The sequence below is a fragment of the Sapajus apella genome, unplaced genomic scaffold, assembly GCF_009761245.1.
Source record: "Sapajus apella isolate SASKATOON/1434 unplaced genomic scaffold, GSC_monkey_1.0 scaffold1, whole genome shotgun sequence".
Lineage (NCBI taxonomy): Eukaryota > Metazoa > Chordata > Mammalia > Primates > Cebidae > Sapajus > Sapajus apella.
In genome coordinates, this window is record NW_022436941.1 from 74,560,343 (window position 1) to 74,632,431 (window position 72,089).

Below are 72,089 nucleotides of genomic sequence, written 5' to 3' on the forward strand. Positions count from 1 at the left end.
AAGTTCTAGCCAGAGTAATCAGGCAAGAAAAAGAAATAAAGGATATTCAATTAGGAGAGAAGGAAGCCAAATTGTCTCTATTTGCAGATGACATGATTGTATATTTAGAAAACCACATCGTCTCAGCCCAAAATCTCCTGAAACTGATAAGCAAATTCAGCAGTCTCAGGACACAAAATCAATGTGTAGAAATCACAAGCATTTCTATACACCAATAACAGACAAACAGAGAGCCAAATCAAAAGTGAATTCCCATTCACAATTGCTACAAAGAGAATAAAATACCTAAGAACACAACTAACAAAGGATGTAAAGGACCTCTTCAAGGAGAACTACAAACCACTACTCAAGGAATAAGAGTACACAAACAGATGGAGAAACATTCCATGCTCATGGTTGGGAATAATCAGCATCGTGAAAATGACCATATTGCCCAAAGTAATTTATGGATTCAACACTATCCCTATCAAGCTTCCAATGACCTTCTTCACAGAACTGGAAAAAACCACTTCAAACTTCATATGGAACCAAAAGAGAGCCTGCATAGCCAAAACAGTCCTAAGCAAAAAGAACAAAGCTGGAGGCATCATGCTGCCTGACTTCAAACTATCCTACAAGGCCACTGTAATCAAAACAGCATGGTACTGGTACCAAAACAGAGACATAGGCCAACGGAACAGAACAGACACCTCAGAAACAACACCAAACATCTACAATCATTTGATCTTTGACAAACCTGACAAAAACAAGCAATGGGGAAAGGATTCCCTGTTTAATAAATGGTGTTGTGAAAACTGACTAGCAATGTGCAGAAAGCAGAAACTGGACCCTTTCCTGAGGCCTTACATTAACTCCAGGTGGATTAAAGATCTAAACATAAGACCTAACACCATAAAAATCCTAGAAGAAAAACTAGACAAAACTATTGAGGGCATAGGTATAGGCAAGGACTTCATGGCTAAAACACTAAAAGCAATGGCAACAAAAGCCAAAATAGACAAATGTGATCTAATTAAACTTCAGAGCTTCTGTACAGCAAAGGAACAATCATTATAGCAAACCAGCAAGCAACAGAATGGGAAAAAATTTTTGCAATCTACCCATATGACAAAGGACTAATATCCAGAATCTACAAAGAACTAAAACAGATTTACAAGAAAAAACAAGCCAATTCAAAAGTGAATGAAGGATATGATCAGACACCTTACAAAAGAAGACTTATATGAGGCCAACAAACATATGAACAAATGCTCATCCTCACTGGTCATTAGAGAAATGCAAATCAAAACTACATTGACATACCATCTCACGTCAGTTATAATGGTGATCATTAAAAAATCTGGAGACAACAGATGCTGGAGAGGATGTGGACAAATAGGAACACTTTTACACTGTTGGTGGGAGTGCAAATTAATGTAACCATTGTGGAAAACAGTGTGGTAATCCCTCAAGGACCTAGAAATAGACATACCATTTGACCCAGCAATCCCATTACTGGGTATATACCCAAAGAATTATAAATTGTTCTATTATCTAGACACATGAACACGTATGTTCATTGCGGCACTGTTTACAATAGCTAAGACCTGGAATCAACTCAAATGTCCATCAACAATAGTCTGGATAAGGAAAATGTGGCACATATACACCATGGAATACTATGCAGCCATAAAAAAAGATGAGTTTCTGTCCTTAATGGGGACATGGATGAATCTGGAAACTATCATTCTCAGCAAACTGACACAAGAACAGAAAGTGAAACACCACATGTTCTCACTCATAGGCGGGTATTGAACAATTAGAACGTGGACACAGGGAGGGGAGCATCACATTGCAGTCAGTTGGGTGGGACTAGGGGAGGGACAGCAGAGGGTGGGGAGTGATAACTTGGTGAGAAATACCAGATACAGGTGATGGGGGGAGGAAGGCAGCAAACCACCTTGCCATGTATGTACTTATGCAACAATCCAGTATGACCTGTACATGTACCCCAGAACCTAAAGTATAATTAAATAAAAAAGAAATATTTCCCTACTGAGGCCATAAATATATTCTCCTATATTTTTATATGGGTTTAAGCTTTTGTTTTTCACTTTAGCACTTTAATGTCTTCGTATTTGATTTTTATATATGGCTTGAGTGAAGGTTCAATTATATTTTCTCTTCCCATGATGAATATTCATTTCTATCTCCAAGGACTTATAATGCCAAGTGAGTCATATTTAATGTCTCCACATGTGCAACGATCTTATTTTTGTATGTCTAGATGGTTTCATTGTTCTGTTTGTTCATCTCTGTAATAATAACATACCATCTTTATTACTCTAAGTTTATAACAGAATCTGATACCTGCAGAGTTCACATTGATCTTAATTTTAAAATTGTTTGGTTATTCTTGGTTCTTGTTTTTCTACGTATATTTTTAAATCAACTTGTTATTTTCCTTGAATAGCTCTATTAGAATTTGGATGAAAATTACACTCAATTTATAGATTTAGTTGAGGACAACTGACATCTTGAAATACTAACTTTTTTCTGTTTATAATCATGGTTTAACTTTCCATTTTTAAAAATCTTCTGGATGTCAGTCACTACCATTTTAAAATATTTCCCATAAATTCTTATGCATTTTATTTATTGGCTCATTATAGTGTTTCATGCTAATCTAAATGGTATCTTATATAAAATTTAATTTTCTCTCAATATGTTATAAGAAATCATTCTTTAAAATTATGTATTATTTAGCAATGTACAAAACATATTTAAAATTATCTTCTGTAAATTACTTGGATTTCTTAGGTACAAAAGTCATGTCAATGGCCAAATGATGATGGTTTTGTTTCTTGCTTAATGATTCTTATAAATTTTAATTTTTTCTTAACATTTTGGCCATAATTTCTAGAATCCCATTGAAGTACTACATTGAAGCACATTGAAGATAGGATACAGCATATATTTTTTTTCTTACTTTCTCCATTAGGCACATTTTCTGTGGGTTATTTTTATTTTTTGTTTTTAGAGATGCTACTTATTAAGTTAAAAAATTCTTTCTAAATATAGTTTCTTAAGGGCTTCTTATCAGTTTAAAAATTATGAGTGAGTGTTGAACTCAACAGCAGTCCTTTCTACCTTCATTCCAGTAATTAGATAAATTGCATTATTGCATTTTCTTTTTTAAATTTTATGTGCAATATAAAATAAGTTTATCACAGTCCTTTTTACTCTATAACACAATATCAAAAACTGGGTAAATTTTAATGAGCAGAGATTTATTGGCTCACAGCTTTAGAGACTGTGAACTGAAATATCAAGGTGGCTTCATCTGGCAAGAACCTTCTTTCAGCATCATCCCAAGCAGAAGGCAAAACAAAGAAAGCAAGGAAGAGAGAGGGAAAGGGAAGAGATGAGCTCCTCCTTTCATGAGGAACCCACTTCCAAGATAATGAACCTACTCCCTGGATCCAGCATTCATTTATTCATAAAAGCAGAGGCCTAATGGCCTAATCACCTTTTAAAGGTCTACCTCTTAATTCTGTCACTGTAGGGATTGAGTTTTCAATATATGAAGTTTGGGGTCGCATTCATACTATAGCAAAGTTATACATACAAAATGTTAGGTTTTGAAGGGAAGGCGAGGTTTAAAAGAAAGACACACGCGCGCACACACATACACACACACTCTCTCTCTCTCTCTCATTCTCTCTCAGAGGGTGTCTAAAAAGCAAATGCAGGCTTTATGTCCAGCATAAAATCTACAGAAGTGGGGGACCAGCCTAATGCCAGAGCTCACCGCTGCTTACAGGCTGGGGCAATTTAGAAATGTGGACGGGAAGGTCTGGGAAATATGGCTCGCTGCCTGGCAGGGTATCAATAAAATATTCCCAAGGTGAGGCAGTTCTGGGCCTTGTTCAGGCGGGATGTTGTTGTGGCGTCCCTTGAATCTTTGTCCGGCAAGATGTGACAGGGAGGTTTCCTTAGTTGGGCCTTTGTCTGCCTTGTGGTCAGGTGGTTAGGGAAGATGTTTCTCATGGCCCAAACCCCCATGAAATGTTTCACTTTAACTTAGGTCTGCAAAATGGCAGGTAGCTTACCAAATGGTGCAGTTTGGACTAACACAGAACAGCACATATAACATACATAGGTACATAGTGAGGGGTAAAAACATAAATATCAGGGTACTTTTCCTGCAAGTAAGAAACAATATATAACCAGTGATTTTGAAATACCCACTTGTGTCCCTGTCTTTCTAAGAAAAACACAAACTTAAATGCTAATGATTACTTTGTCTTTACAGGTTTATTATATACATACATGTATATGCAGCCATGTACTGCATAATAGTGTTTTCGTGATGATGGACCACATGTGTAACAGTGGGCCTGTGAGATTATAATGGAGCTGAAAAGTTCCTATCACCTTGGCAGGCTTAATAATGTCGCAGTGAAACACACATTACTTATGTGTTTGTGATGATGCTGATTTAAACAAACCTTTTGTGCTGCCAGTTGTGTAAAAGAATAACACATACAGTTATAGATACTTGATAATGATTACACACAGCTAGGTTACTGATTTGTGTGTTTACTACACTATACTCATAGTGATTTTAAAGTTTAATTCTTCTACTTATTAAAAGAAAAGTTAACTGTAAAACAGCATCAGGCAGGTCCTTCAGGAGGTATTCCAGAAAAAGGCATTGTTAATCACAGGAGATGACAGCTTCATAGTTGTTTTATTACTCGTGAAGAACTTCCAGTGAGATAAGATATGGAGGTGGGGGATAGTGATACTAACGATGGTGACCCTGTATAAGCTTAGGCTCATGTGCATGAGTCTTAGTTTTTAACAATGAGTTTTAAATATTAAAAATAGCTGTTCAATAGAAAAAAGCTTATAGAGTAAGGATATAAAGGGAAAAATATTTTGTACAGCTGTACAAGGCGTTTGTGTTTTAAGCTAAGTGTTATTGCAACAGAGTCAAAAAAAATTTTGTTTTTTGAGTTGGAGTTTCACTCTTGTTACCCAGGCTGGAGTGCAATGGCGCTATCTTGGCTCACCGCAACCGCCGCCTCCTGGGTTCAAGTGATTCTCCTGCCTCAGCCTCCCAAGTAGCTGGGACTACAGGCTGCGCCACCATGCCCAGCTAATTTTTTATTTTTAGTAGAGATAAGGTTTCACCATGTTGACCAGGATGGTTTTGATCTCGACCTCGTGATCCACCCATCTCGGCCTCCCAAAGTGCTGGGATTATAGGCGTGAGCCACCGCGCCCTGCCAAAATTTTTAAAAAGTTAAAACATTTATAAAGTAAAAAAGTTATAGTACATGAAGGTAATTTATTAGTGAATAAAGAAATTTTAAAAATGAATTAAGTGTAGCCTAATTGTTCAGTGTTTATAAAGTCTACGGTAGTGTTCAGTAATGTCCTAGACCTTCACAGTCCCTGATTTTGTAGTTCTAACCCTCTTTGCATATACTGTACTGTTTTGAGAATTATTTCCTTCTTTTCTATTCAATCTTGTGGAAGATTTGTTGCTTTTATTAATTACGTTAAAACTTTTTTTACTTGATTTATTTTTATTTACACCCACATTATGCCTTCTATTTTATTTGAATTTATTCCTTTTGTCTCTTTTTAAATTTCCTGAGCTAGAAAGTTAGCTTATCAATTTTTTAAAGAAAGTTCCATTAATGTTGCCCAGGCCGGAGTGCAATGACTCTATCATAGTTCACTACAGCCTCGAATCCCTGGACTCAAGCCATCCTCTTGTCTCAGCCTCCCGAGTAGTGGGGACTACAGGCACACACCACTACACTCAGCTAGCTAGCTTGCTTGCTTATTTATGTATGTATGTTTGTATGTAGAGACAAGGCCTTGCTATGTTGCCCAGGCTGGTCTAAAATTCCTGGGCTCAAACAATCCTGCTTGGTCTCCCAAAGTGCTGGAATTGCAGACATGAGCCACTATGCCCCAGTCATCATTAATTTTTAATTACAAGAAAAGCCTAGAGAATTTTCCAGGTGATAGGCCAGGCAGGACATTATGCCAGGCCATGCTAAGTGCTTTGGAGTAATTATAATTATAATAGCAATGGGAATTCAATCCAGGGTTTTAAGCACACCAATGATACATTTTTATCTAATAAATGATTTTGGATGCAATTGAGAGAACAGTTTGGAGGAACCAGAGTAGATTTAAGAAAATTTGTTAGCAGATTATTTCAGATGCTTTAGACAGGATATCATGGGAACTTGCTATAAAAGGTATTACTAGTGAAAATGGGGAGAATGAGTGGATTCAAGAAATTTTTGAGGTGAAATGGCTGAAATTCTTGATGGATTGGATTACTCACTGTCCTGCCACTTCTCAAATGTGGCATTCCCAGTAAGGCAAGGGTATAGTGCTTCCATAATTATTGGACCTGTTGAATAGTGACTGGAAAGCTACCAAAGCAGTGATGCCCAATGAGGAAAATTCATCTCCTTCCCTGCTATTTACTCTGCTGCATTAAGAAGGGTGAAATACTGCATAAGAGAGCAATACCGGTCAACTCTCTTTTAGTGACTACTTATAGCAGTACCCTCAGTTTTCTGAATATCTTGCTCAGCTTGATATTGGTATATTTTGGAACAAGATTTAGATTTGCTATTTATTGGAAATGGAAACCTGAACTTCAGGGTCAGGATCTATTTCATGAGCATTTATCCATTAAGCCCTAAGATTTTATTCTACAACAATATAGATTATTATCTGTTATCAAACCATTTACATGACCAACACAATTCTCCATGACCCATCACAATTCAAAATATCTACTCGTGGAACTATCTAAGGGAAATAGAAAGTAAAAAATATTTGGAATTGTTGTTTTAGCTTTCTTGAATGTACGTTTTCAAATTTCTAATTACTCTATATACAAAATGGGCCAGGTTTCTTAAAAATGACATTATCAAACAAGAGTTAGAGAAACAATAAAGAGGAGGTATTAGTCTGGAGGATGATTCTGGGAATATTTTGCATAAAGAGAAGAAGATTTATTGCAATAAACTAATACTTTTCACATTGCAAATGTAGATTTTAATTCACCCTCAGATATTTAAAGGCATAAAATATTTATTGGAGAATTCAAGTTTTTATTTTAGGGAATGTTTAGTTAGCACATCCATATGGTTACATTAAATTTGGAGGTTTTCTTTATCCTTGCTGGATGTTGAAAACAGTCACATTTGAAACCAGTAAATTTTTAAACCTATTTTGTAAACTCTCTAGAGTTGCCATTATGAGATCTGAGTTAGAAAGTAATTCATTTTCGAGTTTTATCTATCTCTTTTTGGGAGAAAGATCTAGATAAAAAATGAATATAATTTTATCTAATATTTATTAGAAAAGAATAAATTATTTTTTACTTAATTTTTAGGAACTTAGAAAAAATGATCTCTTGAAAGATGCTAGACTGTGTGGATATTGTTTTTTTCTATATTCAGAAATGTGGGAACAGTAATGGTGTAAAGATTTACTATATACAGCATCCTCCTCTCACGTTCCTCACCTCCCAAAAGAGTGATGATCTCCATGGAAAAAACAAGTGAAATGAAATGAAGAGGTTGATTTTTGTTCCTTTTTAGTTCTTGATATTATATTATGGAAATTTTATTGCCTTGATAGGACAAAATACATATATGCAAAATTCTCATAATCTTTATATAAATATCATCTAGTTCTTATGATAATTGCTCACTAATAGAGATATGTAGATAACCAAAATACACCTTGCCCAAGGTCACATATTTGGGAATATCCAAGATTTCATAAATCATTTCTTTATCTCGCAATTCTTGAATGGCTGCTTCAACAATAGTGTAGCTTACTTAACAATTCTTGAGCAATTTTCTTATCTCCCTATATGTAAACATAACCTCTTCAGATATAATACCGTCGACTAAAGGATTTCCCTCTAGTTCTTGTTTCTCTTGAATATTGATCTGCATTATAGTTATTTTTTTAGAAATCTAAAGGAGAAAATGATGGAATGTGTTACAAAGTCGTAACAATATTAGTCAAAAGCCTTTGACTTCAAAGTTCAAAGCATCAAGTTCGTTGTGTATCCAGTAGTTTGTATTTTTTCAGTGGGAAATGTGTTGTTCTATTATTTTTAATTACTTTACAAGCTATTAATTTGATAATGTCCTGCTTATATCTGTTAATTAAATTTTCTTCAGGCATTGTGCAGAATTATGGGTGGTGAAGGTGGCCAAAAAGATTTTACCAGCCATGATCATCAAAAAACTTTTTCAAAAAATCAACAGATAAATCAATAAAATATACTTTCCTAAGACATGCCTTTAAAAAATAGTCAAAAATTATTTAATGAATATTAGTTTCAATGAATGCTAAGTAGGTATAAAGTTTAGCTAATATTATTTAACTTTTAATACCTTCTTTACTCTTTTAAACATGTATTTCTCATATTTCTGGTGATTCAAATATGAAAAATCTAGTATGCAATTCACACATAACATTTTTCTTCAGGTTGCTGTTTGTAGTTCTCTTCTGTTGCTGCCAACCTTAATTAATGTATCACTATTGGAGGAGTTTTATCTGTGCCAAAATTTAGCTAATTTCAATTATTCTCTATAAATCTATTTTTTAAAATAATAGGATTTTTCTCTCTTCTCTAGTATCTCAATTTAAAAATAAATTCCAAAATTAAGGTATGTACGCAAAAATGCACATGGTAATAATAGATAGCTTAATGAATCCTCTCAATGTGAAAACACCCATATGTTCACTACTTAACCTGAAACTTATGTCTTTGTTTGGAAAATAAACTTGTAATGTAGATTTAAGTAATCCTTAAATTTTCTTCCATCTATGGATTTTATAGTTCTGTAAAGTATGACAAATTAAATTATTTTTTTCCTTTTTTAACAACAATTTTTTAAATACATGTTTTTATTGAAGCATAAAATACAGAAAAATTTTAAATCATCTGGGTACAGCTTACCCAAAAAGTTAATATGCTATGTAAGCACCATTTAGGTAAAAATCAGCTTCATCATAAAAGAAAACAAAACAAATTATTAAATATTACACAATTTTTCTATTTCTCTTCCAAGTTACTTTTTAGCCTCCTTCTCAAGTGTGTATACTATCAAAACTTCTCACATCAAAAATTAATTTTATCTGTTTTTGAATCTTTTATAAATGAAATTATAGAATATTTGAATTTATCATCCTGGCTTCTCATACCACAATATATTGTCTGTGAGATGCACATGTATTGTCACAGTCACTGTAATTCATTCATTCCATGCTGTATGATATCCTGTTGTTGAAGATACTACCATTAAATTGCCCATTCTTCTGTTGATAAGCATTTGAGTTATTCCGAGTTGTTAGCTGTTATAGACAGTTGAAACACTGTTGCACAAGACTTGTGCAAATATGCTCTTACATTGTAAACTATACACCCAGGAGTGGAATTGCTATTGTCATAAAGGTTTCATAATTGATACTAACAGTTTTCAAGCACGGTTGTGCCGGTTTACTCTCCTTTCAGTGTGTGAGATCTCTAGTTGTTTTACAGCCTTGCTAACATACAATATTTTGTGTTTTTAAACTCCATTCAGAATGTATTTTAACTTTTTTATCACCTGCTTTGGTTGGCTAATATTGTGTGTAGAATTAGTTTTCACTAATGTTCTGTAAAAGATTGGCCTATAATTTTTCTTTCTTGTTCTGGCCTTTTAAAGTTATTGTATTAAGGTTTCACTGGTATTGTGAACACTTACAAGGTGTTGGTTTTTCTTCTATGAAAGACAGAGAATTAACTAGTTTTGAAGTACTGACTGCTAAAGCAATCTGGGCTAAAAGTTTTCTTTGTGAAAAGTTTGAATTAGGGATTTAATTTATTTAATAATATTGGACTATTAAGCTTTTATATAAATATATTTTTGTTTCTACTAATACCATGCAACCCTTTTAGAATACCTACTAAAAGACTTCTGTTTATCAGAGCCTTCCCAGATCTCCAATTTTTGTTCACCCTGCCCTCTGTGATTATTAAGTGCTCTGCTCAACTTCTATACTCTTCAGGAGCCATTTTAGAATCTGTAAAGGCCTTAGGTTAAAATTGCCGCAAATGTTAGTTTCACCTCTCTGCATTTGTCATCTCCCTGTCTTATCAATTCCTTCAAACATTTATTTTGTATCTTTTATTTATATTCTCTAGTTGTTTTGGGTATTCTCTAGTTGTTCTGGGTCTGATATAAGCTAATCCATTATAGGCAAAAATAGGCAATTCATGCTCAGATTTCAGTCAGCAGAAACACGATTGCAACATATCTTACTTTCTATCAACATAGCACTACACAGACTTTGTTATCCTTGCATAAAATCCCAGTAAGCTATCTTTCTTCAGAGATAGATTTCTGCTTTGATGTTCTATCTTTCTTGAGCAATTGCACATTTAAAAAAATAATGACACTGCAGAATCCTGGTGCCATTTAAACCTGATGTGTCCTACAAGTATACTTTATATATCCTGAGTGAAATGTGTGGGCTATTTATTTTTTTCTCAGGCAGACTATAAGACACACTTAAAAGAGTATTTTTATACCCAAATAGACTGTGGATTCCTCTTGCATCTTTATCAAGGTTTTTTCAAATAATTTTATATTTGCTTTTGAAAAGATCTAAGTAGCTTTCATAATTAGAAAGATTGGTCACATATCAGATTTCTCCTATAGAACTAACTCACTTTTCTCTTCTTGCTGCCTTTCTACATAAACCATTTAGTTCCAAAAAACTGATGACAGAATCAGCACTTTTGAAATGGGCTTTTATTCCCATGCCCACTTCTTTGTTTATACAGTTGACCTTTGAACAACCTGGGGATTAGAGACGTAGTTCCATGTAGTCTAAAATCAGTGTATAACTTCTGAGTCCCCTACAGCTTAACTACTGTGTGGCAGTCCAGGTTTCCATTAGCAACCAGAACAGTCAGTTTCTACTAACCCTTTACTATAACTCTGATGAATGTGTAAGTTAAACATTAAAGAACTGGAGAAACTGGTACCCAAGTACAGGGGCTGGAATGAAAAAATGAACCCATTGAGATCCAAACTCTAGTTTAAGATTAGAAGTAGTTTGATTAAAACACTCCTGCTTGTAGGTGCACTCTCACTCATAGGCAGGGAGCTTAAAATGTATAAAAGCACTAGAAAATATTTTGTAACTTTGAATTGGTCTGGTGAATTACTCCGACCTACTCATTGTAACTGCAGAAATAAACTCCCTTCTTTCCCAGTCTGTCTGCATCTCATTATTGGACCGCCAGGACAAGTAGCTGAGCTTCATTCTGTCCAGGAGCAAATCTGGTGACTCCCTCAAGACGGAGCTGTGGTCAGTGGCCAATGGCTTGCCAGGAGATGGTCATCAGAAGACCCCCAGCAATTGCCTGGTATGGTTTTTCCTGGGGACTCTCTGAGGACTTTTCCGGCTGCAAAGACTACCCATCCCTCTATTACTGAGAAAGAACAGAGATTGGAGCAGTTGCACTCAAAGGGTAAGCAAAACTGGATTCTAAGCCAGGAGTCTGTTATTTCCTCTATTTGGGCTCATGTAGCCATTTGTTTGGGTACTGTGGAGGAAATAATAGGACTTCTTGGGATATGTGCTTTGCATTTGTTTGAGGAATTCATTTACATTTGTTTTTGAAAATTTGTTTGTTCTGTTTGATATTTGTTAAGTTTAGAGTACTCAGTATGATCAACACTGCATCTATCCCTACAAATAGTTCTCTAGGGAGACTTTTATCAGATTGGAAGCACTTTGGTTATCCACCCATAGCTAAAAGAAATTAATCTTCTATTTTGACATAGCCTGGCCAATGTGTGTTTTGGGATCTAAGGAACTGTGGCCAGTTTTTGGATCTTTACATTTTCATACTATTTATCAATTAAAATTGCTGTGCCGAGGTCAGGCAAGTGGGGTGAAATATCTTACTTTCAGACATTTGTGTTGCTGCATAATAAGGATGCTAAAGAAAAAGGAAATAAGTTAATGATGCAAGGCACTGCTAAGTAAGGTCTGTCCTGACACCCCAGGGGAGGAACAGAAAACTTCTGAAACCCAACAGTTTATGAATACCCTGAACCCTATAGTAGCTACTGCCACAGCTCAGGAAAAAGAGGGGATGTCACCTCCAGAGTGCGGGGAGATAGCAGGGCTACTGTCTCCCTCTTGGACTAGGCAAGATACTAATTTTGGTCAGGGAATCAAGTCTGGAGCTGGGTATTTCCAACTAGAACAATATCTAGTAGGAGTCAATCAGCAAGGAACTCAGTGGGATATATTGGGCTTATAATATCACAATATTGGCTATACACTGTGCTACCTGGGCAGATGTGCATGCAGGCTCTTCTAAACATGCTCATGGCAGATGAATGGTGACTGGTTTTAAATGAAGCAAAGGAAGAGCCACAACACCTTCACAATGAACATCCATAACCTGATGGAGCAATTCCCTGCAGAGATGTAAACTGGAATATTGTAGCAGACATACATCCCACTGTAGCTAACCCATATACTATGTCCATTTCTCTTCCTGGAGATCATAAATTGTTTATAGTATTGGATTTGAAATATGCTTTCTTGGCCAGGTGTGGTAGTTCATGCCTGTAATCCCAGCACTTTGGTGAGCTGAGGTAGGTGGATCACTTGAGGTCAGGAGTTCAAGACTAGCCTTGCCAACATGGTAAAATGCTGTCTCAACTAAAATTACAGAAATTAGCCAGGTGTGGTGGCAGGTGCCTGTAATTCCAGCTACTTAGGAGGCGAGGCAGGAGAATCGGTTGAATCAGGGAGGTGGAGGTTGCAGTGAGCCAAGATTGTGCCATTGCACTCCAGCCTGGCAACAAGAGTGAAACTCCATCTCCATAAAAAAAGAAAAGAAATATGCTTTCCTTTTGCATACCCACAGACACAAAGTCAGTTGTTGTTTGCCTCTAAATGTACAGATCCTAAAGCCTCAGCATGGTTTCAGCATAATTGGACTGTGTTCCCACAAGAATTTAAAAACTTACCAACTGCATTTGGAGAAGCATTCATTTGAAATTTAAAGAGTTTACAATTGAAAAACGGGATATTGTTACAATATGTGGATAATTTACTAATATCTAACCCTTCCAGATGGGAATGTCAGAATAATACCATTAAAACTGTCAACCATCTAACAACCTGTGAGTATTGGGTTTCAGGTGAAAAGGTTCAAATATGCCAACAAACTGTGGAATACTTTGGTATTCTCTTACAGAAGGGAACCAGAGCTTTAAAGGTGGAAAGGTGAAACACAATCACTTCCATCGCAGCATCAATTGCCAAAAAGTAGCTGAGTGGATTTCTAGGCATAGCAGGGTTTTGCCTGATCTGGATTCCTGACTATGGACTACTGGTAAAGGCACCATATGAACGTTGAAGGGAGCCAATGACAACTCCTTTGGGAAACAAAACACCAGCAGGCATTTGAATAACTAAAATATAAGTTGACTTCTGCCCTAGCCCTGGGGCTCCCAAATCCTCACAAGCCCTTTCATCTGTATAAGCATGAGAGACTGTGTCTAGCACTCGGGGTCCTTACACAAACATTAGAAGAAATATTGCAGCCAGTGGCTTACTTTTCTCAACAACTGCATACTGTGGTCAAAGGCTGGCCCCTCGTTTAAGGGCAGTTGCTGCCACCTGTTTGCCACTAAAGGAAGCTGAAAGTTGACTGTGGGACAGCTTATCATGATCTGTGTGCCTTACCTGATGCTAGTGTTACCAGAACAAAAGTGAGGCTATTGCCGGACACTAGGCAGGCTGGGCAATTACCAGGCCACACTCTTCGATAACCCCACAATAAAATTGCAGAACCCTAGAGTCTTAAACCTAGTGACATTACCTCCCTCATACCAAAGAGCCAAAAGAACCTATGGATAATTAGTTTAGAAATTATTGACCATATATTTTCCAGTCGCCCTAACTTAAAGGACACAGCCCTTCCACATGCAGACTGGACATTGTAGATGGGAGCAGCCTGGTAACCAGCAAAAGAAGAAATGCACATATACTGTGATAACCTTTTCAGAGGTAGTAGAAGTAAGGACATCACTGATAGGAACCTCTGCACAGAAAGCAGAAATGATCATCTTTACTAGAGCCCTGCAGTTGTCCCAAGTAAATAAGGCACTTGGAATAAATTGGAAACTCACTCAGCATGGAGACTACAATCTTCTGGACAGACAAATGATGAATCAAACATGAAAACAGTTAGTGCCAAACTGTGCCAGGAAGCTCAACTAAAATGGATTCACGTACTCAGCATTGTACTGCTTTGGGTAAGAGTGACCCCAAGAAGTGCGATGAGGCTAAATCTCTATAAAATTATAAATGGGAGACCCTTTGCTGCTAATCTGTCTTGGGTTGCTGGGGTGCCTCTTCATAGAAAAACAACTATTAAACACTACGTTACTCACTTTGGACAAATACTTAACATTTTGCATTAAACTTGCTTCCAACTGGACATTATAAACTCAGCAAAACCATGTCACTCGTTCCAGTCTGGTTATCAAGTGCTGCTGAAAGAAAGAAAAGAAATGAGCCCAAGTCAGCAGCTACAGAAGAAATAGAAAGGGCCCCATTACATGCTGCTGACTACCAAGTTGGCAGTGAAACTGGTTGGCATCAAGCCATGGATCCGCTACATACAAGTGAAGAAGTTCCTGCCAGAGGAAACGTTGATGACACAGGACACCAAGGCTTCCAGATGAGAGACAGAATCCCCCAAAGGCCTAAGATTTCTGTTCAAAAGATGGTAAGCTATTCTTTTATATTTTCCCTCCCTATTCCTCTTATTTCTGCTTACCTCTAACCTTTTCCTACAATGGGCACAGGATTATGCAGATGGATTACAGCAAGACTCTCGCTGGGTCTGTGCTCTGTTATCCCTCTCTAGCACCGTGGGGCTGCCTTGGTGGGTCTCCCCTATGCAAGGAAAAATTAAGTTTATAACATCTTGATTTGGTAGAAGACCTTCCTGGTGGCAGAAAATTCTTCTTGTCCTAGTTGCCCTCCTGGGCATAAGCATAACACTATGTTATGAACTATATTGTTGTTACATGCTGTTCCAAAACATTCCCCAAACTCATAAGATCATGTTTTATCAGGCACTGCCTTTGAGTCTCTGTAGTCAGGAACATTACCAACACTAGATAGACATACACTGTAGCACACACTGATGATGACCCTCTTCAGCAGGAAGTAGACTGAGAAAATACATCAGCCACTTTCCCTTAGTCTGCTATATCATGATTTATACTTTTGTACTAATCTTTTAACAAACCAGTACTTGAAAAAAATAGCTAACATGATAGAAATCATGTACAAATTGACACTGGGGATTGTGGCAGGCCAGGTTTCCATTAGAAACCAGAACAGTTTCCACTAACCCTTTACTATAATTCTGCTGACTGTATAAGTTAAATGTTAAAGAACTGGAGAAACTGGTAACTAAGTACAAGGGCTGGAATACAAAAAACAAAGCCATTAAGACCCCAGTTGCTAAAGATTAGATATAGATCGAAAGAAACACTCCTGCTTGTAGGTGCACTCCCACACATAGGCAGGGAGCTGACAGTATATATAAGCACTAGAAAAATTATTGTAACTTTAAGTTGGTCTGATGAATTACTCTGACCTTCTTTTCGTAACTTGTTGCAGAAATAAACTCCTTTTTTTCCCAGTCTGTCTGCATCTCATTATTGGACTGTGAAAACAAACTGCCAGACCTCGTTCTATCTGGGAATACAGTGAATCCAAAATATCTGAGACAGGTATTGTTACATTTTGAAAGTTAATTTTTCTAAGGTTAAGGACATGTCCGTGACAAAGCCTCAGGAGGTCCTCATGACATGTGCCCAAGTGTATACAGCTTGCTTTTATACATTTTAGGGAGACATGAGACATTAATCAATATGTGTAAGATATACATTGGTTTGGTCAGGTAAGGCAGAACAACTTGAAGTTGGGGCTTCTGGGTCAGAAGTACGTAAGACACAAAAAGGTTTCATTCTTTTGAGTCCTTGACCCGCCTTCCACTGAATATGCAATTTAGCCTGGCTCAGTGAATATACATTTTTATATAAAAGATAGGGCAGAGGAAGCAATCAGATGTGCATTTGTCTAGGATTAGCCTCAGAAGGATGACTTTGAGTTCTATTCTTTGTCCACAAGAAGTTTCCTTGTGGATAAATTGTGAGGGAGGTATGTAGATTCTTACTTTTGTAGCTATCTTGTTTTGGAATAAAATGTGAGGCAGATTCGCCTGACATAGTGCCCACCTTGACTTTTTCCTTGGCTTAGTGATTTTGAGGTCCTGGGATTTATGTTCTTTTCACAATAATAACCTACTGTTGAGAGGAAGACTTACTGATAACATAAACAGTCAATTAACACATATGTTATATATGTATTATATACTATATTCTTCCAATAAAATAGTTCAGAGAAAAAATGTTATTAAGAAAATCATAAGGATGAGAAAGCATATTTACAATTCATTAAGTAGAAATTGATCATCGTAAAAGTTTTCATTCTACTCTTCACATTGGCTAGGCTAACGAGGAAGAAGAAGAGGGGGGTTCTTGCTGTCTCAGGGGTGGCAGAGGCAGAAGAAAATCTGTGGGTAAGTGGACCCTCACAGTTCAAGCCCATGTTTTTCAAGGGTCTACTATACTATTAATTCATCCTAGAACATATTCCATTTCTAAAATTATTCATTAAAATGCTACACATTGGATAAGAATAAGTTTGAATGGCACAATCCCTATGATGGCTGTTATAATCATTTATGTCTACTTTGAAAGAAGATGACCTATGATTCTATACAACACACATAAACTTCCTTAGCATAATATTGTACCTCACAGTTATTGTGCATCTATGTTATTTCACATATTATTGTAATCTCCTCAAAGACAAGAACCTGATTCTAGTTTCTTATCACTAAAATGTTTTTCTTATAGTAGCTATTTACTTATAATGAAGCAAAGTTATGAAAGTTTGACAGACATTTGAAGTTAGATGCTGCAATTAGTGTGATTATATTGATTACTTTTATTTTGTATCTAGAATAGAATTCTACAGGTTTGGGGGAATTCTTTGTAAAGATTAAATATAATATTATACAACATAGCAGAAATAAAACCAAGAATAGAAATACAAACAACATGAATATTGCACACATTAATTCTTGGATCACCATTATTTTAATAGAAATACTGTAACATTAATTCTCACTATAAATTTTTTCATAATCAATTTGAAAAGCCCCTTTCCTTTTTTTATTATTTTGTTTTTGTTACTACTTTTCAATTCTCCTCATTCACATCAGTAAGTTGAAAAGGTGGCAACTATAAGCTTCCCTGGAAATGTCTAAGCCTTAGCACTATTCTACTGAAAGAACTCATCCAAAGCCGTAAAACCTATGTGATTTTTTACGAGAATAATAACAAAGCTTCAAGCTTTTTTCTCTGAAATTGATAATATTCATCAAAGGGTAGAAATAAGCAAGTCTCTACAACATTTTTGCTCGACAATCATTTTTCAATGACAACCCATTTTTATTTTTAATAGTACTTATTTTTGTAAACAGAACAATCAGTCCTACCAAGGATGTATACCACGTACAGAATAACTGTCCTCACAAAGCTAGCCAACAGCGTCCATGTCATGCAAGTCATTTTCTACTGACATAATAATGGAGGATGGAGTCTTGCTAAATTTACAGATCTCATTGATTTCTTGCAAGTTTTCCCATCTGCCAATAGTCAGCATGGTATTTGTTTAAACATTTTGTGTTCTTTCTGTAACTTATAGTGATACCAGTTACAAAAATTCAGCAGTGAGAATTTTACTGACAATTTTTCCTCTAAACATGGTACAGAAGGAAACTCAGCTTGCTCTGCCCCAGGTGCATTTGCTCTGTTATGCCAAAAGAGCATAGCATAACATATGATTGTCAGTTAAGGAAGCAAATAGAATTCAGAGATACCCAGGGGAAAGAAAATGTTGACCATGCAAGTAAGATTATGTTTATAGTTACATTTTTAACTATAGCTATTCTTAGTGGAAGGAAAGAACAGCTAGGGAAGTCACTGGAATGCTGAAAGGCAGATTTATTCACTGTATAAATAATAGAGTGGTTTATTAAAGACTGAGGCCCTATACATAGCCTTAGTTGAGCTTAAGAAGATATCGTTCCTCTAGGCAATCTGGAAATATTTTAAAATTTTCTTTATTAGGTAATTAATTCCACTTATGTTTATTATTATTAAATTGTACTGACAGTGTATTTGATCTCAGTTTACACACAAACACAGACACTTTATCTTATTTCTTTCTCTTTTAGTATTGTATTTATTATTATTTATATAATTTTTGAGGCAGAGTCTCTCTCTGTTGCCCAGGGTGGAGTGCAGTGGCACAATCTTGGCTCACTGCAACCTCCACCTCCCTGATTCAAGTGATTCTCCTGACTCAGCCTCCTGAGTAGCTGGGATTACAAGCACCCACCACCATGCCCAACTAATGTTTGTATTTTTAGAGATGAGATTTCACCATGTTGGCCAGGCTGGTCTCAAACCCCTGCCCTCAAGTGATCCACCCATCTTGGCCTCTGAAAGTGCTAGGATTACAGGCGTGAACCACTGCACCTGGCCAAGTGTGTGTTGTTTAATATGTATATGTTCAAATTTTTTTTATTGTACTTTAGATTCTGGGGTACATGTGCAGATCATGTAAGATTGTTACATAGATAAATTCACTGCAAGGTGGTTTGTTGCCACTATCCCTCCATCACCTATACCTGACATTTCTCCCCACGTTATCCCTCCTCCACCCTCCCTCCCGTAGCCCCCCGCCAACAGACCTCAGTGTGTGATGCTCCCCTCTTTGTGTCCAAGTGTTCTCATTGTTCAACACCCACGTATGAGTGAGAACATGTGGTGATGGTTTTCTGTTCTTGTGTCAGTTTGCTGAGAATGATGGTTTCCAGGTTCATCCATGTCCCTACAAAGGACACAAACGCATCGTTTTTTTGTGGCTGCATAGTATTCCATGGTGTATATGTGCCACATTTTCCTTGACCAGTCTATCATTGGTGGGCATTTGGGTTGGTTCCAGGTCTTTGCTATTGTAAGCAGTGCTGAGATGAACATTCGTGTGCATGTGTCTTTTTTTTTTTTTTTTTGAGACGGAGTTTCACTCTTGTTGCCCAGGCTGGAGTGCAATGGCGCGATCTCGGCTCACCGCAACCTCCGCCTCCTGGGTTCAGGCAATTCTCCTGCCTCAGCCTCCTGAGTAGCTGGGATTACAGGCATGCACCACCATGCCCAGCTGATTTTTTGTATTTTTAGTAGAGACGGGGTTTCACCATGTTGATCAGGATGGTCTCGATCTCTTGACCTCGTGATCTACCTGCCTCGGCCTCCCAAAGTGCTGGGATTACAGGCGTGAGCCACTGCGCCCGGCCCTACATGTGTCTTTATAATAGAATGATTTGTAGTCCTTTAGGTATATATCCAGTAATGGGATTGCTAGGTCAAATGGAATTTCTATTTCTAGATCCTTGAGGAATCACCACACTGTCTTCCACAATGGTTGAACTAATTTACATTCCCACCAACAGTATAAAAGTGTTCTTATTTCTCCACATCCTCTCCAGTATCTGTTGTCTCATATTTTTTAATGACTGTCATTCTAACTGGCATCAGATGGTATCTCAGTTTGGTTTTGATTTGCATTTCTCTAATGACCAATGATGGCAAGCATTTTTTCATAGGTTTGTTGGCTTCATATATGTCTTCTTTTGAAAAGTGTCTGTTCATATCCTTTTCCCACTTTTGAATGGGTTTGTTTTTTTTTCTTGTAAATCTGTTTCAGTTCTTTGTAGATTCTGGATATAAGTCCTTTGTCAGATGGGTAGATTGCAAAAATTTTTTCCCATTCTGTTGGTTTCTGTTCACTCTTATGATTGTTTCTTTTATTGTACAGAAGCTCTGAAATTTAGTTAGATCCCATTTGTCTATTTTGACTTTTGTTGCCATTGCTATTGGTGTTTTAGTCAAGAAGTCCTTGCCTATACCTATGTCCTGAATAGTTTTGCCTAGGTTTCCTTCTAGGGTTTTTATGATGTTAGGTCTCATGATTAAGTCCTTAATCCATCTGGAGTTAATTTTAGTGTAAGGTGTCAGGAAGGTGTCCAGTTTCTGCTTTCTGCACATGGCTAGCCAATTTTCCCAACACCATTTATTAAACAGGGAATCATTTCCCCATTGCTTGTTTTTGTCAGGCTTATTAGAGATCAGATGGTTGTAGATGTGTGGTGTTGCTCTGGAGGCCTCTGTTTTGTTCCATTGGTCTATGTCTCTTTTCTGTTCCTATTGGTCTATATTTCTGTTTTGGTAACAGTACCACGCTGTTTTGATTACAGTTGCCTTGTAGTATACCTTGAAGTCTGGCAGGGTGATGCTACGAGCTTTGTTCTGTTTGTTAGGATTGTCTTGGCTATGGGGGCTCTTTTTTGGTTCCATAAGTTTAAAGTGTTTTTTTCCAGTTCTGTGAAAAAGGTCATTTGTAGTTTGATGGGGATAGCATTAAATCTATAAATTACTTTGGGCAGTATAGCCATTTTCACAATATTGATTCTTCCTAATCATGAGAATGGAATGTTTTTCCATCTGTTTGTGTCCTCTCTTATTTCCTTGAGCAGTGGTTTGTAGTTCTCTTTGAAGAGGTCCTTTACCTCCTTTTTAGTTGTATTCTTAGGTATTTTATTCTTCTTGTAGCAATTGTGAATGGGAGTTTGCTCTTGATTTGGCTCTCTGTCTGTTATTGGTGTATAGGAATGCTTGTGATTTCTGCACATTGGTTTTGTATCCTGAGACTTTGCTGAAGTTGTTTATCAGCTTAAGGAGAGTTTGGGCTGAGACGATGGGGTCTTCTAAATGTCCTCTGCAAATAGAGACAATTTGACTTCCTCCTTTCCCAATTAAATACCATTTATTTCTTTTTCTTGCCTGATTGCTCTGGCTAAAACTTCCAATACTATATTGAATAAGAGTGGAGAGAGAGGGCATCCTTGTCTAGTGCCAGATTTCAAAGGGAATGCTTCCGGTTTTTGCCCATTCAGTATAATATTGGCTATTTGTTTGTCATAAATAGCTTTTAATATTTTGTGATAGGTTCCATTGATACCTACTTTATTGAGAGTTCTTAGCATAAAGGTTGATGAATTTTGTCGAACACCTTCTCTGCATCTATTGAGATAATCATGTGATTTTTGTCTTTGGTTCTATTTATGTGGTGGATTATGTTTATGGACTTGCATATGTTGAACCAGCCTTGCATCCCCAGGATGAAGCCTACCTGTTCATGATGAATAAGCTTTTTTGATGTGCTGTTGCAATCAGTTTGCCAGTATTTTATTGAAGATTTTTGCATCTATGTTCATTATGGAGATTGGCCTGAAGTTTTGTTTTTTGTTGAGTCTCTGCCAGGTTTTGGTATCAGGATGATGTTGGTCTCATAAAATGATTGAGGAAGGATTCCCTCTTTTTGTATTATTTGGAATAGTTTCAGAATGATTGGTACCAGCTCCTCTTTGTATGTCTGGTAGAATTCAGCTATGAACCTGTCTGGGCCTGTACGTTTTTTGTTGGTAGGCTGTTCATTGCTGCCTTGACTTCAGCTCTTGTTACTGGTCTATTCACGGTTCAACTTCTTCCTGGTTTTCTTTTGGTAGGGTGCAAGTGTCCATGAATTTATCCATTTCTTCTAGGTTTACTGGTTTATGTGCATAAAGTTGTTTGTAGTAATCTCTGATGGTAGTTTATATTTCTGTGGGATCGGTGATGCTGTTGACTTTATGGTTTTTTATTGCATCTATCTGATTCTTCTTTCTTTTCTTTTTTATTAATCTGGTTAATGGTCTATTTTGTTGATCTTTTTGAAAAACCAGCTCCTTCCTGGATTTATTGATTTTTTGGAGGGTTTTTTGTGTCTCTATCTCCTTCATTTTTGCTCTGATCTTAGTTATTTCTTGTCTTCTGCTAGCTTTTGAGTTTTTTGATCTTGTTCCTCTAGCTCTTTCCATTTTGACAATAGGATGTCAAGTTTAAATCTTTCCTCATTTCTCATGTGGGCATTTATTGCTATAAATTTCCCTCTAGACATTGCTTTCAGTGTGTCCCAGAGATCCTGGTACATTGTGTCCTTATTCTCATTGGTTTTGAAGAACATCTTTATTTCTGCCTTCATTTCATTGTTTATCCAGACAACATTCAGGAGCCAGTTGTTCAGTTTCCATAGTTTCCATGAAGTTGTGCATTTTTGAGTTAGTTTCTGAATCCTGAGATCTAATTTAATTGCACTGTGGTCTGAGAGACTGTTTGTTATGATTCCCTTTTTTTGCATTTGCTGAGGAGTGATTTACTTCCAATTATGTCGTCAATTATAGAGTAAGTGTGATGTGGTGCTGAGAAGAATGTATATTCTACGGCTGTGGGGTGGCAAATTCTGTAGATGTCTGTTAGGTCTGCTTGTTCCAGTTCTGCGTTCATGTCCTGTATATCCTTGTTGATTTTCTGTCTCGTTGATCTGTCTAATGTTGACAGTAGAGTGTTAAAGTCTCTCACTATTTTTATGTGGGAGTCTGAGTCTCATTGTAGGTCATTATGAACTTGCTTTATGTATCTGGGCGCTCCTGTATTGTGTGCATATATATTTAGGATAGTTAGCTCTTCTTGTTATATTGATCCTTTCACCATTATATAGTGTCCTTCTTTGTCTCTTCTGATCTATGTCAGTTTAACGTCGATTTTGTCAGAGACTAAAATTGTAACACCTGCTTTTTTTTCTTTTCTTTTTTTTTTTCTCTTCATTTGCTTGGTAGATCTTCTTCCATCCCTTTATTTTGAGTCTATGTGTGTCTCTGCAGGTGAGATGGGTCTCCTGAATACAACACACCGATGGGTCTTGACTTGTTACCCCTTTTGCTAGTCTGTGTCTTTTGATTGGGGCATTTAGGCCATTTACATTTAATGTTCATACTGTTATGTGTGAATTTGATCCTGCCATTTTGTTACTGGTTGTTTGTTTTGCCCATTGGTTGACACAGTTTCCTCATTGCATTGTTGGCCTTTACCATTTGGTTCATTTTTGAAGTGGCTGGTACTGGATGTTTTTTTCAGTGTTTAGTGCTTCCTTCAGGGGCTGTTGTTGGGCAGGTCTGGTGGCAACTAAATCTCTCAGAAATTGCTTGTCCATAAAGGATTTTATTTCTCCTTCACTTATAAAGCTTTGTTTGGCTGGATATGAGATTCTGGGTTGAAAGTTCTTTTCTTTAAAGATGTTGAATATTGCTCCCCACTCTCTTCTTGCTTGTAGGGTTTCTTCACAGAGATCCACTGTGAATCTGATGGGCTTTCCTTTGTGTGTGACCTGAACTTTCTCTCTCAATGCTCTTAGCGTTTTTTCCTTCATTTCAGCCATGGTGAATCTGACAATTATGTGCCTTGGGGTTGCTCTTCTTGAGGAGTATCTCTGTGGTGTTCTTTGTATTTCCTGCATTTGAATGTAGGCCTGTCTTGCTATGTTGGGGAAGTTCTTCTGCATAATATTTTGTAGAGTGTTTTCCAGCTTGGATTCATTTTCCCTGTCCTCTTCAGGTACAACGATCAAGTGTAGATTAAGTCTTTTCACATAATCCCATATTTCTTGAAGGTTTTGTTCAATTCATTTCACTCTTTTTTCTCTTTTTTGACCTTCTGTTTTTATTTCATTGAGTCAATCTTTGATCTCTGTTATCCTTTCTTCTTGATTGATTCAGCTATTGAAACTTGTGTACGCTTCTTGAAGTTCTCATGTGGTGTTTTTCAGCTCCATCAAGTTGTTTATGTTCTTCTCTAGGCTAGTTATTCTAGTTCACATTTCATCTAACCTTTTTTCAAGGTTCTTAGTTTCTTTGCATTGGGTTAAAATATGTTCTTTTAGCTTAGAGGAGTTTGTTATTACCCGTTTTCTGAAGCCTGCTTCTGTCAGCTTGTCAGAATGGTTTTTTGACCTCTTTTGTTGGCATGCTGGTGAGTTGTTGTGATATCTCTGGGGAGATGAGCTGTTATCAACTTTGATGTTTTCACCCTTTTTGTGCTGGTTTCTTCCCATCTTCTCTGAGTGGACATCTTTTATGTTAATATTGGGGTTGTTTCTCCTGTATGAGGCTTTTTTTTTTTTTTTTTTTTTAACACAGGTGTCAGTGTGGCACTTGAGACAGTCTGTCCATTGTTTACCTGTGGAGGTGCTACTGGGCTGCTTCATTCTCAGCCAGGCTGCTGTTTATTCTTCACCTGGTTTCTGCACTGCTGGAGTTAGCCCCGCCTTACATATGGCTGGCTGTTTCCCTCTGCTGAGCCCACTGTTCCCAGGTGGAAGATGTGTTAACTGCGAAGCTCTCTGGGGAGAGGGACTCCTGTTGCTGGATCTTGTTGGGGAGCAGCCTGTCTGGCATATTCCCCCTCGCCCTTCACTGCTTTCAAGTTTCCCTTCTATGGAATGGGCAGTTCCTTTTCACAAGCTTTCTTGGTATTAGTTAACATTTCGTTTAACCTTTTCTCAACGTTTGCGCTAACCTTGAAATCTTCACCTTGATCTGCACTAACAAGACACTGGTCTTGTATGTGTTCAGATTTTTAAAGAAAACATCAAATAGTTTTCCAAAGGTATTGTACTATTTTATACCTTCTCCAAAACTGTATGAAAGTTCCAATTTCTTCGCATCTGGACTAGAATTTAATATTATATTTGTATGTGTGTAACTTTTAGGTATTCTGATGAGTATGCAGTGTTATCTCATTAGAGTTTTAATGGGCATTTCCCTGATGATTAATGGTGTTGTGCATCTTTTCATGTGCTTATTTTGCCATCTGTAGATTTCCTTTTGTGAAAATTATTTAAATATTCTTCTATTTTTATTGGGTTGTTTGTCATCTTTTTAGTGAGTAGTAAGAGTTATTTTTATATTCTGGATGCACGCCCATTATCAGACAGATGCATTATGAATATTTCTTCACAATTGGGCTTGCATTTTTATTTTCTTAATCAAGTATTTCAAAGACTTAAGTATATCAGAGTTTAAAATACTTAGATTTTAAATTTGACTAAACCAAAATTATATATTTTTCTGTTAGAGTTTGTGTTTTTAGTGTCCTATCTAAGAAATCTTTCCCAATCCAAGGTCCTCATCAACCTGCTTGTATTTATTTTCAGAGTCCTCTGGTTGTTGCCATTGAATTTTATCTGAAGTTTTTGGTAATTATGGGTAGAGGGACGCTAAGTGGTCTTTTCCCATCTTGGGCACTTATCTTCTAATAGTATTAATATTTTTGAAACACCAGGAACATCTGAAAAAAGAAATCTACTTCCATAAAGGAAATCCCTGCCCTCACTTAATTGAGGTCATCTTGTTTGAGAGAATAGAACTTCAAGATGTTCTGGAAGCATCTGAAAATAACTTGAGTATATAGGAAACAGTACATAATAAAGGTTCATATTTGAACTTATTTTAATAAAGCCTCCCTTTTCCTTGTTGCCTGAATTATTGCCTGGTAATATATGACACCTAAAGAGAGGTTATTGTTTGTTTAAGTCACACTACTAGCATAAAATTCTACAATCCAGTCTGATTTGCACATTTTATTTCTTAAAGTATCCTTTCTCTTGTATTGTCTAGTTCTGAAACCATAACCTCGTATACCAAATGTGCACTGGGTGGGAGTAGAGGGGACAGGAGGAGATGGATAATGCTGCTTCTCCCATTTAGGACAGCATTTCTGCACCAGGGATTACACATATTCTAAGTAATTTTGTCAAGGAAGGCAAAGCTAATACTTACCTCTTGCAATAGGACACTGGTGCCATTTGAATGGACACTCAGAAGTCTGTTCATGAATTTACTTCATTCCAACTTTTGCTTCTTTTAAGACAGACAGAAGGATTCCATGTGGGTGGATACCAGTCCTAAGAGATTCTATTTTGCATTTCAAGGACATTAATCCATAAAAATGTGTCTCTTGATTGTCATTTTTTAGCAAGAGGTCTGGATTTCATAAGGATATGTTTCTAAGAATGTAAATATTTAGAGCTTGCTCAGTTTTACTGTGTGTGGGTAGGGGAGGTGTGGACCTCGGGGGAGACAGAGATGTCTGCCATTGTAGCACACGATGGAAGGACTATAAGGATAACAATACCAGCCTGATCAGTTTTTAGTGTATACCTGTCCATTACACAAAATGTTCACAGGTTTCTGGAAAGCAAATTGTTAATCTCAGCTTAAACTAGTTTTGATTGAAAGGGATCAGAACCTAGGCAACATAATGAGACCCTGTCTCTACAAAAATATAAATGCATAAAAAAAAATAAAAAATTGGCCCAGTGTGGTGACACATGCCTGTAGTCGCAGCTACTTGGGAAGCTGAGGTGGGAGGATCACTTGAGGCCGGGAGTTCAAGGCTGGAGTGAGCCATGATTGCACCCTTGCACTCCAGCCTGGGTGACAGAGCAAGACACGATCTCAAAATAAATAAATAAATAAATAAATAAATAAATAAATAAAATAAGAAAAAGAAAGGGATCAGTAGCAAGTTCATTAAATCTTCCCAAATGTGTTTCAAATGTTAAAACAAAAAATAAGTGCTTCAAATTTTATTATTATTTAGAGGTTTAAAGAAATATACTACAAAGGATATTTTTTGCTTTAAGCCATTTTTAAGTGAATGGGAATTCTATAGGTGACAGTAACATAATTTTGATATGACATTTGATTATTACTGCTCAAGGGTTTAGGGACTGGGAAAATATATAAAAATATAGATCTCTTATAATACTTTTCTTGGTTGTGAAAAATAATGATGCTACTTTCTCTTGGTCATGCTTCTCCTGAGTAATACCTCCCTTTTTCCTTGATGAAGATCAATGTAATAACCTAGACTGGCAGTCATGTGTTTCACGATCTCTGTTTTTGATTTTTATCTTCACCAATGAAAAGAGACAGTTTGTTTCCCAGGTGGCAGAGCTCCACAAAGGCCCCAGTGTAGTTGAGTTATGCATACATAATGAATTCTTTTTTAGTCATGACCAATATTATTCCAGCTAAAGCAGGTATTCCATGTACTAATAATGGCAAGAAATTCTAAATCAGTGATATTTAGAGATTCCAAGCCACATTAACACTTTTCTGCTAAGTTTTCATTTTTAAAGTGGCCAACTTTTTAAGTGACTCATATTATCTGTTTTGCAGTGCAGCAGAAAATATGTCTTATAAAACACTTGCTTTTTATATACCGCATAATTGTCTGTCATACTTTCTCTTTACCTAGCACATATGCTAAGAGAAAGAATTTCCTGGAATAATCCTGAAATGATCTATTTCTTGCCCTTCCTCTCCTAAAGCCCTATAGACAAGAGAGACACCAGACCCAGAGGACTTCACTAGTCACACACACACATATATATATATATATATATATATATATATATATATATATATATATAGTTAAGAAATAATTCTAATATGTACAAAGTTGTCTAGAGAATAGCAAAAGAAATCATAATAGCAAAAGCTAAAAAGAATGGTGTGAGGAAAATATATTCACAAATAATCTTTTCTGTGAATATAGAGGAAAAAAAATCCTCAGCTAAATAGCCCTAATAATCTTAGGAATATGTTTTTCATTTCTCAGAACAGCTCAATGGAAGCCTAACATATTAAAATTTTTCCTTCTGACCACAACCATGGGCTTTTTACTTCTCTTGTTCTTTTTTAAATATTTATTTATTATACTTTAAGTTCTGGCATACATGTTCAGGTCTGTTACATAGGCATACATGTGCTATGGTGGTTTGCTGCATCCATCACCCTGTCATTTACATTAGGTATTTCTCCAAATGTTATCGCTCCCCTAGTCCCCCACCCTGCAACAGGCCCCGGTGTGTGATGTTCACCTCCCTGTGTCCATGTGTTCTCATTGTTCAACACCTGCTTATGAGTGAGAACATGCAGTGTTTGTTTTTCTGTTCTTGTGTCAGTTTACTGAGAATGATGGTTTCCAGCTTCATCCATGTCCCTGCAAAGGACATGAACTCATCCTTTTTTATGGCTGCATAGTATTCCATGGTGTATATGTGCCACATTTTCTTTATCCAGTCTATCATTGATGGGCATTTATGTCTGTAAGTTTCATCTTGACTTGATTTCATGATGGTTTCTTGATGTCTTCCTTTTTATGCCATTCTCCATCCTTCTTTCATGTCACTGGCCTCCCTAACCTAGACCACATGTTGAATTACTTCTGAATGCTTATCTTCTTACTCTTTGTAAGAACAAATAGGGATCATGTTAACTGATTTCATGAAAGATTCTTGGTTTCCTGATTTTAAATTGGACATCAAATATACTTTATAATCCTTTTTAAAATCTCTATTTGCATAATGGACTACGACGCATTCACCAAACATTTGTCTTTAATCTTTTTCTGCTTTCATGTAAATTTTGGCTACTCTGCTGTATTTAATTTATCCATATTTGTAAATTCTCCTATTGCTATATTCATAAATTAGGCCGCAGATATAGAGGCCTAATAGTTATGCCTAAGAAGACACCTGGCACATGCTTCAAATGCAACATATTTACAATAATATTCATTCAGTCTACTTTTTAATTCACTAATATCTGTTATTTCTCTTTTCTCCTTCCCCCCGCTGAGCCAAAGGACTGTGGGGCCATTTATTCTACCTCTGGAATGGTTCTTTGTTCTTCTTCTCCTTACTTGTCTCACTCTAACAAGCCTGTGCAGGCCTGCTTTATTTCTTTTCTGTTCAATGTAATAGTCTTTCAGTGGATCTTGGTATTAATAGCTTTTCCACTTCCAACAAATTGTAACACCAGAATAATCTTATAAAATGAATCTGATTATACAGTTCCTCTCCTTGGAAGCCTTCAATTCTTCTTCATAGTCTGTCCAATTTTTTAAAAAAAGATTCTTACCAAAGCATTATTTTTTAAAAGGAAAATAAAAACTCAAAAAGCCAGAAATATCCTCTTTTTTTTTTTTCTATTTACACCTCAGGAGATACATGTGCAGGTATGTTACATGGGTAAATTTCGTGTCACTGAGCCTTGGTGTATGAGTGATCCCATCACCAATGTGAGCATAGCACCCTAAAGGTAGCCTTCCAGTTCACACCCCCTCCCCAACATTCCCTGTCAAATAGTTCCCAGTGTCTGTTGTTCCCTTCTTTGGGTCCCTGTATATACAATGTTTAGCTTCCACTTATAAGTGAGAACATGATATTTGGTTTTCTGTTCCCATATTAGTTCACTTAAAATAATGGCCTCAAGCTGTATCCATGTTGCTACAAAAGATATGATTTCATTCTTTTTTATGGTTGCATTGTGCCACGGTGTATATGCACCACATTTTCTCTATCCAGTCCACCATTGTTGGGTGTGTTGGTTGATTCCATGTCTTTGCTATCATGACTAGTCCTGTGATGGAAATACGAGTGCATGTGGCTTTTTAGTGGAACTATTTCTTTTTTTTTTTAAGGTTTAAATTTATTTATAAGATAATTTTAAATGATTAAAATCTAATAAATAATACATTGGATGTGTATTCACTAATAGAGAGTTGAGGGTCAAAGGTTATCTCTTCAGGTTAGGTTTGTTTGGCTACAATATGTGTTTCTGAAATGAGAGTTAGTAAAATTAGCTCATATAGGATGGACAAGTTGAAAAACAATGTGAAAATGCTGAGGTCTCCATGGTTTATCAGTTCTTCAAGCATGTTAATGCTTTGCATTCTCAAGTACAGTAACAGCAGCAAATTGGAAAGTAAGTGCAGGGTTGAAGGCAACAAGCCACAGAGGGGCCCAGTTTTGTATTTTCACATCCAGATTTCCTCTTCCTTGTTTGGCCCTGCACTCTGTCTTGGATGTGCCTATTGAGAGTGATGCTCTCAGATCTTTATGCAGTTTTCTCTTGTCTCTATTGTTTAGCAACCTCAATTTTCCTTATATATACTTTTGTCAAGTTACAATCACTTTTTCTTAAGGCAGTATCTTATTTTTTTAAATATATATTTTATTGTGTTTTAGGTATTGGGGTACATGTGAAGAACATGCAGGATTTTTGCATAGGCACATACATGGCAATGTGGTTTGCTGCCTTCGTCCCCATCACCTATATCTGGCATTTCTCCCCATGTTATCCCTTCACAACTCCCCACCCCCCACTGTCCCTCTCTGAGCTCCCCCACACAGACCAGTGTGTTATTATAAGGACACATGCATACAGGTGTTCATTGCAGCACTGTTTACAGTAGCAAAGACCTGGAACCAACCCAAATGCCCATTGATGATAGACTGGACAGGAAACATGTGACACATATACACCATGGAATACTATGCAGCCATAAAAAATGATGAGGTCATGTCCTTTGTAGGGGACATGGATGAACCTGGAAACCATCATTCTCAGCAAACTGACACAAGAACAGAAAATCAGACACCGAATGTTCTCACTCATAGGTGGGTGTCGAACAATGAGAACACATGGACAGAGGGAGGGGAGCGTCACACACTGGGGAACTATTTCTTTACCTATGTCCAATGGTGAAATTGCTAGGCCAAAAGGTAATTGTGTTTTAAGTTCTTTGAGAAATAGCCAAACGCTTTTCCACAGAGGTTGAACTAATTTATATTCCAATCAGCAATGTATAACAATTTCGTTTTCTCTGCAGTGGCTACTTGGGGCATACCCTTCTCTCTGAGATGGCAGTGAATCAGTATGACAAGATAATAGCCCTTTTAATAATAACCATTCTGGCTTGTGTGAGATGGTATCTCCTTGTAGTGTTGATGTCTATTCCTCTGATAATTAGTGATAATGAGGAATTAAAAATTATATTTGTTGGTCACAAATAATTCTTCTTTTTAGAAGTATTTATTCATGTCCTTTGCCTACTTTCAATGAGGTTATTTGATTATTGCTTGTTGAATTGTTTCAGTTTCTAATAGATTATGGACATTAGACCATTTTCAGATGCATACTTAGCAAATGTTTTCTCCCATTACCTTTTGGCCTAGCAATTTCACCATTGGACATAGGTAAAGAAATAGTTCCCCAGTGTGTGACGCTCCCCTCCCTCTGTCCATGTGTTCTCATTGTTCGACACCCACCTATGAGTGAGAACATTCGGTGTCTGATTTTCTGTTCTTGTGTCAGTTTGCTGAGAATGATGGTTTCCAGGTTCATCCATGTCCCCTACAAAGGACATGACCTCATCATTTTTTATGGCTGCATAGTATTCCATGGTGTATATGTGTCACATGTATCCTGTCCAGTCTGTTTACTTTAAATGTAATTTCTTTTGCTATGCAGAAGCTGTTCTGTTCAGTTAGGTCCTGTTTGTCATATTTGTTTTTGTTGCAATTGCTATTGGGGACTTAGTTATAATTTTTTTTTGCCAAAACTAATGTTCAGAATAGTAATTCCTAGGTTGCCTTCTAGAGCTTTTGTTATTTTTGGTCTTACTTTTAAATCTTTAATCCTTCTTCAGGTAATTTTTGTATACAGTATAAGGAAGTGATCCAGTTTCAATCTTGCATATGGCTACCCAGTTATACCCACCCATTTATTTAAGAGGGAGTCCTTTTACCTGTTGCTTATTTTTGTTGACTTTGTCAAAGATTAGTTGGTTGTAGGTGTGTGACACTATTTCTGCATTCTCTATCCTGTTCTATTGATCTATGCATCTGTTTTTGTACCAGTACCATGTTATTTTGGTAACTGAAAATTTGTCGCATTGTTTGAAGTTGAGTGTCTGATACCTCCTGCTTTATTCTTTTTGTTTAAGATTGCATTGGTGATTTTAGTTCTTTTTTGTTCCATGTAAATGGTAGTATAGTTTTTTCTAATTCTGTGAAAATGATGTTAGTAGTTTGATAGGAATAGTATTGACTCTGTAAATTGCTTTGGGCAGTATGGCCATTTTGACAAGATTGATTCTTTCTATCCATGAGCCTGGAATTTTTTTTCATTTGTTTGTGATATCTCTGATTTCTTTCAGCAGTGTTTTGTAATTCTCTTTGTAGAGATCCTTCATGTTCTAGGTATTCTGTTTTTGTGTGTGGCAATTGTAAATGGGATTCCATTCTTGCTATGGCTCTCAGCTTGTCTGTTTTTAGTCTATAGGAATGCTGGTGATTTTTGTACGTTGATTTTGTATCCTGAACTTTTGCTGAAGTTGTTTACCAGCTGAAGGAGATTTGGACCAAGACTTTAGGGATTTATTTGTATAGAATTATACTGTTTGCAATCAGTAACAGTTCGACTTCCTCTCTTCCTATTTGGATGCATTGTCTTTCTTTTGCCTGATTGCTCTGGCTAGGACTTCCAGTACTATGTTGAATAGAAGTTGTGAGAGTGGGCATCCTTGTCTTTTTCTGGTTCTCCAGGGAAATGCTTTCAGCTTTTGCCTGTTCAGTATGATGGAGGCTGTTGGTTTGTTACAGATGGCTCTTTTATTTTGAGATATGTTCTTTCAGTGCCTAATTGTTGAGGGGTTTCAACATGAAGGGATGTTAAATTATATCAAAAACCTTTTCTGTGTTTATTAAGATAATCATGGATTTTGTTTTTAGTTCTGTTAATGTTACGAATCACATTTATTGATTTCCATATGATGAACCAACCTTATACCTGGCAATAAATCCTACTTGATTGTGATGAATTAGCTTTTTGATGTGCTAATGAATTTGATTTGCTAGTATTTATTGAGAATTTTTGCGTCTATGGTTATCAAGGATATTTGCCTAAAGTTTTCTTTTATTGTTGTATCTTTGCCAAGTTTTTGTATCAGAATGATGCTGGCCTCATAGAATCAGTTAGGGAGATGTCCCGCCTTCTCAAAAATGTTTTAATAGTTTCAGTAGAAATGATACCAGCTCTTCTTTGTACAGCTGGTAAAATTCAGCTATGAATATGTTTAGTCCTGGGCTTTTTCTCTTCGGTAAGGTTCTTATTACTGATTCAATTTTGGATTTATTGTGTTCAGGGTTGTAATTTCTTCCTCGTTCAATCTTGGAAGATTGTAACTTTCTAAGAATTTATCCATTTTTCTAGGTTTCCTAGTTTGTGTACATAAAAGTATTTGTGCACATAAGAGTATTTATCTGAGGGATGTTTGTATTTCTGTGAAGTCAGTGGTAAGGCCCCCATGTCATTTCTGGTTGTGCTTATTTAGATTTTCTCTTTTTTTCTGTACTAGTCTAGATAGTGGTATATTAATCTTATTTATTTTTTCAAAGAACAAATTCCCAGATTTGTTGTCCTATTTCTCCACATCCTCTGAGGCATCTATTGTCTCCTAATTTTTTAATGATTGCCATTTTAGCTGGCATGATATGGTATCCTTTGAATAGTTTTTTTTATGTCTTAATTTCCTTTAGTTCAGCTATGATTTTGGTTACTGTTTTTCTTCTGCCATTTTGAGGGCTGGTTTGCTCTTGTATCTCTAGTTCGACTATGTGTGATATTAGGTTGTTAATTTGAGATGTTTCTAAGTTTTTGTGTGTGCATTCAGCTCTTTTTATTTATTTATTTATTATACTTTAAGTTCTGGGGTACATGTGCAGAACGTGCAGGTCTGTTACATAAGTATACACATACTATGGTGGTTTGCTGCATCCATCACCCTGTCATTTATATTAGGTATTTCTCCAAATGCTATCCCTCCCCTAGCCTCCAACCTCCTGACAGGCCCTGTTATGTGATGTTCGTCTCCCTATGTCCATGTGTTCTCATTGTTCAACACCCACTATGAGTGAGAACATGTGGTGATTGCTTTTCTGTTCTTGAGACAGTTTGCTAAGAATGATGGTTTCTAGCTTCATCCATGTCCCTGCAAAGCACATTAACTAATTCATTTTTATGGCTGCATAGTATTCCATGGTGTATATGTGCCATGTTTTCTTTATCCAGTCTATCATTGATGAGCATTTGGGTTGGTTCCAAGTCTTTGCTATTGTAAACATTGCCTCAATAAACATACATGTCCATGTGTCTTTATAACAGAATAATTTACAATTCTTTGGGTATATACCCAGTAATGGGATTCTGGGTCAAATGGTATTTCTAGTTCTATATTTTTGAGGAATTGCCACACTATCTTGCACAATGTTTGAACTAATTTACACTCCCACCAACAGTGTAAAAGTGTTCCTATTTCTCCACATCCTCTCCAGCATCTGCTGTCTCCTGATTTTTTAATAATTGCCATTCTACCTGGTATGACATGGTATCTTAATGTGGTTTTGATTTGCATTTCTCTAATGACAAGTGACGATGAGCTTTTTTTCATATGTTTGTTGGCTGCATAAATGCCTTATTTTGACTAGCGTCTGTTCATATCCTTTGCCCACTTTTTGATGGGGTTGTTTTTTTCTTGTAAATCTGTTTAAGTTCTTTGTAGATTCTGGATATTAGCCCTTTGTCAAATGGGTAGATTTTCAAAATTATTTGCCCATTCTGTTGGTTGGCGGTTAACTCTAATGATAGTTTATTTTGCTGTGCAGAAGCTCTTAAGTTTAACTGGTTCTCATGTGCCTATGTTGGCTTTTGTTGCCATTGCTTTTGGTATTTTAGTCATGATGTCCTTGCCCATGCCTATGTCCTGAATGGTATTGCCTAGGTTTTGTTCCAGGTTTTTTATGGTGTTAGGTCTTATGTTTAAGTCTTTAATCCATCTGGAGTTAATTTTTGTATAAGACATAAGGAAGGGATCCAGTTTCAGGTCTCTGCATATGGTAAGCCAATTTTCCTAGCACCATTTATTAAATAGGGAGTCCTTTTCCCATTGCTTGTTTTAGTCAGGTTTATCAAAGATCAGATGGTTGTAGATGTGTGGCATTATTTCTGATTCCTCTTTTCTGTTCCACTGGTCTATATCTCTGTTTTGGTACCGAAACCATGCTATTTTAATTACTGTAGCCTTGTAGTATATTTTGAAGTCAGGTAGCATGATGCGTCCAATTTTTTTTTTTTTTCCTTAGGATCATCTTGGCAATGCTGGGTCTTTTTTGGTTCCATATGAAAATTAAAGGTTTTTTTTTTTTTTTCCAATTCTGTGAAGAAAGTCAATGGTAGCTTGATGGGGATAGCATTGAATCTATAAATTACTTTGGGCAGTATGGCCATTTTCACGACATTGATTCTTCCTATCCATGAGCAGGGAATGTTTTTCCATTTGCTTTTGTCTTCTCTTTTTCCCTTGAGCAGTAGTTTGTAGTTCTCCTTGAAGAGGTCCTCCATATCCCTTATAAGTTGTATTCCTAGATATTTTATTCTCTTTGTAGCAATCGTAAATGGGCATTCACTCATGATTTGGCTCTCCTGTCTGTTATTGGAGTATAAGAATGCTTGTGATTTTTGCACATTAATTTTGTATGCTGAGACTTTGCTGAAGTTGCTTATCAGTTTAAGGGGATTTTGGGCTAAAACAGTGGGTTTTTCTAAATATACAATCATGTAGTCCACAAATAGAGACAATTTGACTTCCTCTTTTCCTAATTGAATACCTTTTAATTCTTTTTCTTCTCTGATTGCCCTGGTCAGAACTTCCAATACTATGTTGAGTAGGAGTGGTGGCAGAGGGCATCCTTGTCTTGTCCTGGTTTTTACACAGAATGCTTTCAGGTTTTGCCTTTTCAGGATGATATTGGCTGTGGGTTTGTCATAAATAGCTCTTATTATTTTGAGATATGTTCCATCAATACTTAGTATATTGAGAGTTTTTAGCATAAAGGGCTGTTGAATTTCGTCAAAGGTCTTCTCTTCATCTATTGATATAATCATGTGGTTTTTGTCTTTGGTTCTGTTTATGTAACAGATTACCTTTATTGATTTGCCAGCCTTGGATCCCAGGGATAAAGCTGACTTGATCGTGATGGATAAGCTTTTTGATGTGCTATTGAATTCAGTTTGCCAGTATTTTATTGAGGATTTTTGCATCAATGTTCATCATGGATATTGGCCTGAAACTCTTTTTTCAGTTGTGTCTCTGCCAGGTTTTGATATTAGGATGATGTTGGTCTCATAAAATGAGTTAGAAAAGACTCCCTCTTTTTGTATTGTTTGAAATAGTTTCAGAAGGAATGGTACTAGCTCCTTTTTGTTCCTCTGGTAGAATTTGGCTGTGAACCTGTCTGTTCTGGACGTTTTTTTGGTTGGTAGGCCATTAATTGCTGCCTCAATTTCAGACCTTGTTATTGGTCTATTCATGGATTTGGCTTCTTCCTTGTTCAGCCATGGGAGGGTATAAGTGTTCAGGAATTTATTCATTTCTTCTAGATTTTCTGGTTTATTTGCATAGAGGTATTTATAGTATTATCTGATGGTAGTTTGTATGTCTGTGGGACCAGTGGTGATATTCCCTTTATCATTTTTTATTGTGTCTATTTGATTGTTCTCTCTTTTATTTTTTATTAGTCTGGCTAGTGGTCTATCTATTTTGTTGATGTTTCAAAAACACCACTTCCTGGATTCAGAGTTTTTGAAGGGTTTTTTTATGTCTCTATCTTCTTCAGTTCTGCCCTAATCTTAGATATTTCTTGTCTTCTCCTAGCTTTTGAATTTGTTTGTTCTTGCTCCTCTAGTTCTTTTAATTGTGATATTAGGGTGTTGCTTTTAGATGTTTCCTTCTTTCTCTTGTGGGCATTTAATATTATAAATTTCCTTCTACTCACTGCTTTGTGTCCCAGAGATTCTGGTATGTTGTGTCTTGGGTTTCATTGGTTTCAATTAACATCTTTATTTCTGCCTTCATTTCATTATTTTTCAAGTAGTCATTCGAGAGCAGGCTGTTCCGTTTCCTTGCAGTTGCATGGTTTTGAATGAGTTTCTTAATCCTGAGTTCTAAGTTGATTGCACTGTGGTCTGAGAGGCTGTTTGTTATGAATTCCATTCTTTTGCATTTTCTGTGGAGTGTTTTACTTCCAGTTATGTGGTCAGTTTTAGAATAAGTGGGATGTGATGCTAAGGAGAATGTATATTCTGTAGATTTAGAGTGGAAAGTTCTGTAGATGTCTATTAGGGCCAGTTGGCCCAGATCTGAGTTCAAGTCTTAGATATCTTTGTGGGTACAGCTTCAGCAGACTTAAACGTCCTTGCCTGGCAGGTCTAAAGAGATCAGTGGATTTCCCAGTATAGCGTTTAAGCTCTGATAAGGAACAGACTGCCTCCACAAGTGGCTCCCTGAACCCCATGTATCCTGACTGGGAGACACCTCCCAGCAGGGGCTGACATACGCCTCATACAGGAGAGCTCTGGCTGGCATCTGGCGGGTACCTTTCTGGGACAAAGCTACCAGAGGAAGAAAAGACAGCAATCTTTGCTCTTCTGCAGCCCCCTGCTGGTGATTCCCAGGCAAGAAAGGTCTGGAGTGGACCTCCAGCAGATCTGCAGCAGAGAGCCCTGACTGTTAGAAGGAAAACTAAAGATCTGAAAGAAATAGTTGGAAAAAAAAAATAAACAGAAAGGATTTTCACTCAGAGACCCCATCCAAAGGTCACTAACTTCAAAGACCAAAGGTAGATAAGTCTACAAAGATGGGAAGAACCAGCGCAAAAAGTTGAAAATTTCAAAAACCAGAATGCCTCTTCTCTTTCAAGGGATCACAACTCCTCACCAGCAAGGGGACAAAACTAGATGGAGAATGAGTTGGACACATTGACAGAAGCATGGTCAGAAGGTGGGTAATAACAAACTCCAAGGTAAAGGACCATGTTCTAACCCTATGCAAGGAAGCTAAGAATCTTCAAAAAGGATAGACAAAATGCTAATTAGAATAACCAGTGTATAGAAGAACATAAATGACCTTATGGAGCTGAAAAACACAGCATGAGAACTTCCTGAAGTATATACAAGTTTCATTAGCCAAATTGATCAAGCAGAAAAAATGATATCAGAGATTGAAGACCAATTCAATGAAATAAAGCAAGAAGACAGGATTAAAGAAAAAAGAGTGAAAAGAAATGAATAAAGCCTCCAAGAAATATGGGATTATGTGAAAAGACCTAATCTACATTTGATTGGTGTACCTGAAAGTGATGGGGAGAATAAAATCAAGTTGGAAAACACTCTTCAGGATATTATCCAGGAGAACTTCCCCAAGCTAGCAAGGCAGGCCAACATTCAAATTCAGAAAATACAGAGAACACCCCAAATACTCCTTGAGAAGAGCAACCTCAAGACACATAATTGTCAGATTCACTAGGGTTGAAATTAAGGAACAATATGCTAAGGGCAGCCAGAGAGAAAGGTTGGGTTACCCTCAAAGGGAAGCCCATTAGACTCAACAGTGTATCTCTCAGCAGAAACCCTACAAGCCAGAAGAGAGTAGGGGCCAATATTCAACATCCTTAAAGAAAAGAATTTTCACCCCAGAATTTCATATCCAGGGAAACTAAGCTTCATAAGCTAAGGATAAATAAAATCCTTTATAGACAAGCAGCTGCTGAGAGATTATGTCACCACCAGGCCTGCCTTAGAAGAGCTCCTGAAGGAAGCACTAAACATGGAAAGGAACGACTAGCACCAGCCACTGCAAAAACATACCAAATTGTAAAGACCACCAACACTATGAAAAAGCTACACCAACTAATGAGCAAAACAACCAGCTAGCATCATACTGGCAGGATCAGATTTACACATAACAATATTAACCTTAAATGTAAATGGGCTAAATGCCCCAATTAAAAGACAAAGACTGGCAAATTGGATAAAGAGTCGAGACCAATTGGTGTGCTGTATTCAGCATTCGCTCTTAAACTTTCTTCTTAATACTTTACCTACTTATCTGTGTCCCATAGATTCTGGTATGTTATATCTTTGTTTTCATTAGTTTCAAAGAATTTCTTGATTTCTGCATGAATTTTATTGTTGACCTAAAAGTAATTCAGGAGCAGGTTGTATAATTTCCATGTAATTGTATGGTTTGGAGTGGTTTTTATTCTTTTTTAAAAGTATTGATTTCTATTTTTATTGCACTGTGTTTTGAGAGTATGGTTTGTACTTCTTTACAATTTTCTGAGAATTTTTTATTCCCAATTGCATGGTCAGTTTTAGAATATGTGCCATATGCAGATGAGATGGATCTATATTTTACTGTTTTGGGGTGAAGTGTTATGTAGATGTCTGTTAGGTTCATTGAGTCAAGTGTCAAGTTCAGGTCCCAGATATGTTTGTTAGTTTTCTGCCTCAATGATCTGTCTAATACTGTCAGTGGGGTGTTGGAGTCTCCCACTGTATTATTTGATTATCTAATTCTTTTCAAAAATCTCTAAAAACATGCTTTATGAATCTGGGTGCTCCTGTGTTGGGTGCTTATGTATTTAGGATTGTTATGTATTCCAGTTAAATTGAATGCTTTACCATTATGTAATTTCTTTCCTTGTCTTTTTTGATCATTGTTGGTTTAAAATCTGTTTTGTCTCAAATTGGAATTGCAACTTCTGCTTTTTCTGTTTTCTGTTTGCTTGGTAGATTTTTCTCCATCCCTTTATGTTCAGCTTATGGTGTCATTGCTTGTAAGATGGGTCTCTTGAAGACAGCATACAGTTGGGCCTTGCTTTTTTATCCAATTTATGACTCTGTGCCTTTCAATTGGGGCATTTCACCTGTTTTATTACATTCAAGGTTAATATTGATATGTGCAGGTATGATCCTGTCATTGTGTTCTTAGCTGGCCATTATGCAGACTTGATTATGTAGTTGCCTTATAGTGTCAATGGTCTATGTATGTAGGTGTTTTTGTGGTGACTTGTAATGGTCTTTCCATTTTAGAACCCCATTCAGGACCTCTTGTCAGGCAGGCCTGATCGTAATGAATTCCCTTAGCATCTGCTTTTCTGAAAAGGATCTTATTTGTCCTTCACTTATGAATCTTTGTTTGGCTGAATATGAAAGTTATTTGAAATATCATTTCTTTAGTGATGCTAATTATAGCCCCCCAATGTCTTCTGGCTTGTAAGATTTCTGATGAAAGGTCTGCTTTTAACCTGATGGAGTTCCCTTTTTAAGTGACCTTCTCCTTCCCTTTAGGTGGCTTTAACATTTTTTCTTTCATGTGTACCTTGGAGAATCTGATGATTATGTGTTTTGGGGATTGCCATCTTGTATAGTATAATACAAGTGTTCTCTGAATTTACTGAATTTGAATGTCAACCTCCTTAGCAAAGCTGGGGAAATTTTTGTAGATGATATCATCACCTCAAGTATGTTTTCCAAGTTGTTTTCTCTCCCTGTCTTTCGGGGATGGCAATGAGTCATAGATCTGGTCTCTTTACATAATACCGTATTTCTTGGAGGTTTTGTTTATTCTTCTTCATCATTTTTTCAAGATTTTTATCTTACTCAGTTAATGTGGTGAACAGTCTTCTAGCTCCCAGATTCTTTCCTCAGGTTGGTCTGTTCTTCTGTTAATATTACAATTGTATTATGAAATTACTGAAGTAAGTTTTTCATCTCTGTCACACCATCTTGGTTCTTTCTTAAAATGGCCATTTTGCCTTTCAGCTCCTCTATCATTTTTTATTCCTTAGATTCATTGGATTGTGTTTCAATGTTCTTCTTAATGTCAGTGATCTTTGTTCCTATCCATATTCTGAAGTCTATGTCTATTGTTTCAGCCATTTCATCCTGGTTAAGAACAATTGCTGGATACCTAAAATGTTTATTTTTTAGGTAAGAAGACACTCTGGCCTTTTGGGTTGTCAAAGTTCTTGCACTAGATTTTTTCTTATCTGTGTAGGCTGATATTCCTTTAGTCTTTGAAGCTGCTGTCTTTTGAACCAGGTTTTTGGCTTTTATCTTCTTTGATGTCCTTGCATGTTTAATTGTGATATAAGGTGGGTTTTGTTGACTAGCTTTTAGGGGATTTCTGAAAGATTTTAGGGGGCCAAGAGTTAACTCAGCTCCCCTGGGCCACATGCTCTAACTCTTTGGGGCTGACACCAGGCCCATGGCTTTGTTCTCTGGCCCCTTGAGGTAGGAGCCTGCTGTGCTGGATTGGATTAGGTATTCTTAGTCTGCTGGCCACAATACTCTGATAGAGGGGTGCAAGACAAAGTGCTTTGTTGAGGCAGTGGAGTTGGATCCATGCATGCTCATGCATGCCAACAGCTACAGCAGTGTGGCAAGGTGCATGTACATTGGCTGGGAAGGGGCATCTGCAGAGAAGGGATTGCTAGCACTTGTTCTAGTACTTGGGATGGCAGTCGTAGTGGTGACAGGGTGTTGGTGGTGTTGCCAGTGCCTTCGTTCATGGTTGCATCTGCAGCAGTAGTGTATCAGGGGCAGGGTTGCTGGTGTCCATGTACTATGCACTGGCAGTGGTGGTGGCATGGCAGGTGTGACAATGGGCATTTAGCATGTTTTTAAGGTTTACTCCTGTTGTATCATATGCCCAAACTTCATTCCTTTTTATGTCACAATAGTGTTCCATTGTATGTGTATACCACATTTTGTTTATTCATCTTTTGATGGATATTTGGGTTGTTTTCACATTTGGGCTATTGTAAATAATGCTGCTATAAACACCACCTAAAGATAGGTGGTATATACCTACCTTTTTCAGTCTCTGTTTTTAATTCTTTTGTGTGTACACGTACTCAGTCATATGTAATTCTGTTTAACTTTTTGAGGATCCATTAAACTGTGTTTCTCAGTAGTTGCATTAGTTTACACTTCTATCAGCAATAGATGAGGGTTCCAATTTCTCCCCTTTCCTGAAAACACCTGTTATATTCTGCTTAGTATCCTTACTATTATGATAGCCATCATAGTAGGTATGAAGTTGTATCTCATAGTGGTTTTGATTTGCATTTCCCCAAAGACTAATGCATTCGGGCATTCTTTCATGGGCTTTTTGGCCATTTGTATATTTTCTTTGGAGAGTATTTATTCAAGTTCTCTTTCCACTTTCTAATTGGATTATTTGTCTTCTTTTTAGTTGAGTAGTAGTTCTTTATATAGTCTTCATTCTAAATGCTTATCATATATAAGTTACAAATATTTGTTCCCATTCTGTGTGTTGTCTTTTTACTGTCAATGGTATCCTTTGTTGTAAAAGGTTTTTGATTTTAATGAATTTCATTCAGTTATATTTTCTTTGGTTGCTTGTTCTTTTGGTGTTACATCTAAGAAACGATTCCCAAGCCAAAGTCAAGAAGATTTACTTCTGTGTTTTTTAAGAGTTTTATAGTGTAAGGTATTAAATTTATGTCTTTTATACATTCTAAGTTAATTTTTGTATGTGGAGTGAGGTAAGGGTCTACCTTCATTTTGACATGTAGATATAGTTTTCTCAGCACAATTTGTTGAAGACGCTGTACTTTTCCTATTAAGTAGTCTTCACACCTTGTCAAAAATCAATTGAACATAAATGTGAAGAGTTAATTCTGGATGCCTAACTCTATCCCATTAGTTTATCAGTCTATCCTTATTCCAGTACCACACTGTTTTGATCACTGTAATGTTGTAGTATGTTTTGAAATCAGAAAATGTCAGGGTTCTCCAACTTCATTCTGTTTCTTCAAGGTTGTTTTTGGCTATTCTGTGTCCTTTGACATTACATATAAATCTTAGAATGGCATTTTTATTTCTCAAAAAATACCATTGGAATTTTGAAAAGAATTATTTTGAATATGTAGATTTCTTGGATAATATTGTTGTCTTGGCAATATTAAGTCTTCCAATCCATGAACATAGGATATCTTTCAATTTATTTGTGTCTTCTTTAATTTTGTTTTGCAATGTTTTTGCTGGTTTGGTTTACACATGTTGTACCTTCTTGACTGAATTTATTTCGAAGTATTTTATTAGGCTATTGTAAATGACTTTTTTCCTTATTTTTTTTCTTGAATGTTCGTTGCGAATGTATGGAAATATAGCTGTTTTTGATGTGTACATTATATAGCCTGTAATTTTGCTAAATTTATTTCTTAGCTCTAACCATTTTGTATGGGTGTGTACATGCTTTAAGGTTTACTGCATATGATCATATCTGAAAATACAGATGAATTACATTTTTTATTTTCAATGCTTTTTACTTATTTTTCTTGCCTAATCGTTTTAGCTAGAACTTCCAGCACTGTGTTGACTAGGAGTGGCACATAAGCATTCTTGTCTCTAAGGGTAAAAGCTTTCAGTCTCTCACCACTGAATATGATGTTTTCTATGGGTTTTTAATTTATGGCCTTTTTAGGTTTAGAAAGTTCACTTCTATTCCTAGTTTCCTGAGTATTTGTATTATGAAATGGTATTGAATTTCAACAATGCTTTTTCTATATCCATCTTTGTTTTCTTTTATTCTCTAATGTGATACATGAAACTAATTTTTTTTCACAAGTTGCATTCTTGGGACCACTGTGAATTTCTTAGAACAATTAAAAAAATTATATCACTCACTTTTGGATAAAAACAAAATTGAATTAACAAATTAATTTTTCATACCAAAAATTAAGAACATTGAACAGGGGCTTTCATTATAAACTGCCAGAATGACTTGAAAAAAATTTACCAGCAAATAGTTGGAGACACATTCTCTTTTTCCCCTATTTGCTTGATGGACTTTATTCTTTTAACTTTTTGGGAAAATAATGAAAACATCAGCAATACACAGACATTGTCCCAGCTGGGCCATGTCCTTGCTGGGCTATATGTAAATTTATTGTTAACCTTCCAAAATTTAAAATTATCCTGTTGGTGGAACCAATATAGTGTTGTGTAAGACTTTAGGAGAAGATCACAGCCTAAGAGTACAGTAAGAAATGATTAAAACAAGAGGATAAGCTGGGACATCTGTGGAAATGAACAACCACAGAGATCGTTTTTAACCATGCTGCTTAAATTGACTGAACAGTGATCAAATGCAATCCAGATAAGGTATCCTTCAGGGAAGTTTTCTGCTTCAGCATAAACTGCATATATGTTCAGGGAAGTCAATAGTATGCATGTAGCCTAGAATAATATACTTCCCAAGGGCAAAATTTGTCTAACATCATACAAGAAAGAGCCTGCCTTAGGGCAAAGATTTGGTTTCATAGTTTCAGTTTCACCAAACCATAGTTTGGTTTCACAGTTCCATGCTTACAAAATAAATTCATAATTATAATTTGGCTTCCCCATTTTTACAGACATATGTCTATATTTTATGTATGTATATGTGTGTGTGTGTGTATGTGTGTGTGTGTGTACATATATACACACACCCCTTTTAATAAGTAAGATTATCAATGGGTGCTGGAGCTGGTGAATACAGCCTATTGTTAAGGAATTTTACAAGTCAGTTGTTGTTGGCAGCCTGGTATTTGACATGGTTAGGAGTAATTTACACATAAAAATTAGCAAATGCTACAAATTAGTCTTCTTTCCTCCCAAGAAAAGCCAGTTGTTAAACATTAATCAGCATGCCACTGCTAAGATAAACCATGCTAAAATATTTTATAACTCACTGAATCATTTCTGAGGGCACTAAAATTGGATTTCTTGTATCTGCAAAGCTGAGGCCCTGACACTGATGTATGAAGAGTCTAATAAAGTAATACAATATTGCCTATTGGGTACTACTGTATGCCAGGCACTCAAAACTTATTTCCTTTTAGTAATCACAAAAACAAAGCAGTTAGATATTATATTACTTATATTTTACATATAAGAAAACAGATCTAGTGTTTAAGCAATAGGCTAGAGCTCATATATTGTCTTCATGAGAGGTCATGGCCTGAGCCATCAGTTAACTACCATCTTTGGCAATTCTGTCTTTTTTAATTAAAAGGGTAAATAATTAGGCTTAATAGTATGCTGTAGTGAACATTATTTTTTATCTAATGTTTAATAGATATTTTGTTTCTTGGATTGTTGCTAAGTTAACATTAGGAATATTATTTAGCCTTTCTGGTTCTCATTTTCCCTATCAAATAAATATTTGGCATAAAATGGCACTTTAGCTCCAAGACAATATGGTTTCATGACAGTATTATGTATGCACAAGAATGCCAATTCCAGAATGACTCTATTAATAGAAACATCAGTACTAGAGCTTTTATTTCACCTTAGTTATATAACTTATTTGTTATGAAAATAAATTTTGGAGTTAGCTTCGGATTTAAAATCTGTATGTGCTATTTCTAGTTATATGGCTACTGGGCAAGTTGCTTAAGCCCAAAGATCTTTAGTTATTTCACTGAATAAATAATCATAACACCCCAACTATACCCAAAATTGTAAGGATTAAATGTATTACAGTAATGTATGAGAACTGTTCTACACAGTACATGGTACAGAATCTGTGCTATATGAAAGGTAGTCTTTTTTATTAACATGGTGATTTAGGGAGATATTACTTTTTTCAGTAATATAACAAAATAATTGTGTTTACCACTTATGCTTTGTCATCATTGTATAATTCATATCCTTATTCAGTAGCAGCATTGGGGAAAAACAATATACATTTTTTAAATAATTTAGAAATTATCTGCCGAAAAAGTACAATGTTTTGATATATAAATATAAAAATGACTGTAAAGTGTTAAATGTATTTAAATAATATTACAAAAACAAAGATGTTTTGTGGTTTCGCTTGATTACTTGACTGTTTCAGTTAAATGGGCTTGAACTGAAATGACTTAACTTCATCAAGATGATAATTAACTAAGGTTATCTTAAAATATACTGCATATGTCAGAGGCTCTCAATTATTCTGTTTTCCTTCATTACAATTTAATTGCTTTGGAACATATAGCCTTATTTAAATTATAGAAACTGCTGAACTAAATATGTATCTTGAAGAGACGGCTCAGACGATATATTTCTATATTTGACACCTGCACCTTCATGGCTTTGACAGGTTTACAAATACATTAAGAAACTCCTTAAAAGGATATGCTTTACTGAATTTTCTCTTTGAATTACTACATGAACCTAAGGGAGGGTTTGGCAAATTGTCAGAATAGTACTGACCCTCCTTGACAGCTTTATTTAAATACTCACTATACAAGTTGAAGAACTGTTTCAGTGTGAGACTGCCACTTGAGTGGAAAGTATGATAAGAGGAACAATTGGATAACCACTCTTGTGAGCCATATGATCTGAAAATGGTAGGGACCAGTCTGCTGGAGAAGAGAGATGGAGTAATGAGGTAGCTTTTTTTTTTTAAGGTATATACTTGGCACATTTCTGTAAAATAAGGCATAGTTTAGATGGCTCTCAATCCAAAACGTTAGAGTCAACTGAGTCAAATAGTTAAGCACTTAGCTTTCGGAGTCAAACAAAACTGAGTTTAATCAGAGATCTGTCACTTACTAGATTTGTGATTTTGGAAAATAATTTTAGTACTCTAAGCTTTAGTTTCTCATCCATAAAATGGATATTAATAATACAGCCTACCTCACAGGGCACTTGTAAGAGTTAAAGAAGATAATAGACAGTATGCAACAAAATGCTTGGCAGATAAATGGGCTCATAAATAATAGCTATTATCATTTTTTAAATATTCTCTTTCTGGCCAGGTGTGATGGCTCCTGCCTGTAATCCCAGCCCTTTGGGAGGCCGAGGTGGGCTGATCACAAGCTCAGGAGACCAAGGCCATCCTGGGCAACATCGTGAAACCCCATCTCTACTAAAAATACAAAAATTAGTTGGGCATGGTGGCGCGCATGTGTAGTCCCAGCTACTTGGGAGGCAGAGGCAGGAGAATCGCTTGAACTTAGGTGGTGGAGGATGCAGGGAGCTGAGATCGCACCACTGCACTCTAGCCTGGGCAACAGAGCAAGACACTATCTCAAAAAAGAAAAGAAAATTATCTTTCTGCCAATAAGAAGTTAGTTTGAACCAATACCATTTTTAAGAAATAAATATCCCAGAAAGGGGTCAAGATCAAAGTTTTTACTACATAACACTTTATCTAACAACAACTTAGTAAAAGTTTTATGACAACTGAGAGTGTGTGGATTGTGCACCCAAAAGGCACATAGCCGGCAGAGGTGGTAAAGATAGATGGGGCACTGTAAGAAATGGTAGGCATCAGTGACATTTCTGGCATATTTTGCAATTTTGCTTGAGGCAAACCTTGACACCATTAAAATTTTCCTCATTTGTTACATCTGGCCCACAAAAAAAGGTATCCACATCTAAAGGTCTTATATATTGGACTATCTGCAGAATCTAAAAACCTGCTGCATCCTTTAGCTGCAGCCAGAAACAAGAAGATGATGTTCGCATCTACACGGATATAATCCAAGACAAAGAGGAAAGAGAAGTATAACAAGGACCAGCACACACTATTCTCCATTTTGAGATATGCCAGATACAGAAGAAATAATGAAATTTAATATGTATCAACTGACACACTGATAGAACAGAACACCAGGTGTATTACTCTCTGATACTGAACATTATATATATATTTTAAATATATATAAATATATATATATTCAAATATATTTTTTAAAATATATAAATATAAAACAGTATCATTATAAACCAACGACAAATATAGTTTTAGAAAACCAGATGTCTCTAGTTATCTCATTGAAAGTTACCAAATCTCAAACTAAAGCACATTTTCTGTTCATTTTCACTTTAAACATAAATATACCATGTGGAATATTGTAAGTATGTGAGGTATAGCCAGTAAAAACTGGTTATAATGGCTCTATACAAACAACCCTTAAAGAACAGAGCATTTGGATCCACTTACTGGTTAAATGCTAGACATAAATCCATCATCATAACCCATGCTGAATAAAATGATACATATCTATAATTATAATTATTCCCATTGCAAAATATGATCTTAATGAACACTCGTAGATGCCTCTTTGACCAACAGTTCTCAACTCTGACTGTATGTTAGAGTCATTTGAAGATCTTCTTTAAAACAGTAAACATACTCAGAGATCTTGATTTAATATTTAATATTGTGTGATAGACATGAGTTTGTTTTGTGCTTTTTATTTTGAAATAATTTCATTTTTACAAAATAAAATTGCAAGAAAAATACAAATAAATCTCATGTACCCTTATCCAGAAATACCATTTCAATTTTTTTCAACTGTCCCAAAATGTCATTTATGGCAAAATAATCCAATCCAAAATGTCACGTGGCAATTGGTTGTTATATCTCTTTAAATCTGGAAGAGGCCCACAGTTCTTCCTTGAACTTACTAACTTTAGTATTTTTGAATATTATTTTGTAGACTGTTCTTCAAGTTGGATTTGTCTGTTTTCATATAACTAGATTTGAGCTATTTTGGCAGAAATGGGGAGAAAGAGGGAGAAGGAAGAAAAGAAGGGGAGGGAGGGGATATTCTATTTTTTTAAGTTCTTGTGTTAGCCCATTTTTGCATTGCTAAATCTGAGGCTGGGTAATTTATAAAGAAAAGAGATATGATTTGTTCATGGTTCTTCAGGCTATATGGGAAGCATGGTGCTGGCATCTAGTGAAGGCCTTAGGGAGCTTTTACTCATAGTGTAAGGGAAAGCTGGGACAGGCATCACATGGAGAGAGAGGAAGCAAAAGAGAGAAGGGGAACTCTCAGACTCTTCTAAACAACCAAATATCACATGAACTCACAGAACGAGAATTCACCCATTACTGGTAGGATTGCCCCAAGCCATTTATGAGGGATCTTCCTCCATAATCAAAACACCTCTCACCAGGCCCCACCTCCAGTAATGGAGAGCACATTTCAATATGAGATTTGGAGGGGACAAATATCCAAACCATATCGGTTTCTCAGGTGAAATTAACAACCAGCTTTGAAACCATTCATACAACTTCCTTTGCAAACAATCCTACCTATATTTGGCTAGTGGTATTATTATTTTCCTAGATCTACATGGGGGAATGAGACCACATTTCAATGACTTTTATCTGTTTTCACTACCCCATTTGTGCCTAACTATAGTTTTCATTGTCAATATAATATGAGAGTCAGTGTTTTAAAAAGTTTCTTTTTGCAAATAAGGGTGCCCATTTTTAAATGACCAGATCGGTGCTTCACAATTGCAAAGAAAATTTTCTCTCTATATCTGGGCAAATCAATATGCAAATGACTACATCTCAAATGAGCCCTATCCCATGTACTAAGAAGTAGCACAAATCTCTAAATGCAGATTGGGGACTTCTACTTTTCCCAATATAGTTCACAAACGCATCGCTTATTTCCTTCTGTTTTTTAGATAAATGGGATATAATTTTTTAGTTTTCTGCTTCTAGAAGAACATAGAGAACAAATTTTGGCTTTGAATATAATCAGTATAATTTATTTTTTGTGTTTTTGCTCTTAAAAAACACTGAAAGGTTAGACTTGAACTTTTGACTCAACCAGGAATAGACTTTATTTATTTATTTAATTAGAAAAATAAAACCTGAAAGACTCTGACATAACACCAAAAAAATATCTCTCTCTAAAGAAATCTATGTCTAGGAAGAAAAAAATAACATTATAGCATATTTCAATTTACTGACTCAATGTAGAATGGAACAGATGTTAAACCACATTTTGCTTATTATAATCCACAAGGGTGGTGGGGAACACTAATTTGCATTTGCAGCTAAACACATTTCTAGAGTTACATCAACAGAATATCATGGTAGGTGTTATGAACACTATGGGTTTAACAGTATGGTACAGCATCATCACCCAAAAGAAGTTGATGGCTGATGTTAGGGTATAATTTCCTCCTCTTCTTCCTGCCTAACTGGACTACTCAGGATCCACTTCTTTCCAGAAATATTGTCACTTTATTCTCCAAGCTGAATTATTTTTTGTTTGTTTGTTTTTGTTTTGTTTTGTTTTGTTTTGTTTTTAAATGGAGTCTCCCTCCGTTGCTATGTTGCCCACCCTGGTGTGAAGTGGCAGGACATCTGCTCACTGCAATTTCTGCCTCAGGTTCAAGCTATTCTCCTGCTCAGACTCCTGAATATCTGGAACTACAGGCATGTGACACCATGCCTGGCTAATTTTTGTATTTTTAGTAGAGATGGGGTTTCACCATGTTGGCCAGGCTGGTCTCAACCTCAGGTAATCCACCCTCTTTGGTCTCCCAACAAGCCAAATTCTTGACTGAAAATTTTATGTATGGTTAAAGGCTCAAATCAATTACTATCTATTCCATAAGTCTTCCTTGACTCTCCCCATACTCCCTTTCTGGAGAGGTGATTTCTCTTTACTCTTACCTTTTTATCCTCAGTTATTTTATTTGCTCACTTATGGACTTGTTTAGAAATGGGTCCGTTCTTCTGAATGTTAGCAGCCATTTATTTTTTTCTAATTTTTATACCATGTTGAACATGGTAAAATATGAATAGCTATGTGAGGAATCAAGGTGAATACCAATGCTAACATGACATTTCATCCCATAGTCTCATTGGTTCATTGTACCTGATAACTCCAGTTAATTAAAACAAAGTTTTACGTGTTGCTATAATTTTTTTAAATGTAAAAGTGCAAGAAAAATTTTGGTGAAGAGAAATTTGGCCAAGCAATTTTCAAGAGATAGATAATTTAGATAATATTAAGCATCACTGTACCTTTTCTATGTTATCATCCCACAAAGCATACAGTGCTATGTAATAGGCAGTTTGAACCATCTCTGATAACATACACCTGCACAGGGAAGGCAAAACAGCAAATACATTGCCCAAGTAAAGGGATTTGAAAATGTGATGTAATCATATAAAAGCTAAATCATTAGGCCCAAAGCATTCCCGGAAATTTACATAGTAGAGAAAATGTAAGAGGCTCTCATAACACTTTATTCTCTCTGAAGCCTTTACCAAATGATGAGGACAAAAAACATAATTATCTCCTAAATGATTCTGATCGAATATGCAACTGTCTCCACTCACCCCTCTCTTTGTTCTCACCTGTACATCATAAAAATATAGTACTGTCTTTGTGTAGTTCCCTTACTATTTACATATACATATAATCCCAGTCTCTGCAATTTGGAATTATGCCTAGGGATTATGTATATTTCATAAAGAATGTCTATCCTCTCTTTGTCTCTCTCATTCTCTGTCACACACACACGCACACACAAGTGTTCCATTATACAGCATTACTGTGTGACACTATATGTGGGTTCAGTGCTCTATCTGGGAAGGTGGACTAAACTGTTTAGCTTTCTTCTGGTGGATGTAACATTGTATCTTTTGAATGTATAGATATTTCCCTTGGATGCTTTTTAACAAAAATAACAAGTAAATGTTGATGTGAATTGCCCAGATCCTCTAAGAAGGTAAGAGGAATATATTGTGAGGAATAGAAATTGTGGGGTAAGGAGAGGCCCAAGGAGCTCCTGTACCCTATTATTTTCCTATTATTTCTACGCTTCCTGCCAATTATTTTCTGCCCCTCTTTGGTATCTGTAGTTCAGATTATTAGTTCTCTAAATATGAAATACATAAATTATATAATGCATATATTTTTATAATTGTATAATATATCCTTAAATTATAAAATTATCTAAATGTATAGTATGTGTAAACACATAAATTAAATATACTAAATAAATGTATAAAATATATAAAATATATTCATATATAACATATGTATATGTATATATTCACACATAAAATATATTTGTTATATATACATATATAATACACACAAAAATATACTTCAATTTCATAATTATATTCCATGCTGAATCTTATCATACATGAAAAATACTATGATGGGAATTATGCCTAAAATAGGTATTTAATGTACAAATCAGGAAAATATCAGAAAACAATGTCAGTGGAAACATTGGCACACTATTGAGACCAAAAAGCCTGATGTTTACTGTGAACTTGGTGATTATGTAGCATTACATTTAGAAAAAAAGACTTGGATAAATAAATTGTGCAAACACAGAAAAAAATTGGAAATAAATCAGACTTCATATGACATACTCTTATTTTTCTTTTCCTGTAAAGATTACTTAAGCAAATATATGTACTATCTATCCAACCCAGTCATTTGCCTGATACTATTTGTAGGCACACAAATGAAATAAAGCTAGCAGTTAGGTATATGAAGAAGAATTTATGCTGATAAATTTCTTCAGCAGTGCACTTAGGAGAACCTATAAGTGCTTACTTTTTAATTTTCAAGAAGTGAAAATAACTAAGCTTTTGAGTGGTACAAGAAGAAATAGTTTCTTCTTTTCAAAATCTTGTTGAAGTAGGAGATAAGCAAAGAGGAGCGGTATGATGAAACTTATCAAGGTCACCTCTAGACAAAGACCACTTCATAATTTACTGTTGTACCTTCTCTGAGATTAGTTTATTTTCATATAAACTCATGTTTCATAGCATGGTTAGTTATTTCATTGTTATTTTCTCATATCTTTGTTCAGAAGAAAGCCATTACCACAAGAACAACCTATTTTTCAAAATTCAGAAAGCAGTTGTACCACATAATAAAGACTAGGTCTGGGGATGTTAATTTCTCAGTATGATATTTAGTCATTTATTCCACCTGACCTGGTCACGTCTGCAATTTTGGCAGCCTTGTGATCTCAGGTGACCCTATTTTCTCTCCAAATACACCTAAATCTCTCCCTGATGCTAAGAAGTGCATGTCCCTTTCAAGTTCATAGTTGTGTCTAAATACATGAGATGGCCAACCTGTGAAACTATGTTTAGTGCACAGGTAAACATCCAATGGATAGTTCCAAACGAAGTATTAATAATAGGTATGTAAAATATGAAGTGGCAGGATTTTTTTCTGGTTGCTTAATAAAAGCTATTATTCATGTTTTAGGTTTAAGAAAAATACAAAGGAGCAATTAAAATGTATTATCTAGACTTACAAGGTACTTATGTATTATATGATTAAACAAAATAATTAAGAATTTAAGGAGCCATGTAGAATTTTTACCAGGAACACAATTATAAAATGATATATGTGCATACATTAGGGAAAAGAATCATGATGTAAACATGTGATTGGAGTAGAAACTTTATGACTGTGCATGTTCCCCTTTTCTTTGTTACATGTAAGCACATATAAATGCATACATCCATATTTTAATCCAGACAAAGTCTTCTAACATGTTTACATTGAAGGAGTGTGTTACTCAAATTTGACCTTCACTAATATTCTTTCTAGATATACTTCCATAAAACTGACATTTACACAACTAGGTATGCAATAGAGAAATGGAAAGGGCAGAAACCTATTCACTCCCTGCTGTGGTAGAAAGTGGGAGGCAGAATGTCTGCAGATGCAGGGAGAGTCCCTCAGGAGAGATGAACAGGTACGGTGGAGGTGGAGTTCCAGAGATGGCTGTGATTCCCTGGGGCAGAACTGTCTATCTCTGGCGCTTGTCACAGGACAGCAAGTATCTCCACTTATAACCCAAATATATAGTTGTTTCATTTTCTCTGTGTCTATATCTTATCAGTGCTTTGCATTTAACTTTTTTTAAAAAATTGCAAGCATCCATTAAAATATACTCTGAACTACAAGTTCACTTCAACGAAATCAGCCTGGGCCTAGTAAACACTGGAGAGCAGATTTGAGACATTTACTGTACTCAGTAAGAAGTATCTCATGGGGGAAAACACTGAAGTCTTAGCAAACCTCATTCCGAATGTGTGGCCGTCTATAAGTCACAACATTTCTAGCCAACAGCACCACAATCATTTGTTGATGTTTTTTTTACTAGAAAAATGCTAACCATTGACATGCTCATTTCATTCCAGCCACAACCCTATTAGGGTAGGTAATATTTTCACTTCCAGTTTTACATAAGATGAAAATAATCTGTTGAAAGGTTAAAAACAATCTTCCCAGGACCACATAGTTATTAAGTAGCAAAATTTGAATTCAAACCTGCTTATGCCTGTCTGATAGGGAAGTCAGTGTCCTCAACCACCATGCTGACTGAGGTACAATATTAAGCATACCAAAGTCACTGGTCTGGGTTAGAGAGGCAAATGGAAAGCCACATAAAGATGATTGCAAAATACTGATTGCTCAATAAATGGCCATTTGCTTATTATTTATTCTCTCTCATGTTCCTGATATTCTTGGTAATGTTTTGCATCCCAATTATTTGGTGAAGGTTTGCATATACGCTCTTCTCCTAATGACACAGTGGTCAGTAGAAAAACATGGGGCCAAGGAACTATAAGCAAGGTCAAAGCATTCTACAGACTTGTCAGAATTTTTGGCAGACGACTCATTTTTGAAACCTCTCTGTAAAAACTGCCCTGAAGCTTGGACTAGTCTAATGACTGTTTTTCTGACATATACATATGAGGTCACATAACAGAGCAATTTAGAGTCAAATTTAAATGAATTATTTCAGCCACAAATATGACATTCAGTTTAAACATTGATCAGAAGCAGAGCAAAACAAATTAAGAAGTGAGGGATAAACATTGTGAAATTATTATTTTTACTCTCAGTATTCAATCATCTTTATTTTTTTATAGAAAATTTCCTACTTAGCTTTCAATGGTAAAATCAGTTTAAACACTATCTCTAAAATATACATTTTTTGTTATAACACTGCAGTTACATGATAATGCAGTTTGAAGCACTTAAAGTCACATTTAAAGAATACCCCCATGAAGGTGTAAAGAGTCAATGTGTACTTGTAATTATTTTTGTGTAAATCACTGAGCTCTGAGTGTTTTGTCCCTTGCTCTACATATATAGAAGTGTTTCTAATAGAAACCATTTTTCTTTTGTGTGAGAATTGAGAACTGATTCAGTCTCTGTGACAGATACCACTCCACCCAAAAAATTGAAACATGTGCAGAATCAAAACACAAGGATTTAGGCATTGTGGATGGTGATTTGTACCTTGAAGCACTCTGTAGATTTTAGTAGCAATGCTGCAATGAAATGTAACTTTCTCTTATAATATATGTAAAGTGTATCTGTATTGCACTTCTGTAATATTCTTGAGAACAAATTATGTTTTATAAATTTTTGTATTGCCGATTTGAGGTTTACCCCTTTCAGTATCACTGTCCTTCATATGTGCTATTCTATGACATCGATCTGTTTTCCCACATTCACAAAGGATTCAGGTTACTGGCTCTCAGTAATCAAGGCCAGTGACTGGCTTGCATCATGAGACTAACAGTAAAGGATGAGATTTCTGCAGTCTATCTGGGTTCAGTTTCCAGGCTCACTGCTGTGGCTGGATTGCATCCTACTCAAATTTATATGTTGAAGCCTAACCCCCTCACTGTGACTATATTTGGAGATAGGGCTTTTAGGAGATAATTAAGGTTAAATGAGGTAGCAAGGGTGGGTCTTAAACCAATAGGATTTGTGGCCTTATAAGTGGGGAAAGAAAGAAAGATACCTCTTTCCCTCCATGCACTCAGGAAAGACCATGTGAGCACAGCGAGAAGGTGCCCATCTGTAAGCCAAGAAAAGAGTTGTCACCAGAGTCTGAGTGTGGTGGCACCCCAATCTCAGACTTGCAGTCTCCAGAACTGGGGGAAAATAACTTTTTGTTGTTTAAGTCACCCAGTCTATGGCATTTTGTTACAACAGCCTGAACAGACTCACCCACCATGTTATTCTTAGGAAAAATATTCAACATCTTTGTGCTATAGTTTTTCATTTAAGAATAAGATAGTTCCTTCCACATTAAATAGTGTGAAGAGGAAATGGAGTAATACATGTTAAACACTTAGAACAATTTTTGTTTCTCAGTCAACATGCAACTCATGTAACAGAGATTTTTGGATCTTTATCTCTTCTCTGAGCTCTAATTTCTTATTTTTAACCTCCCAAAGTTATCCTCCTCCAAAAAATTGTAAGTATGTTAACCTTCACTTTAATTAAACCAAACTTTTTTTGTCTTAAGCGCTACCAAAAAATCCCTCATTCTTCCTTTACCTACCTTTCTCTTTTCAATTAATGGTATCAGCTGTCATCATAGCTGCTAATGGCAAAAATATTAGAGATAGCCTTCAACTCTATTTTTTCCAATTATTTGAAAAGACTGTTCAAGCTATACAGTCTTACACCCATGCTTTCCTATCCTTTGGATGTTGTTCTAGATCACGCCCTCACCATTTTCTTCTGTCCTGTTACAGAAAGCCTCTTAATTGTTTCTCCCTCTATAGCCCCATCACTCCACTTTCATATTCCCACTTTTAGTTTTTTTCTGAAACTTTGATCTGGAATTTAAAATCTCAAATAGCTAGTCATCAATAATACCAGTGATATTCAACTTCCCAAATCTAAGAATACATATGCAACAAAGTTTCACCACCTTTAACACGCTAAAATTTAAGATTGCCAAAAAACCTGCTCCCAGAATCTGAGGGGAAAATTACTAAGTATAAGGTTAAATAAGCTGAAATAGCTTCCAGCCCCTGGGGAAAAATGATAGGAAGCACATTCTCCTTCCTCTGTTACCTGCCCCTAAATCAGAGTCCTTGGCTCTCTGCTAACAGAAAACTATTCTTAGAATGGAACTCAGAAGCACCAGTAACAAAGTTTCATCCTGTCTTGGAGAGACTTCAACTAACACAGGAATTAAAAGATCAAATTGGATTGACCCCCATGGCTCTTATCTTCCAGTAAGTCCTGGATTCAGGTCAGTAGTTTTGGCAAGAATTGAAAGAGTGCTCATCCATTCATTTCTTGTTCAATGGCCAAAGCACACGAATGTACACAGCTAAACTGTTCCATTTTATATGCTACTTAGAACTTATTTTCCCAAATGACAGAAAATGTCCACTTTTCTGTTTCCTTGAAGAGATGTAATTTATGCCTTATTTCCATGTTAAATTTCTTAAACAGACATTATTCTTGGTGGGAATACTTTCACTTTCATTTGTAGTATGCAAATATTAGGGTTTCAAATAGCTCAAGTTAAAAAATCCAAATTTGACATAAATTCTTTTCAGATATGTTCTGATACATGAGCAAAATGTGTGCAAAAACAGGTTAAGTTTTGCTTTTCTTCCACTATCCAAAGAAATAACTATCCAGTAGGGGCTGAAATATGCAAAATTTTGAAAAAGACAGAATTGGTGAAATAACACAAGTACTGGATTTATGTTTATTTTAGTTGCAAATGTGCAATGAGAAAAGCAGAAAGAACTAGATTTGGAATTACAGAGACAGAGATTGAAAAAAGCTAGTGATACGGACAAGTGTTTATTCATTAATTCATCCATGCATTCATATGTGCATTCATTTGATATTATCTGCTGAGTGTTAGAAACAGAAATTAAAGGATGAAAGCTAGACCTCAGGAATATAAAGGGTAATCAGATACGTACATGAGGAAATCATCTAGGATGGAAAATTATGAATGCTCTACTAAAAACAGATCGTGTTTCTTAGGAACTCAGATGAAGAATAATTATGACTTTATCAGCACAAATATAGTGATTTTAAGGTATCTTTGATCATTTTAATTTAATAAAGTTTTCTGAAGGTCACATAAACATTTTATAATATTCTAGGAATAGAAATTAAACCTATATTAAGTCCCATTAACTGGTCCTTTGAATATTATTTTCTCCTGCAATATGGGAATATCACATGTAATGCCCTGTTACCAACATGGATGACTACTGTATTTGCAATACTTCATAACCCCTGAAACAGTGTATTGGTTCAATGTTACACTGCTTATCTTATTTACATCCTCATTCAATTCATTCACTCCCTGTACCTTTAACATCTCTCTAGGAAAAGATTGCAAAGATTTAGATATTGATAGGCAGTCCATTAGTTTTATGGTTCTTAGGAGAGCTGTTGGTTTGAATGTTGTTCCTCTCCTGGCTTGAAAATTGCATTGTTACCAATACCCTCATTCACATCAAATAGGCCAATTAATTTAAGGAAAGGGGAGATTCTCTTCAGAATTAAGTGACACACACTGGGTGTTATTGCTATTTGTTGCATTGTCTTGTCTTAATTTGTAATGCCAGTTTTGTATTGTCTTATGTTCCAACAATGTACAAAACAGAGTTATAACTCTTCCATATACATTGGTCTTCTTTTTTTTCAAGTAAAATTTACTTTTTCAAGTAAAATTGAAAGACTGTGTAGCGTTGATATTACTTGATTGTATATATCTTGTAATTAAAAATTTGTAAGCCGATGTCATTTTCTAGAATCCACCAAGCCGAAGAGTAGCAGCTATAGTCCAGGACAAAGTACGTGTGAGAAAAAGAGAAAAGAACTACCTGTGGGTGGGGTGATAGAAAGAATCTAACAATATATCCAAGAGAAGCCAACTTTAATTGTCCAAATATTTCCTAGTTAATGAATGAGTGGTGAGTCTCTGATTTACTGAATCTCTCATAATTAAGTAGGACATATCCATGCATACCCAGAGAAACGAAACAAATACATAGAAAAGATACTGAGAAAATGTAGATAAAATGGCTTTACATATATAGACTCTGCATATCAGAAGTCTAGTCTCAATTTTTGTTGCCTGATAATTCATAATATACTACTCAACAGAATATGCCGAAATTCTCACCTCTATTGATGCCGCACTTTAATATACCCACAAACCTAATCTTAACCAAAATGTTAAAATTAAATTCTTACAGCAACACAAACAGTTGATGCCACTCATTAACTATTTCCTATATACAAGAAGCTGTGCATACAGGATTCTCATTCTTCATAACAATCTTACAGGCCAATGCATATGAGAAAACAGGCAGAGAGTTCAAGTGCCTTGACCAAAGTCATAGAGGATTAAAACTGCATCTTTCGCATGCTAAAGCTTAAGCTTTTTATTAGGTCATGCTACCTGTTAGCATTTAAACAGTTAATTAACATTGCTTGAAAACAAATAATTCATTATACCAAATGATTCTAATTTAATAAGCTTACATGGGACTCTATTAAGACTGTATTATAGATACAACCTGTAAGTTAAACAGCCACAGTGCATCAGGATCCCACAACTCAGTATATGAACAAAAAAGAAAACTAAATTTTATTTAATCTGTCAAATTAATAAGATACATTGCTAGATGGGTAGAAGGATGGATAGATAATGTGATAAAGCAAGTTTAGTAAAAACTTTTTATAGCTAGGTGGCAGGTATTGAGGAATTTCCTGTAAAGATCTTTCTGAATTACATAGTTTCTAAGATAGAAAGACACTCTTAATAAGACAAAGGAATAAGAGAACTTACCTAATTTTGCATTCAGCGACTAGGATTGCATATATAGAAATGAATCTTGATGGCTTGGTACTCATTGGGGTACATGGGGAGAACTTATTGACTTTTTTTTTTAATGTTGATATGGGACTTAATGCTCTAGCAAGGACACCTGGAGCCAGTTCTAACAGTTTTCTAAAATCACTTGAAGCTTGCACATCATGATTTATAGTAAATTAGGTGAAAATGTTAAAATTCATGTAGAATATTATTAAGGAAATGTCACAAGTTTCATGGAGAATAAATGTTGGAATAGATTGACTATATAAGATCTGAGAAGCCACTACTTGACAGTGATTCTCAGAAAGTCCCAGAGGTTATTCTTTAAGCCATGAAAAAATAGTAGAAGGACAGATGTTCGCAAATTTAAGATTGGAGGTGGCTGTGCTTTGTAGGCAGAGTTTGATAAGGAAGATGCTGCCATGGTATTGGATTTCCCACTATTAATGGAAATGGGAGGATCCTCAAATGGAAGAAATTAGGAATAAGAAATTGGGGGTAGCTAGGTGAACAAAACTAGCATGATGATCAAGGATTGGGATGGTCATCTGGCAACCTTGCCTTGCAGGAATCAGGTGATGAATAATAAATCATGATGTTCCTAGAGGCAAGACTGAAAAGCCACTTAGAATATTGCTTGACTGGTGTAACTTAAATAAAATAATCAAGATCTGTCACGCAAAAGATTCATATCAGCCACAACAATGAAGTGTCATGTTCCCTTACCCAGGTTCCATGTCATAGTATGTTCACAGACCCAGAGCCCACTGACTGAAGGAGAAACCAGACTAGGGCCCCTTGAGGAAGGTCCTTGCCAATGCATCACTTTTACATAGAATATATATTCCCAGTTCTTTCCAAAATGAACCTGTATAACTGCGTGCTGGAGAAAGTGGCATAAGCAGACTTTTTAAGGAATGATAGATGAATTGAGTTGACTGGTACTGATATTAGCAGACCTGACATGTTATCATATCCCTATAATGAAATAAGAGATATGTTCAGATTACATCTTAATGGAACATTTGATGCATCCATAGGAGCTCCTTATCATTTCCATGTTCTCAAGTATATAACTGGGGTAGATATATTTATACCTGGCAGAATGCTCCTGTTGGTTCCCAGAGCTATGTCAAAAGGACCTTTCTGACTTAGAAGACTGCCAATTTCAAGTGAGGCTTAGAATAAGGGAAATCTACGGATCCAGCTTCCTAGAGTTCAAGACCTAAGATTCAGTAGTTCCAGAGAGGACAATGATCTGGAATTTCTAACCGGCCCCAGTAATAGGATTACAGTTTAGACCAGTAAGGCCCTGGAAAAATTCATGCCATCTATAGCAGAAAACTATCTTGCTTAAAAAAAAATCCCTTTAGATGTGTAGTGAATGTACTAGAGACAGAGCACCTGACTGCAAGGACCAAGTGATAATGTTATCAGAGATGCCCATCCTCAATTAGGTATTAGCAAATATGCTTTTATTTCAAGCTCTGTTTTCTAGAAATCTGAGCTAAAGAAAACAGGAGTGAACTGAAAAGTGTCACAAAGACTAGAATTTTAAAGCACTAAATTATAGCCACTATACCAAAGCTACTTGCTAGTCTTTCTAGCGGCTTTGGTGTAGTTGCTTATACAAAAGTTACCATGGATGATATGGTTTGGCCCTGGGTCCCCATCCAGATCACATGTTCAATTGTGGTCCCCAGTGTTGGAGGAGGAGTCCAGTGGGAGGTGATTGAATCATGGGCGCAGATGTCCCCCTTGCTGTTCTCATGAGGGTCAGTGAGTTCCCACAAGATCTGATTGTTTAAAATTGTGTAGCCCTTCCCCCTTTTTTCCGTCTTCCTCCTGCTCCAGATATATGGGATGTGCCTGCTTCCCCTTTGCACTATGTCATGATTGTAAATTTCCTAAGGCCTCCACAGCTATGCTTCCTATACAGCTCATGGAACCATGAGACGATTAAACCTCTTTTCTTTATAAATTACTTATTCTCAGGTAGTGTTGTATAGCAATGTGAGAACAGGCTTATACAATGGCCATTGCCTGGCCTCTTCAACCGAAACATCACACTCCATGCCAGTCATACTAAAATTTGGGCTCCCCAGTCAGCAGCATTGATATGACTTGGGAGCTTGCTAAAAATGAAGATTCTCAGGCCTCACTTCAGATCTACTAAATCAGGCATTTAAAGAGAGACAAAGAGATTTTTGACATCCCCAACAGGGATTTTCAATGTATACCACCAAGTTTTGAGAAACACTGTTTTAAGCTTTGGGTTAACTGCTCTGGATCCTCAGTGTAAGTGAGAGTGGTGGGAACAGGTCCTAAATTTAGCTACTCCCATGCTGAACACCTGCAATTGTCTCCCAGCCCCCAGGTCCCATTAATTATGAGCACTCAGCTCCTGTTATCAGAAACTGCAACTCCTGGAAGCAAACAGTGATTTTTATTTTCAAACAGAAAATGGGAATATTTTATAATAATTAAGATTCCCTTTAAATATTAGTTTTAATTTTTTAAAGTTTAATAAATGATACTGAATTTAGTCAAAGGCTTTTTCTTTTATTAATGTTCTAAATTTCTCCTTTAATATACTAATGTGGTGAATCACAATAATTGATAGTCTAACATGAAACGAACATACAAACTTTGCTTTCCTATAATAAGGCCAAATTGGCTACGACCAATGACAGTGACATTTTAGAGACAGGGAGGATGGCATAAAAGGGAAGACTTCAAGAGACCATATTGAGATGTCAAGATGAGATTTAAAGACATGAAAGACCAAGAGAACTTAAAAGCCCACAGGTTGTAGTCAGCAGGAAGCATTTTAAGATGTCAGGTTTCAGTTGAGCTGTTCCGAGTGTTGACAAAATATAGGTGTGGTCATACCACTGATGAATGGAAGACATTTGAGAGGAGAAGGTTGTGGAGGTATAGGGGAAATCTCTTAGTCCAGTGTTAGTAGCTGATAGAGAACATAGCCAGTAACTCTAGATTGATTGGAGAAAAGGGAAGTGATATCATAATTGGGGCGTTAGACAAGAAAGATACAAAGTTAGAAATTTAGTTGGGAGAGAAAATACAGCAGAAATGAGACAAAAGGTGATAACCAGGTTTGCTGTGGTGATTTATGGAGTGAAACACTTTAGAGGTTTCCCACTCCCTGTTTACAAAATCTCATTCTGCCTTTATTTTTGATGCCTAATTTATTCTCCATTGCTGAAAGAACCTGTATGCCTTTTATGGCATCTTTAAGATAGAAATATTATTGACATGATAGCAGGGAAGAAAATCACTGATTAGTTACCCAATGCTGTTATATGTTCCTATATGTTATATAGGAACAGTGAAGTAAATTGATTTAAGGCCTCAGATCTTCAGTTCTCTTTGCACTGCATCTATGTTCATCTGACTTGGTGATCTGAGCATTCGGTTTAGCGTTTAAGTAGCTTTAGTGTTTTCTTGTCATATGAGTCACTGTCATCACAGAGAGAAAGGTATACTCAGACCAGTGTTGCCAAAGGAAAGCAAGAGACACGTGGATCAGAGTGGCCACAGCTAAAGTCACCAGACACATTCAATCTAGAGCAGACCCCAGCCTGCCTGCAAATGCATGACTGAGCCAAGTTGAGATCAGCAGAGTCCAGTTTAGATTACAGATCCCCAGCCAATGCATAGATACGTTAGTTATAATAACACGATTGTCATTTTAAGCTACAGAGTTTTAGGTTACTCTGTGATGTAACAACAACTAACTGATAGCACGTGAATAAGTCAATATATGGTGGGACATATGTTCCCCAAAATAAATAATTTTGTCTAACTCAGGTTTTGATATGACCAGCAGTGGTGGTGGGAGCTGAGGCTGTACAGATATGTTATTATCCATTGATTGAATGCATTAATATGCACCTATGGACCTTATCATCAAAATGATTGTTGATCTGATTGCCAAACTAGATCAGGCAGATGAAAAATCTGAGAGAAAGGATTTGCTGCTTAGCCCGTCTTTATCTCCAATCACTTCTCTTAAATCTAGTTTCTATAAGAGTTTATTTTTCGTCCAGATTAATGTATGCCAACATGCTTCTTCCATCCCATGGTGATTATCATTAATCAATGGGGCACTCATCTCTGCTGAGTCAAGAAGTCTTCCCAACAGAAGTCTCTTAATTTTCCCTCCTTGAGATCATCTTTCCCCTATCAGAGTTCCAAATTCTACCCATCAATGATCAGCTCAGATGTTACCTCCTCTATAGAGCCTTCTGTGATTTGTTTTACAAGATCTATTGTTTTTTCTTTTAATCAGGTGTCCTGTTTATCAGTTTTTGAACTATCTCATGGCATTTACTTTACCTTCCTTATTTCCCGTACTAACCCTAGGCCTCCTGAAGTTAAAAGTCCTGTCTTACATTTGTGTTTTGAAACTCCTGCAGCACCTAGATTAGCACTTTGAATATATTAGATAACCCATAAATGTCTGTTGAAAGCATGAATTACAAACTTGAAAATACCACAACTGTTTCTTAACTCTTGCTTTTGGCAAGAAAAGTTTAAGACGCTTTCTGAATAGTATGCAAATATATGATTCTGCCTACATTTAGATGTTTTCTAACTGATGACTAATTAATTTCTCTTCTAAAATGTACCTGATAAGAATATAAAAGGAAGAAGAAGAAGCATGGGAAAATTTCCTACTTACAGTAAGTGAAATTGCATACTAAAATTTCTAGGTGGAAAGTTGTCTTCCACATTGGTCCAAGAAACTGAAAGAGATGATTTCCCCTCCAGATTTTGGGATCCATCCTCTTTTTATTTAGGGCTGTAGAGATGCGTTAGCCCTGGAATCCTGAGTGTGAGTCTTCTACGAATTTCGTTATTCTTATTTTTCAGCTCATAATAAAGAAACTATTAACCTCTCCTCTTTCTCAAACTTCAGAGTATTTTTTTGAGTCGTTAAAAAAAGAGAAAATTCAACACTTATAACACCCAGGAAATATTGCTCCAATAAATTAGATAGGAATTCTGAACAACTGAGTAATAATTTTATTATTTGAATACCTCATATATGCATAAGAAAAAAGAATCTTACATTGAAGGAAGGGAGAAAGGAAGGAAGGGAGGAATGGAGGGAGGGAGAGAGGAAAGAAGAATGGAAGGAAGGAAAGAAGGAAGAAAAGAAGGAGGGAGGGAAGAAAGGAAGGAAGCAAGGAAGGAAGAAGGAAGGAAGGAAGGGAGGGAGGGAACAGTTCCTGCTGGTGAGTGCTTTATGTATTTGAATGAGCTGTTACTTGAAACCTTAAAACAATTGCATTTGATTTTGAAATTTTTTCAGATATTTATAATAATTCTTTAAGTATCTTTGTTCCTTATAGTCAAGTCAACCTCAGCAATAAATGTGGGTCTAAGTGAAAATGTCTGTGCTGAAAATAGTGTTCTACCTTTGAAGTACCACACGTCTTCACTGACCATTGACATACACCCACTTGATATAGCTTTCTCCTGTGACTTTTCAGGAATGTAATTTGTATTACATGAGTTTATAATTTTTAATATAAAACTCAATAAGGTGTTTTATAGAGTAGGCTAGGAATATTAACTGGATATTAAATTCATATGAACTGTTTAATTGTTGTTATTATTATTATTTTTTGAGACAGGGTCTTAACTCTGTCTCCCAGGCTGAAGTGCAGTGGAGCTATCATAGCTCACTGTAGCCTAGATCTCCCAGGCTCAAGTAATTCTTCCACCTAAACCTCCTGAGTAGCTGGGACTTTAGGTGCACACCATCATGCCTGGCTAATTTTCCTGATTTTTTTTTTTTGTTGTTGTTGGTAGAAATAAGGCCTCACTATGTTGCCCAGGCTGATCTTGAACTCCTGAACTCAAGCAATCCTCCTGCCTCAGCTTCCCACAGTTCTGGGATTACAGTCATGAGCCACTGCACCCAGTCCTTGTTGTTTTAACAAATAATATTTAAGTATATAAAGAGGGCAATGAATTTTCCCTTGGAAATATCTCATAAACTCAAAATGTACTTCACCAAATATTTAAATTTCTCTTGTGTCTCTGTTTTTTTAAACTGCCTGGATTTTCACATTGTTGAGCAAACTATCAAAACATTAGCCAAATTTTTCCTAGTATTTAAATCACACAATTCTCTAAGATGTCCCACAGAAATGAAGATTTGAAGCCTGGCTTAGGCTGAAATACTCACCTTGGACATTCCCTCTTATTTAAATTTCAACATGACATCTTAGTTGTCTTGTGGATTTTTAATTTCAAATACTAAAAATTTTGTATGAAGAATGAGGTATCATTTATATATACTGAAGACTCTAATACTCCAAATTATTTCCTTATGCAGGGGAACAGCTGGTAGATCATAAAAAACAGAAACATTTTTGAAGTAGTGCTGAAACAGTTGGAGAGTTCACATCAGAAAATGAATACAAACTGTAGCTTTTGAAATATCTGCTAGAGTCCTCTTCTGGAAAGGAATGCTAGGGTAACTCTTACAAGCTGAACATTTCCTACTAAGATCTTCGAATCCAAAGAAATCCTTATTTTTCTTTCCCCCAAAAATCTTTGTAGTACTATGTTTACATTTTGGAATATTAGTCAAAGCTCTTGCCCACCTCTCTGCTAAAGAGAGCCAGGCTATGAAAAAAGGATTTAATATATTGCGTATGGTAACAAGAATGCCTTTAGCACCGAAATAACCAAGACCAGACTTCTCGATGGTAACATGACATACTGCAAAGAGTTTGATCAATGCCAACACAGTTTGCCTGAGGCCAGTGGTCAAGGATGTTGTTTGCCTGAAACTGCTGAAACATCTGGGGATGGAGGGCATAATCCTTTGCCTATAAGCTCTGTAGACAGATATTCTTGAAGCAGTCTGTTTCTATCAGATTGAACCAGTGGAAGAAAGAAAGAGGGTTACCACCGGCCTAAAGTCAGATGTGTTTCTTCACTTCGGTCTCCCTTTCTTTAGCAACTCCCTTTTCTGACTTGACGTTTTGTCTGTTGCCTCTCTCCATTGCGTCTCTGTGGGATGATTTCTTTCATATTATTTCTGTTCATTTTCTAAGGTATTTCTAAATTCTTGTTTTAATTCCTTCCTGTTTTCTACCCATGTTGATTCAAAATTTCTGATGTTTTTCTAGCATGACTTTTATTATTTTCCTTTTTTTAGTGATATCACTTATTGGTTTGTAACTTCTTTCTCTTGCAACATCACCTTTTTTCCCTCCCAGTAAAACAAATAAACTATCTGCACGTGCAATCTGTGGCTCTGGTGGTGATGAGGTGTGGCTACAACTTGTATGCATGAAAAGTTTTGCAAATTTACTCTTTTCATTAAAATGGAAAAACATCTACAAGTGACACCTAACTCTGCATAGTGTATTAATTAGCAATATTATGGCAATAAAATGATTTTTTCCTAAGAATATGAAAATTCTAAATCATGCTCAAAAAACAAGTGTTCACTTTGTTGTTGTTATTTTTTTTAACCATGTCTGTGATTTTTTTACTTCTTAAATCAACTTTATTAAGGTAAAGATTACAAACAATATAATTCCCCAAATTTATTCAAACTCAATTAGTCTTTTTAACAGCACAATTGAGGTATAATTCAGATACAATTAGCTGTACATATTTAACATGTATATCTGAATAAGTATATACCTCTGAACCCATTACCACAACCAAGATAATAAATATATAAATTACCACCAAAAGTTTCTTCATCTCTTTTGTAATCACAGCTCCCGCCCTTTACCACCACTTCCACCCTTTCCCAGTTAACTACCAATATGATTTCTGTCACTATAGATAGGTTTGTAGTTCTAGAATTTGAAATAGACGAAATCATATAATATTTAGTCTTATTTTATCTGGATTCATTCACAGTGTAATTGCTTTGAGATTTGTTCACGTAGTATCATGGATCAATAGTTCATTTCTTTTAATTGCCATTAATATCTCATTGTATAAATATATCATAATCTGTTCATACATTCACCTGGATGTACTTGTGGGTTCTTTTAAGGTTTTGACTATTACAGATAAAGATGCTATAACATTTTTAAACATAGAAAATTTGTGGGTATGAAGAAATGATTTTTTGTTTGTTTTCTTTTGGGATGGAGTTTCACCCAGTCTGGAGTGCAGTGGCACCATCTTAGTTCACTGTAACCTTTGCCTCCCTGGTTCAAGCGATTCTTCTGCCTCAGCCACTCAAGTATGTGGGATTACAGGCATGTGCCACCACACCCAGCTCATTTTTGTATTTTTAGTAGAGGCAGGGTTTCACCATGTTGGCCAGGCTAGTCTCAAAACTCCTGACCTCAGGTGTTCCTCCCACCTTGGTCTCCCAAAGTGTTGGGATTACAGGCGTAAGCCACCTTGCCTGGCCTGTTTTTGTTTTGAGGGTCCCTGTTTAAAAGTAAGGGATTCATTGGAGGTCAAAACGAAGTGGCTAGTACAGTAGCTTATGGAAAGGAGAATCAATCTTCTTTGTTTGCTGTAGAAGAGGAAGATCAGAGAAGGAAGTAAAATTTGAAAGCTAGCACTTACATCTTTAGAAAAAAAAAAAATAAGGAAATGCTTATTGTTGGTGGGAATGTAAATGAGTACAACCTTTATGGAAACCAAAATGCAGATTTTTCAAAAAACCAAAAACTACCTTTTAATCCATCAATCTCGCTAGTGGGTTTCTACCCAAAGGAAAAGAAAGCCTATTGCAAAAAGATACCTGCACTAGCGTGTTATCACAGCACTATTCACAATAGCAAAGACATGGAATCAATATATTTATATGACATTTTCTTTATCCAATCATTCATTGGTATATATATACACCACATTTTCATACATGTATAAAATATACACAAATACATATACACTTAAATACTATTCAGACATAATAAAGAATGAAATCATGTATTTTGCTGCAACAAAGATAGAACTGGAAGCCATTATACTAAGTAAAATAATTCAGAAACAGAAAGTCAAATACCACATGTTCTCACTTATAAGTGGGAGCTAAATAATGTAAACACATGAAAATAAAGTGTGGAAAAAAAGACATTGGAGACCTAGAAGGTGGAGGGATGGGAGGGGGTGAGGGGTAAGAAATTACTTAATGGGTACAATGTACATTATTTGGGTGATGGTTGCACTGGAAGCTCAGACTTCACCACTATGCAATATATCTATATAACAAAATTGCACTTGTACCTCTTAAGTTTACACAAAAGTTATCTTCATATCAATTGAACAACACCTCATTTTCTCTTCAATTTGTATAAAAATAACACCAAAATCAAGGTAATACACATATGCATCCCCTCCAAAAGTCCCCCCTCTCTCTCTCCCTCTCTCTCTGTGTGTCTCTTTCTCTGTCTCTCTGTCTCTTTTCGGTGGTGGTAAGAACACCTAACATCTATCGTCTTACATTTTTAAGTGCACAATAAGATATTGTTATCTATAGGTGCTATATTTTAGAGCAGACTTCTAGAACTTATTTATGTTGTATAACTAAAATGTAGGACTCTAGAGGTTTTCATAAAAAGAAATGGCATTATTTTACAGAGTGTCCAGTGAGGCTTGAAGCGAACTTTACCTTGATCACAGATAAAAGAAGAAACCCCAGGAAACATCTGGATTTACTCCCAATGGTGCCCATCACAATGTCACCTCTTTTTATGTGATAAAAGATTCTTATTGAGCAATTTTGTATGAGGCATTTAAGTGAGGATCAGGGTCCACAAAGATAGCTCCTAGTGTCTATAAGGTCTGGATACACAATAGGACTTTGACACAAATTTTTGAACATTGAATAGATCAATGGAAGCATCCTAAAATTTATACCTTTTCAGTAAACGGATTTAAAAATCTCAAATATACATACATATATGTAAACTTTGGCTCACAAGGGTGGCTTAGGCATCTTTTTGGCTTCTAATATTTCATGTTGGTGAAAATACATTAGAAAATTATCATTTTGAGCAACCTCTGACAAAAAATGTGAGGCTTTGATTTTCCACTTCAATAGGATCAGAAGCGAGTCCATGAGATGAATAACTGTAGCCTCTCAGTAAGCAAAGATGCTTTGTAAGTCACTGCTCTTCACAGCAGAGGTAGAGGAGAAAGTCTTCATAAATTCACCATTTTTAGAAACGCTTTCTGAGGCGAAATTTATCTTAGAATTATGGAAGGATTTGTAGAACTTTTAGATAATATCCTTATATATGCTTTAATTTCTTTTCACCAGGCAAAAGAATTTCAAGTAAGCAAGGTTTCACTAACTATCATCATCATTTATTAACCCATGAAAATCAGTGGTTTTTATTTTCTGAGATTCTCAGCTTACATGTCTTCAGGCTAGTCTGGGAGTAATTAAAATTTTGTTTAAGACATTTAACATCCTTCAGAGGTATCATTACTATTAACTAACACTAATACTGCTAGTACTAATCACAAACATGTTTAATTATTATTAACATTACTACTATTCTCTTTTTTCTATTATACGTTAAGCTCTGGGTACATGTGCATATCATGCAGGTTTGTTACATAGGCATACACTTGCATTGGTTGTGCATTGCTACATCCATCGCACTGTCATCTGCTTAGGTATTTCTCCTAATGCCGTCCCTCCTCAATTCACCTACCCGCTGCTATCCCTCCTGTAGCCCCCCAGCCCCGAGGCCCTGGTATATGATGTTCCCCTCCCTGTGTCTATGTATTCTCATTGTTCGGCACCCACTTATGAGTGAGAACATGCAGTGTTTGGTTTTCTGTTCTTGTGTTAGCTTGCTGAGAATAAAGATTTCCACCTTCATCCATGTACCTGCAAAGGACATGAATTCATCCTTTCTTATGGCTGCATAGTATTCCATGATGTATATGTGCCACACTTTCTTTATCCAGTCTATCTTTGATGGGCATTTGGATTGGTTCCAAGTCTTTGCTATTGTAAACAGTGCTGCAGTAAACATGCATGTGCATGTGTCTTTATAATGAAATGATTTATAATCCTTTGGCTATATTCCCAATAATGGGATTGCTGGGTCAAATGGTTTTTTTATTTCTAGATCCTTGAGGAATTGCCACACTGTCTTCCACAATGGTTGAAGTAATTTACACTCCCACCAACAGTGTGAAAGCGTTCCCATTTCTCCACATCCTCTCCAGTATCTTGTTTCCAGATATTTTAATGATCGCCATTCTAACTGGCATGAGATGGTATCTCAGTTTGGTTTTGATTTGCATTTCTCTAATGACCAGTGATGATGAGCTTTTTTTTCATATGTTTGTTAGCTGCATAAATAACTCCTTTTGAAAAATGTCTGTTCATATCCTTTGCCCACTTTTTGATGGGGTTGTTTATTTTTTTCTTGTAAATTTGTTTAAGTTCTCCATAGATTCTGGATAGTAACCCTTTGTCAGATGTGTAGATTGCAAAAATATTTTCCCATTCTCTTGATAATTAAATTTAATTTTAAGTTCTAAGATATATTTGCAGGACGTGCAGGCTTGTTCCATAGGTTAATGTGTTACATGGTGGTTTGCTGTACCTATCAACCTTTCACCTAGGTATTATGCCCCACATGCATTAACTATTTACCCTGATGCCCTCCCTTCCTCCACCCTGCCTTGGACAGGTTCCAGTGTGTGTTGTCCCCCTTCCTGTGTCCATGTGTTCCATTGCTCAGGTCCCATTTATAAATGGGAACATGTGGTATTTGGTTATCTGTTCCTGTGTTAGTTTGCTGAGGATATTGGCTTCTCAAACTTTTTAAAATTAACCTTTGCCTCTTCAGTATCTATTCATTCAGTCTGTAGATTAACTACCTCCTTTTCTGTCTTCTTTTTCTGCTGCAGTCAACCTTCCAGGATTTTTGGATTCCTAGTATTTGAAGGTTGAGGAAAGGAAATTCACACATCAGATAGCATTATTAAAACTGTGGTATAGGATTGCAACTATACATAAAAGCATAACAAATAGTCAGCTTTATATAACTATGCAGCAAAAAGAATTCAAAGCCCTAAGATAGAATATGCCATTGTGTGCATATACAATTTAGTTTTTAATTAGAAATGAAACAGTATTACCAAAGCTTTTTGTCAATATATTTGTAATAACATTTGTACCTCTTCTGGCTAAGTTTCTCAGGTTCATCTGCAGATTTATTTTATTAACACTCTTTGGTTTACCTTGGTATAATCAATTAGGATCATGATTACATATGTTATAGCCAAACACATGCAGAGAACCATACATGCTGTATTTTTTATTTAATTTTAATATAGGTTTTGTTAGAGTGACACCTTTTAATGTGAAGAACCACCTTTTTTGGTGATAGTTGTTCATTGATATAATTATTGAGGTATTTGATGTTTTAATCAACATTGAGTTAAAGAATACAATAAAAATAAAACAGACCACCCCTCACACACACATTGAAGTTTGAACCAGATGAAATTGTCAATATTCAACTCTTTTTGACCTAAAAATGGTCAAATCATATGAAAGACCATAATATCTACTAAATGAACCTGTTTAATTCGTTAGACATAGCTTAAGAGATGTACTCTGAAGAAAGCCAAGCATTTCTCAAACAGGAGTGTGTAATTAAAATCTTCCAAAACTAATCTTAGAAAAGAGCCTTCTAATAATTTATTGAAATACCAC